This window comes from Urtica dioica, chromosome 3 (assembly GCF_054948205.1).
Source record: "Urtica dioica subsp. dioica isolate 48M chromosome 3, U.dioica_male_clone48M_v1_H2, whole genome shotgun sequence".
Lineage (NCBI taxonomy): Eukaryota > Viridiplantae > Streptophyta > Magnoliopsida > Rosales > Urticaceae > Urtica > Urtica dioica.
The window spans coordinates 43,028,323-43,098,057 of record NC_142758.1 but is presented as its reverse complement, the minus strand read 5'-3'; the positions used below and the strand labels follow the sequence as shown (position 1 = coordinate 43,098,057).

General features: G+C 39.6%; 8 protein-coding genes across 11 annotated transcripts; 6 read left to right on the top strand and 2 right to left on the bottom strand.

The window, feature by feature from the left end:
- Positions 1–10,256: 10,256 nt before the first annotated feature.
- Positions 10,257–15,115, top strand: LOC149402943 (anamorsin homolog). Of its 3 annotated transcripts, XM_089609434.1 has the most exons (9): positions 10,257–10,562; positions 11,158–11,290; positions 12,611–12,765; positions 13,261–13,424; positions 13,649–13,750; positions 14,052–14,211; positions 14,300–14,436; positions 14,779–14,853; positions 14,930–15,115. In XM_089609434.1, the coding sequence occupies exons 3-9, from the start codon at positions 12,627–12,629 to the stop codon at positions 14,966–14,968; spliced, it is 816 nt and encodes a 271-aa protein (XP_089465560.1). In that variant the 5' UTR covers positions 10,257–10,562; positions 11,158–11,290; positions 12,611–12,626; the 3' UTR covers positions 14,969–15,115. The 3 variants fall into 3 exon arrangements, with proteins under 3 accessions (XP_089465560.1, XP_089465562.1, XP_089465561.1); XM_089609436.1 differs by lacking the exon at positions 11,158–11,290; XM_089609435.1 differs by lacking the exons at positions 10,257–10,562; positions 11,158–11,290 and adding an exon at positions 12,085–12,192.
- A 3,035-nt stretch (positions 15,116–18,150) lies between these two features.
- Positions 18,151–19,598, top strand: LOC149402942 (uncharacterized). The gene is made up of 2 exons (XM_089608570.1): positions 18,151–18,684; positions 18,909–19,598. The coding sequence occupies exons 1-2, from the start codon at positions 18,151–18,153 to the stop codon at positions 19,596–19,598; spliced, it is 1,224 nt and encodes a 407-aa protein (XP_089464696.1).
- Positions 19,599–20,579: 981 nt separating this feature from the next.
- LOC149402941 (putative xyloglucan 6-xylosyltransferase 3) lies at positions 20,580–22,168 on the top strand. The gene has a single exon (XM_089609254.1). The coding sequence runs from the start codon at positions 20,679–20,681 to the stop codon at positions 22,017–22,019; it is 1,341 nt and encodes a 446-aa protein (XP_089465380.1). The 5' UTR covers positions 20,580–20,678; the 3' UTR covers positions 22,020–22,168.
- On the bottom strand, positions 22,037–23,047 carry LOC149402940 (uncharacterized). 2 transcript variants are annotated; one of them, XM_089609256.1, is made up of 2 exons: positions 22,463–23,047; positions 22,037–22,381 (listed from the first exon to the last, which is right to left on the bottom strand). In XM_089609256.1, the coding sequence occupies exons 1-2, from the start codon at positions 22,901–22,903 to the stop codon at positions 22,298–22,300; spliced, it is 525 nt and encodes a 174-aa protein (XP_089465382.1). In that variant the 5' UTR covers positions 22,904–23,047; the 3' UTR covers positions 22,037–22,297. The 2 variants fall into 2 exon arrangements, with proteins under 2 accessions (XP_089465382.1, XP_089465381.1); XM_089609255.1 differs by having other exon boundaries at positions 22,037–22,384; positions 22,463–23,045.
- A 3,617-nt stretch (positions 23,048–26,664) lies between these two features.
- LOC149402939 (ribonuclease H) lies at positions 26,665–27,408 on the top strand. Its single transcript, XM_089608569.1, has one exon. It carries the CDS (start codon positions 26,665–26,667, stop codon positions 27,406–27,408), a length of 744 nt encoding a protein of 247 aa, XP_089464695.1.
- Positions 27,409–31,933: 4,525 nt separating this feature from the next.
- Positions 31,934–34,347, top strand: LOC149402938 (pentatricopeptide repeat-containing protein At5g66520-like). The gene is made up of 2 exons (XM_089608199.1): positions 31,934–33,113; positions 33,453–34,347. Exons 1-2 carry the CDS (start codon positions 32,020–32,022, stop codon positions 34,093–34,095), a joined length of 1,737 nt encoding a protein of 578 aa, XP_089464325.1. The 5' UTR covers positions 31,934–32,019; the 3' UTR covers positions 34,096–34,347.
- An 8,528-nt stretch (positions 34,348–42,875) lies between these two features.
- Positions 42,876–45,338, bottom strand: LOC149402937 (uncharacterized). Its single transcript, XM_089608568.1, has 2 exons — positions 45,032–45,338; positions 42,876–44,848 (listed from the first exon to the last, which is right to left on the bottom strand). Exons 1-2 carry the CDS (start codon positions 45,336–45,338, stop codon positions 42,876–42,878), a joined length of 2,280 nt encoding a protein of 759 aa, XP_089464694.1.
- An 8,592-nt stretch (positions 45,339–53,930) lies between these two features.
- On the top strand, positions 53,931–58,038 carry LOC149402936 (Early-responsive to dehydration stress protein (ERD4)). The gene is made up of 10 exons (XM_089609267.1): positions 53,931–54,278; positions 54,383–54,538; positions 54,667–54,730; positions 54,818–55,027; positions 55,187–55,378; positions 55,718–56,016; positions 56,123–56,399; positions 56,964–57,245; positions 57,330–57,563; positions 57,678–58,038. The coding sequence occupies exons 1-10, from the start codon at positions 53,998–54,000 to the stop codon at positions 57,849–57,851; spliced, it is 2,169 nt and encodes a 722-aa protein (XP_089465393.1). The 5' UTR covers positions 53,931–53,997; the 3' UTR covers positions 57,852–58,038.
- Positions 58,039–69,735: the final 11,697 nt, after the last annotated feature.

Here is a 69,735-nt window from a genome sequence, read left to right as displayed (position 1 = left end):
AAGAGTATACGATAAAGCTCAATTGAAAAATAAGTTTGAGTTACTAAAAGGTGAATGGAAACTTTGGAAGCAATTGATCGGAAAAGAAACTGGCCTTGGATGAAATGGTAACAACAATACCGTTGATGCAAGTGAAGAGTTGTGGAGTAGTAAAATAAAGGTTTGTATCGTAAAACAAATAAATTTACAAACTTAAAATTTAAATTACAACTAATATTACACTTTTTTTTGTAGGAGAATAAAAATTTGGAAAATTTCGCAAAGAAGGCATTTCTCCCGACTTTGAAGATAAACTTGATACGATGTTCAAGGTCATAGTTGCAACTGGAGTATATGCATTTTCCTCTACAATTAACCCTCGTCATTACGATGGTAATGAGACATTTCCTAGTGCTGACATCTCAGAAGAAAGAAGTGATGAATCGGAGGATCCAGTATCTCAGCCAAATCCGCAAAAGAATGTGAACAACAAAAATCCCCTAGACGTCAATAATTTTCAAGTTTAAAAAAAATGGTGGAAGGAGCAAAGTTAGTGGAGCGGCCAAATTATCTTCTCAAATTGAACGTCTTGTGAAGGCAACAGAAGAGCGAAGCGACACGATATACGTAGTACGCAAAGATTTGTCTGGTACTATTATCGCTGAAGTAATAGAAGTTGTTTTGTCACTGCGTGGTATTGTAGTTGGACATCCAACGTGGTTTTTTGCGACCGGACTATATCAGAGTCGCGAGATGAGAGAGATGTTTGCAACGATGAAAGATCCACATACTCAAAGTTGTTGGCTCACTTACGAGTATAATCTAGTTTATGGCTCTAATCTAGGAGGAGCTCCAAATGTTTCGCGCGTTTGAATTTTTAATCAATTGTATTAAATAAGCGTTCTTATATGAGAACTACATTCATTGTTTTGCATTTGTTGTTTATTTTGTTTTACTATAATAATCAAACAATACGAGAACGTTAGTCTCGTTTATATTCCTTGGTTACTTATTTCTTTTTACACATTAAGCTACTTTTACTTTTTTTAGTATAAATAATGTTTTCATCGAATGTTATTTAGTCTTATGGTATCACATATTCGTTTTCATGAACAAATGGATATCACATCAGATGATGAGTTTGACATTATTGCCAAAAAGGAACATAACGAACGCAGTGTTCTTATACGGAAAATTGTTCATTTGATGCAAATTTATTATGATACATACATACATACATAAAGTTCCTTGTATGGATTTAAAAAAAATGGGGCATATTTTTCTTCAAGAGATGTTGAGGGGAAACAAAATTCGGTGCCAACGAATGTTTAGAATGGAAAAAGAGATTTTCATAAGTTTGTGCAATAACTTGGAAACAAGTTACGGATTCAAAAGTTCAAGATATATGACTGCATTGGAGATTTTAGAAATGACTCTACTAATTTTAGGATATGGTCTAGGAAACCGATTAGTGCAAGAGATGTTTCGACATTCTGGTGAGATGATAAGTCGATATTTTTCAGAGACGTTGGATATATTATGTCTAATGGGAGTCGATATCATAAAACCCGCTGGTCCCGAATTTAAGAGTACTCCTAAAGAAATAGAAAATGATTCAAGATATATGCCACATTTTAAGGTATTATGATAATACTTTTGTGATTTATTTTCATCAATATTGTATTATAAAATTTGTATAAACTAACTAATTTTTTTAAGGATTGCATTGGTGCTATAGATGGTGTTCACGTTCCAGCTTCCACTAGGACAAAAGTAGTTATCCGGTGCGACGATTGTCGCACCGAATACGTCCAAAGTCGCACCTAATAGTTTATTAGGTGCGAAATTCGGTGCGACAAAGTCGCACCTAAAAGTCCATCGCTAAAGGCATTAGGTGCGACATGTCGCACCTAATGCCCAAGCTATTTTCCTGCCAAATTTATAAAAATTGGTGGGTAAATTCATATCGGGTGCGACATTTTCGCACCTAATACTCTTCCCGCCACTATATTCGGTGCGACATGTCGCACCGAATATGTTATTTTAATTAAAAAATATTTACAAAATTAGAAAATTAAATCAAAATTCATCTAGAATGAAATAAAAATTAATTAACAAAATTCTAAATTGGAAACAATATTCTGAAAATAGAATTCTTAATTAAAAATACAAATTCATTCTAACAAAAACGAAAAAATTAATTCCTAATTTTTTTTCTATACAACTTATCGATAGTAGAATTCCCTCTACCGAATAAGTTGCCAGAACTTCGGAAATCATTTTCGCGTCCTCGTCCACCGCTGCCTGACGCGCTACCGCTCGTTCCGCCGCTTCCGTAAGGACGGTCTCGCAAGAAATCCATAGAACCAGGAGTAAAACCCAGTGTGGAACCTGGCGTCTGCTGATCACTGCCACTTGGTTGCGGTGCAGGCGGAGGTTGGGAGTCGTGGGAGGCTGGTTGTGCATCTGGGTGAGGAAGGCGATCTGTTGCCTCATCTTCTGCAGCTCGGCTTGTTGGGCATCCATCTGAGCTCGCATCTCGGCAACCAATGGATCAGTCAGAGATGACGAACTTGACGAGCCTCTATCTAGCGCTTGGGCAACACCCAACGATGACCTTGGGATCGAAGGCCCTAAACCGACTTCCCAGTCTCTGCGTACTCCCAAAACGTCACGCATCGTGTACATCTGTGCATCTTCTTGTGAGATCACGGTGTTTCGCTCCCCTGCTTGCCGCAAAATATCTATCGTCTGGGCGGTGATTTGATCATTCAAAAACAAAAACCACAAAAACTTATCAGATAAGCATAATTTAAGTAATTAAATATAGTAAATAAAACAAATAACTTACAAATTGCGACTTTGCGAAGTCCGTCGTCCACGATCCCTTAGCGTCATGGTATTTTTCTGACCATATCGCCAAAGTCGAGCCCATACTCCCATCTTCATTTCGCTGTAATTTTGCAACATTAAAATATGAATCACATATATATTGCATATTAATATCAAGCGACTTATGTTCCTCGAGTGATGACCAAAAAAACTAAGCGACCTTTGTCTCGCTTTCTTCTTCTTCTTCGAATTTTCCCGGTTGCGGACAGACTTTGCCTGCGAGACATAAATTCGTTAAGTTCAATATTAAGAAATTCAAATAACCATCGGAAGTTCAACTCATACCTTATGCACCGGCGAGTCGAACGTCTCTATTGCCTTCAACCAGGCTTCCTGGTTATAGCCTTCGGGAGTTTCATTTTTAGCGAGATCCTTACTCCCGCAAAACGTCTTGAAGAAGAGCTGCGACAACCTCGACTTCTGGCCATGGCGTATCCTCTTCGCATCGCGAATGATAGCCATATCAGTCTCGTTGCGAATAGGATCTGCAGACACAAGCTCGCCAGTGTCGGGATGAGCGTAAACAAAGTGGTACTCGTTATGAATCGAGTTCATAAGAGCCGCCACACTCTGCGCAGGCACATGATTTCAGTCTGGGAGGTCGACTGGAATGGTACTCTTGATCAGGTTTCCTAATCGGTTTTGGAACGTCCCGATCAACGGATTTTGCTCCCTGACGTCTTGGTAGAACGCCTGATGTGTCTGATCGTAGCGAACTATGTTCGCTCCAGGGGTCCCAACACCAGCTCTCGAAGAAACGAGGTCAGTCGTTGGTCCCCGCTTCTTCCTCGGCATCTGCGGGGGATCACGCTCTCCTCCTTATGGGTCCTGACCTGAAATAGACATCCTGCAAAATGAATTGTAGTTAGTATTTACTATTTAATTAGTATTCGATGACTGTGGTTATTATTACATAGCTGTTAGTCATTCATCATCGTCACTCGATGTAATGTTAGTATCGACATCAACATCGTCTCCCTAAAAAATGGCGCATGCCTCATCTTCTCCATCCACTTCTTCATCATCTTCAACAACAGTAACAAGCTCGACCGTAGCGGTTTCGTGTCGATGATTAAGACAGTCGATATTTGACAATTCTATTGTCAACAGAATCGATGCTGAAGTGGTCGGGTCAACTTCTGGAATGTCCCATATCCCTCGATGATTGCATTCCTGAAAAATTTCCCATTTGCGACCCTTAACGAGATCTCGGATGTAAAACACTTGCTTTGCTTGAGTCGCGAGTATAAACGGCTCTTCTGTAAACCATTCTTTTGCGGTATACGAACTCGTTGCTCCGGTGGTCTTATCAACGTGCACTATACGTCTTGCATTGTACTTGTCACCATACCATATGCATTTGAACAGTACGACACGACAGTTATGTGTATAGTTCAGCACGATTACGTCTTCCATTCGACCGTAAAAGTTGAACTCGTTCACGGGCACACAAAAAACGCTATTCTGGGTGATTCGTTGGTTATCACGACGACGAGTGATGAACTTCACGACATTCATAAAGTAACTCGAATACTGATGATCGATTTGCATAGATCCCGTAGACAATGCGTAAAGCTCTTCGGACATGTTGGAACCACTAACTTTCATGTCATAAATCTGGAATATGCAAATTAAGATGATGTCATTAGCAGTTTTAGTATGCTTTCAGCAAATGAATCCTTTCAGTTTACCTTTTTCGCAAACCAAATTTTTGAATTCTTTTCTATGCATTCGATATCAGAATCTGTAGTTCCCGCTTCAGAGTTATTTTGTATAAGTTCCAAATTCTCACTGTTAACGTTACGTATTAGATGTAAATCAATGAGCTAGATAATGTACATATTTAAATGAACGATTCCCTTACATCAAATACAGATCGTTTTCTAGACAATTGGTATAAATGTACCACTCCGCCTTCTCTTTCTGGTCGTCGTCTAAAACTATCGACTTCATCATCCCGTAAGGCACATAGTTTTTGGACCGGAAAACATTAAGTTCCCACACTTGAACTTCATCGACAATTTTCTTATCTTCGAGATACCTTGCAACAAATGTCAATGCCTCTTCTACAACGTACGCTTCCGCAATGGAGCCTTCGGGCCTAGCTCTATTTCTGAAAAATTGTTTTAACGTTCCGAGGTATCTCTCAACTGGGTACATCCATCGTATATGCACCGGACCGCCACATAATGTTTCATCTGGTAGATGAATTGCCACGTGAACCATGATCGTGAAAAAAGCTGGCGGAAATATCATCTCAAGCTTACACAATATCTCAATGATTGAATCTTGCGCTTTTTCGAGATCCTCCACTCTCAGGGTTCTAGAACTGATCAACTTGAAAAAGTTGCAGAACTCGGAGATCGTCTCCTGTATCGGTTTTGGCACAAAAGGGCGAATACCATCAGCCAACAACCTTTGCATGATCACATGATAATTGTGCGACTTCAAAACTGTTAGCTTCACGTCAGCAGTCACATTTTTCTTCAAATTTCCAGCGAGCCCGTCTGGGAATTTAACAGATTGGAGGAACTCGGTAAACCGTTTTCTCTGCTCAAGGGTTAACGTGTACGCTGCTGGCGGTTTGTACCACCCATTCCTTTGTTGTCTCAAGTGCAGAGAAGACTTGATTTTCAAGTCCATCAAGTCAAATCACGACTTCTCCGTATCATAGTTCTTCTTTTCCAAGCTGAGCACCGTCTCGAGAAGATTCTTGCACACGTTCTTCTCTATATGCATGACGTCCATGTTGTGCTTCAACTCCAACTCTGACCAATAAGACAACTCATAGAAGATGCTCTTTTTGGTCCAATTCAATTCGCACTCAGCACGTTTTCGTTTACCGGCATTTTTGCCAGTTGTCGTGGAAGAAACACTAGCCAACTTATCGAGTACGTCTTGCTTAGTCAACTTGACAGGTTTACGGTGCTTCTCGTGGCGATCTACGTAGTGATCAATGCTTTTCCTCAATCGGTGAGGCGTAGGTAAGAATCAATGATGGTCATAGTAGACGATCCTGCTTCTGACTTTCATAGATGACGTCTAAAGGTTGCACGCGGGGCACGCAAGATACCCTTGGCCACTCCATCCTGATAAATACGATCGAGCCGGAAAGTCGTTTATCGTCCATAGAAGTGCGGCACGCAACCGAAACACTTCATCATTCGCCCCATCTCCCACTTGGAACCCAGTACCCCACAATTCTTTCAGCTCTTCATCTAGTGGTTCTAAAAACACGTCCATGTCTTTTCAAGGTGAGCTCGATCCAGGTATCAGAAGCGTCAGCATCAAATACTCTTTTTTCATGCACAACCAAGGTGACAAGTTGTACGCAATTAGTACCACGGGCCACATACTATACGCTAGACTCATTTCCCCAAGCGGGTTGAACCCATCAGAAGCTAGTCTCATACGTACGTTACGAGGCTCTGCAACAAAATTTGGGTATCTCTCGTCTAGATTCTTCCATGTCGAACCATCCGCAGGATGTCGCAAAACGCCTTCTTCTTTGATGCAATCTCGTTCATGCCATTGCATCTCAAGCGACGTGTGTTGAGAAGCGTACAATCGCTTCAATCGATCTTTCAAGGGAAAGTATCGTAATATCTTTTGTGATACATTCTTCCCGGTTGGCTTCCATCTGCTCTCATTGCAAATTGGGCACACTTCAGCTTTCTCGAGATCTTTTCAAAATCACACACAATCGTTGATGCATGCGTCGATCATATCGTATCCCATGCCAAAACGCTTCAGCTTCGCCTTTGCCTCGTAGTATTTTTTTCCGGAATTCGGTTACCAATTGGATGAGACTTCATCAAGAGCCGCAACAATTCTGTAAACGACTTGTTCGTCCAATGGTTCGTGACTTTGATGCGCATCAATGAAACCAAGAACGATAAAGACGAAAACTCTTTGCATCCAAGGTACAATTCTGCTTCCAACTCGACAAACAAGTCTTCCACTTGCTCTTCTGCACGCACTTCACTCGGATTCGGATCCGTAAAATCGTCGAAGTCCTCGTGATCCATTATATCATGGAGAGCATCGTGCAATCCACCGACTCCTCTCTGGTTAGTCTCGCTAGCATCTTCTACTTGGGTAAGCACATGACGTTCGCCGTGATGATACCATTCGGTGTATCCCGGGGTAAACCCCTTGTTCAAAAGGTGATTCTTTACGACCCCGATGTCCAGCCATCTCACGTTATTGCAAGACTTACAAGGACAACGATAATCGTTCGGGAGTTTCCTTGCAAGGTGGATAAACTCGTTAACCCCTGTTTTATATTGCAAACTAAACCGATTGTTCTCGGTAATCTAATCTCTATTTGGATTTGACATTCTGCTGAATGAGACGGGAAATTGAGAGATAAAAATGAATCGTTAGAATTCATTTTGTAAGAGTGAATTATTAGGAAATTGAGAGGTAAAAATGAATGATTAGGAAGTAGAGAATGAATCGTTACTATTCAAAATTTAGAGTGAATTGTTATGAAATTGAGAGTGATGAATTGTTAGGAAATTGAGAGTGAATCGTTAACATTTGAAAGATTCGAGAACGAATGTGTAAGAGTGAAAGAGAAATTGTGAAAAACATGTATTAATTTTGAAAAATGGTTAGAATTCGTTATATTATTGAAAGAGTTAATTTTTTTGACAAATATGTATTATTCTACCAAGAATTCGGCAGAGTTTCCCCCTAAAATATTGACTAACCAAAATTTGCAATTAAAAAAAAACATATATAACCAATCAAGACTATCTTATTAACATACTAAATACTAAACCGAGCCTCTGTGGCTCGGTCGCAATAAATTTTCAATATGTTTACATTAAATTTAACATGTTACTAATTCATTTTAAAATATATTCATATATATTACTAATTAATCTAACTAAATATGATACTAATTAACTAATTAATCTAATTCTCAACAAATTGCAATAAAACTAAACGAACAATTAAACTCAACATATATCAATAAAACTAATTAATAGAAGAATATTCATTTCAATATTCCAATTCAACTCAACGTTCAATTTAACTCAATATTCCAATTTCAACATATATCCATTTCAATTTCAACCATTGAACTCAATATTCTAATTTTAACATATATCCATTTCAAATTCAATTTTAATTTCAATTATCTAAATAACAATTTTAATTTCAATATCTAAATAACAATTTTAATTTCAATATCTAATTTCACTAACCTTCAACGACGAGGTAACACGGTGTCAGGGCTTGTCCAGCGACGGGCGGGGAGGCTGATCCAGGCGGCGGGGCGGGGGGCAGGTCCATGCGGCGGTGGGGCGGGCGGGAAGGGGGCTGGTCCAGGCGGCGGGGCGAGATTGGTCCAGGCGGCGGCGGGACAGGCTGGGAGAGAGAGATAGAGTGAGAGACGGCCGGTGAGACATAGAGAGAGAGAGGGGGGGACGTACCAGGGAGGGCCGGCACTGGCGGAGCGGGGAGGGACGGCGGCGGGGGCTGGCTGAGAGAGAGACAGAGTGAGACGGTGAGAGAGAGAGAGAGAGAGAGAGAGAGAGAGAGAGAGAGAGACGGCCGGTGAGACAGAGAGAGAGAGAGGGGGGACGTACCAGGGAGGGCCAGCAGCGGCGGAGCGGGGAGGGACGGCGGCAGGGGCTGGTTGAGAGAGAGAGAGACAGAGTGAGATGGTGAGAGAGAGTGAGAGACGGCCGATGAGACAGAGAGAGAGAGAGATAAAGATGGGGACGTACCAGGGAGGGCCGGCAGCTGCGGAGCGGGGAGGGACGGGGGTGGAGGCTGGCTGAGAGAGAGAGACATAGTGAGACGGTGAGAGAGAGAGAGAGAGAGAGTGAGTGAATGTGTGAAAAAAGGAGAAAGCTCGGGTTTAAAATCCCTAACCTATTGGGTGCGACACTGTCGCACATAATAATCATATTAGGTGTGACAAATGTCACACCCAATATGAAATCCCAGATCAGAAAAAATTAGGAGGGATTCGTTGACAACTTTAAATTTAAAACCTATTGGGTGCGACATTTGTCGCACCTAAAGGCATTAGGTGCGACAATTTCATATTAGGTGCGACACTGTCGCACCGAATAACACTAAACATTAGCGAAATTTTTAGTCGTCCGGATGAGTATCCGGTGCGACATGTCGCACCTAATACCCTTCCGCACCAAATATGTGAATTTGTAGTAGTGTTCTTTACCTCAAGCAGATCAAGTACCATTTATCGGTAGAAAGAAGATTCCCACTCAAAATGTACCGGCTGTATGTGATTTCAATATGAAATTCACTTTTGCGTATCTGGTTTGGAAGGTAGTGCGCATGATTCAAGGGTATTCTCTGCCGCTCTTCGTGATACTGAGATTAACTTTCCAAAACCTTCAGAAGGTATGACTATAATTTTTTCCTATTGCTTTGTCTTGTATACAGTTTAAACTAAATCATTTTATTCCACTTGATCTGTCACATGAAAGGATTATTTGGTAGACGCTGGTTATCCTAGTTTGTTTGGATATCTTGGTCCGTATAAAGGTCAAACATACCATCTAGAGCATTTTCGTGCGAGGCGAGCTCAACCCGCTACAAGCAAAGAAATCTTCAATCGCGCGCATTCTTCTCTGAGAAGCGTCATCAAGCGGAGCTTTGGAGTGTGGAAAAAAAGATGGAGAATCCTGAATGTCATGCCTAGTTATCCATTCAAAAATCAAGTAAAAATAGTTATCGCAACTATGACACTGCATAACTATATTCGAATGCATGCAAGACAAGAGATGAATTTTGAAATATTCGACGAGATAGAGGGCGATGGCAAGGGGGATGAAAACGACACAACTGAAGATGTAGCGACTCGAAGTTTTAAGAATAATATTGTAAATTAAGTTAATCAAAAGGATGAGAAAATTATGTACATTAATTTTCAAAGAATCGTTTCCATCATTTTGGGTTGGAATAATAAGTTTATCGAATTAACTTGAAATATATCAAGGTAAGGAGAAATCTCGGAATAAAATAAAGGATTTATCGAGTTCGTCTCGAATAAGAAATTAATTCCGAGGAAATGTTCCGGAATTTAACTTAAGAAAATAAATTCTCAAGGACGAGAATTATTTCCGAGAAACCTTGAATATATTTGAAATAATCGAGAACGAGCGAGAAAATTCCCGGTTTGAATAATTTAATTAAAAGTTCGATCGGTTACGGTTTTAGTCACAAAATTTTGTGACAAGGACGTGGTTGTCATGTTTTTCGGGCTCAATTGAAATGAAAACTTGGAGGTTAGGGTCAATATGAGTCGGTGATGAAAGTTGACGGTTTTAATGGGTAAATACCCAATTTTCGTTTAAATATAAAAGAAAATTGTTTTTATTTTTTCCCTTATTTCCTTTTTCCTTTTTCCTTCCTCTTTCTTCTTCTCCTGATTCTCCAGCCGCGCGACAACACCTGCAAAACCAAGAAAAAAAAAACTTACAACAGCCATCAAGATCTTCGGCCGACCACCATCATCCATTCCTTCGATCTTTCTTTTTCTTCTCACTATTCGCTCAGCCCTCGCGCGCCATCACAGCTCCACCGCGCGCGCATCCCAGCCGAACAGAGCGCCACCGCCGCGAGCTCGCCGTGGCCGCCGCCCGAGAAAGAGACGCCGGGAAAGGGAGAGAGCACGCCGAGGAGTCCAAATTCACAGAGATTGGGTAATAAATCAAACCCGAGATGGAATTGGAGATCTAGGGTTTGAATTGAAAAGAATTGGGGGTTTTTGATTTTTTAGAAGAAATCTTATCGAATTGAGTTTCTATTATGGTTGTTTGAGATTGATTTGTGATGATTGTACCTTGGTATGTGAGTTTGAAAGGATTTGTTTGAGGTTTTTGAATTTTGGACGAAAATTGGGTACTTAGGGTTTGCGAGAATCTGAGAATTGGGGTTTTTAATATTCTGGACGTGATTTAGTGATGTTGAGATGGTTTTGGTGTTCTTGGATTGATGGTATGCTTGAGTTTATGTGTAAGATGGATTGTTTGATTTTTTTGGATAAATTGGACGTGAGTTTGTTATCTTGGCCGTGAGTTTTGATTTTTTGGCCGTGTGTTAGAAAAGTAAGTGATTTGAGATTCTGGTTTTTGGTGATTAATGATTTGAGATACTTGAGATAAGTTATTGACAGTTCTGAATTTATAGCTATAAATGTCTTTGGGTCCTACGATTATTAAATCGTACGTTTGAATTTGAGTATTATTGATTACTCATAGAATTCTGATTCAGGATCGGTTTGATTTATCGTGATAGGACTCGAGACTGAAAGTCGTTTAGAGGGTTCACAGAGTAAGTGAACGTCTGGATTCTCTGTATTAGTGCACGTTCAGGTTCACAGGACGAGCGAACGACTCGTGGACGAGCAATATAGACGCTTATTTTCGAGGTAGGTTATTATAACCCTTCTCTCCTGATTTTATGGTTTGGCCTCAAGTATATATTATTTTCGAAATGAAAATGTTTGTGAACGTGCCACGAAACCCAGTTGCGTTTTTAGAAAATATGGCGGAACTTCAACTCGGGATATCCGATAATGAAGTTGATAATATTTTCGATAGTATACATATATCCTGTATTTACGAAAGAAATGTTTCGTATATCCTGGTTAAGCCGGTTTCGTAAACGACATTGTAAACGGCATTTCGAACCTTGGTTTTTTTGCATAACGTTACTTATTAAATTTTGAACCAACTACATGTTATATATAATATGCATGTTTATTATATTTTAAAAATATAACATTATTGGATTCAAAGTATACAAGTTAAATAAATATGAGTTATAATATGTTTAAATTATTAAAATAATAGGGTTATGAATAACATGATTTTTGGTGTTAAAAATAAAGTATTTGAATTAGAGATGAAACGCTGTTTGGTGTGATAAAAACTGTATTTTAGAGAGCAAAAATGTAGTTTTTTGAGTTTTTGGATTGAAGATAGTCTAAGTTGGGAGTAATAATGTAATTAATTATGAATTAGGTAATTGTAATTGTTATATGTTATACAGCTCACGCGTAGTCGTCGTTTCATGAAACTTATAAAAAGCTCGAATCTCTCTTTCTTTTTTCTTTTTTTTTTGGCTCCTCTTCGAAGCTTCTCAACTTTGCCTTCTTCGAACAAGGTACTTTCTCTGCTCTTTGATCCCCTTATCGGCGCACTCAAATATTCCAATAACTAAACTAGGGTTTCAGGGATTTTCCGATACATCTCTTCTGAATCGTGCTTCAACTTTATCTTCGTGCTCTTTTGTCTTCGCTCCGCAACCACTGGGCAGAAAAGGCAAAAGGTTCCCTAGAGTGTCTCTCTTGACTTTCTTCAAGAAGAAGCCCAAGTCTTTCGTTACTTTGGATGTTTTTTAAAATCTTTTTTTTATTTGTTTTTTTTTGTTTTTTATATATATATATACATATATATATATCTGTTTTTTTACTTGCATTTGGTTGGACTCAGAATCAGTCTTTTTTTACTCTATTTGTTGTGCGCTCTATGTGTCACCAAGATTCGAAATTTGAAGGTTTTTACACCCCCTAATTCAGTTCGGGTTTTGTTGAGGGTCAAAAGATTACATGAGCTTTCTATTTTTGTCACAGTTTGTTGATTGGCATAGGATCTAAAAGATGATTACAAGTAAACAAAAATGCAATTTTGTTTTTTTTTTTTACTTTCATGTTCTGGAATTGTAATTTCTTTTGGTTCTTTCTCAGAGTAAAGATCTTCACGATGCTCGGGAGCGTGTTGGCATTAACTGATGATTTGGTTCTATCTTCTGGTGCCGTTTTCAAGGCACTCGGAGAGCTTGAGGCCAGTTTCGCGGTTGAAAACTGTTATCCTCTTATCATCACTCAAGTGTCTTTGCTGTGTAATTTCCTCTTCATGTCTGATTTACATCATAGTGATAATATAGTATTCCGCTTTAGAATAGATCTTAGTTCAACTTCTTTATATTCTGCTAGTTTTTTCTAAATTCATTTATACATTCATCTTAATTGTTCACAAAGAATTTAAATCAGATTCTGGACAATTGAGGATGGTTTCTTTTATTCGATAGGGGTCAGAGTTAACACCAAGACAATGCATGTCTGATTAGTTTTCTAATTTTGAGAATGTATATCATTTGTGTATGGTAGTTTATAGATGCCCTTAGGTAAGAGCCTCTGTGAGTCTTCACCGAAGCAGAGGTCACACTCTCAGTATCGAATCTGAGCAGTTGAACAAAAATTCTCTGATATCTTCTAGAACCTGGTGTTGGGGGGTTCATGGGGTTTCAATAAAGTAGAAAAGTTTAGGTGGTTTAGTGATCCAATATCTTATTTATATGATGTTCTTCTGACTTTGTTTTTTTGGTTTTTCTCAGCTCATTTGCCAGTTCAATCTTCCTCTGTGGATGTTGTAATTTCTTTCTGTAGATCGATTGAATCCCTAAATGAGCAGTTGTTTAAAGAAATTTCAAGAGCTATGAAGCCAGGAAGTATAATACTCTGCCACCGGTCTCTGTTGGCAGCTGAGGCCACAAATAAGGTAATGAAATATGTGCTCATATTTTTTTATGTTTATCTCAATTCTTCTTGATCGGGATATATACAGTTTCTTTGGGCTCTTTTTTTTTTTTTTTTTTTTTTTTTTGGTATATCTCTTTTGTTTTCTTTCTTCTATTAGTTTATAAACAGCTCTATACGGGTGCGAATATAGATATTGAATTTCAATTTTTTGACGATTAACTGTTGCGGTATTGCTTTTGGCAGACAATCTCGGATATCGAGCGCAAGTTGCTTCTGGCAGGTTTTCTTGAAGCACATTCACTTCAGCTGAAACTTGATTTGGAAACTAATGCACAGTCGATTATGGTATGCCTCAATGTTTACCTGTGTAGTCTGGATGATCCTTTTTCCATTTCAATTATATATCATTTACGAAAGAAACATCAAATCTGAAGTGAAAACACTTGAAAAAGCTGGGAGAATTTCATCTTCGCCACATGGCTAGTTATTGATCTTAATATTGGTATTATGTTATGGTGCATTATTCCAAGGCTTATCCTTTTGTTAAAGTTGATGCAAAGTTAATCCTTGCCAGCCATAGATTTTTGTATTCATATTGTTTATTATAGTCTAGAGACGTTGATTTATTGTCTAATTTTGATTGTAGGTTAAGGCGAAAAAGCCTTCTTGGAAACTAGGGTCATCCTTTGCCTTAAAGAAGGCTTCAAAAAAGCCGCCAATAGTTCAGATTGCTGATGATTCAGATTTGATCGACGAGGATAGTCTCTTAACCGAAGAGGATCTGCAGAAACCGCAGCTACCACAAGGTTTGATCACTATACCGGGATCCTTAATCTTTCAAATTGCCCTCTTTTTCTCGTGTCTTATGGCAAATGACCTTTTGGTCTCATCCAGTTAGCGACTGTGAAGTTGGAGCCACAAAGAAAGCTTGCAAGAATTGCAGTTGTGGGCGAGCCGAAGCTGAAGAGAAAGCTGAGAAGTTGGGACTGAGTGACGATCTACTTGAAAATCCTCAATCATCTTGTGGCAGTGTATGACCTTTTATGACATCTTGACACCGTTTGACACCGTTTGACATAGTTTTGCTTTTAAAAAAAGTGCTTTTGGATTATGCTTTTTTTCAAAAGCTGCTTTTCTCAAAAGCTTCTAAAATCTTGCTTTTCCAATTTCTTCTATATTTTGCAAAATCACTTTTTCAACATTTACTAAAAGTTATTTTACCGAACACTTTAAAATGGTTGGGCTTTTTTAGAAAAAGCTAAAAGCAGGCTTAATAAGCTAAGCCACACACAACCCTTATTATTTTTTTTCTTTCTTTCTTTCAATGATTCGCGTGTCGAGCTTTCTGATTTCAATTATATATTTATTTGCAGTGTGGATTAGGAGATGCTTTTCGGTGTGGCACTTGCCCTTACAGGGGTCTCCCTGCGTTCAAGCTGGGCGAAAAGGTATCTCTCTCTCTGTCTCTCTCTCTCTCTCTCTCCCGTAGAACAAGAGGATAATGCTTGGAATCGCTTTGTGTAGGTGATTTTGTCGGGAAACTTCCTTGCAACAGATATATAGACGAAGAAGGGTGAAAAACACTGCTAGTTTGATCATATGTTATAGAGATGAATGGGTTTTCATAAACTGTACACCGATTTTGTGTTGCAATGTTGTCAGTCATCTGACAAACATTAAAAAAGAAGAAGATGTATTTATCCCCTTGTAGTTTCTTTGACCTGAAATGTTGACAACTGTAGTTTTACCATTACTACCCATTTTCTTCTCTTTTTGTGAAAATATGATGTATATATATCATTCTCTGTGCACTTGGCCTGAAACGAATATGAATAACCACCAACTATATTGAGAATTCACTCGCATTAGTAAAACGCTGACATGAATTTCGAAGCGTTTTTTTTGTCACTATGCAGATTAAGTTTGCATATTTGTGATGCATTTGCAGGGTATCAATTAGAATACATGATTCTAATACTCTTATCATTATTGTCAAATGAAAGAATAATTTATTCCCATATCACATGACAAAAAAAGCTATATAGTATGTATATATAAAAAAAAAGCCCTCTTAAGAGAGCTAAATGCAGATTTAAACTTGCTGGGAAAGAAGAATAAGCAGCCCTTGTGGACCCACCAATATCTCATTCAGAAAGCTCACCAATCCGAACCAAACAACTGGCGTCACGTCCACGCCGCCCAATGGTGGAATTACCTTGCAAGTCAAGGCAAGTATTGGCTCTGTCGGAGCATAAGCCAACACGTACGGGAATTTCCCCACAGGGAGATTCGGGTACCACGACATCACGATCCTCGGCACGAAGAGGAAACCTATTGCCGATAGAGCCGGCCCTATGATCCCGAATCCCGATAGCCAACTTTGCCGTTGCAGGGTTGAGATCGGCCAACACCAAGCCCTCCGTGAAACTTGCGACGAGATTTTGCTCCGGTTTGTGCATATTTATGATTTGTCCAAAAAGTTTGAATCGATTTGGGGAAGCTCCGCATCTGAAAAGGCTCCGAGACTCGCGCAACATAATAAGGTGTGACCCGAGATCTTGCGCCTTTTCTGTCAAAGAACATTAAAACGAACACGACAATCTATTATCAGTTTGAGCTACAAGATCAGTGAAAATAGTAGGCTTTACATTTATGCATTTTTTGTTCGTATTATTTTCTGTTCTATCTTTGACACAAACTTGGCTTTAATGGTAATTTTACTCCAATTATTCTATTTTAAAAGAGCAACAACGTGAAAGCCTACAAAATAAGAGGGTTGTACACCAACTGATTTATGAATTCTATTTCCATCTCTTAACAAACGAGAAATCATAGTGAAAATATGCTTCTAACAAACTAGAGAACCCCGCTTTCCTAGAGATATAAGAATGACGTTCGAAATATACAGAGTAAATGATAAATAAATAAATAAATCACAGCTAACAAAATTGCTCATTTGGCATTTTCATTTTGAAGTACTTGCAAGTCAAAAATCAAAGAAAACATGTGAAAATAAATGTAAAACACCCAAGACCCATTTTTTTCATTTCAAGAAATAATACAAAGCGGAGATACTTGCAGAAAAGAAAAGTTCATGGCTTGGATATATGGGGTCGATATCCTACGAAAATAGATAATAGATAAGAACAAATGTTTTAGATTTTTCCTTCGGTTTTTCTATGGAATTGAGGTTTTGCCTTGGGTGGTTCGATTATATTTTGCAAAATTTTTTTGAAAAAATGATGAAAATTTGACCAAAATATGCAATTCATGGATGCCATACTAACGAAATTGCCGATTATATCATAAAAAAAAAGGAAATTTGAAATGGAAAGAAAGGGAAATTTTGCGCCTATGCTAGCTACTAGATAAAGCTGAAAAATGAAATTTGAAACTCAGCAAGTCAGTTAGTTTTTAAACGATGTACAATAGCTGTTAAGAGCATCTTCAATGGTACATTAGCTTAATTTGTCAAATCAATTTTTTAAGCTACAATTTTTTTAAGCAACATTGCTCTTTAGTGGTAAGTCAATCCCCATCTTGTTGCTTAAATATTAATCATTTTTTTTTTACATTTTATTGCATTCTCATTGGTTGAAAAATAAGTGGGACTCATTAGCTTAGTTTAGAGCCAATTTGCTCTATAGAGCTAATTTGCTCTACCAAGCAAATAGCTAAAATGTGTAACAATGGTTAAGCTAATAGCTTAAACTTTTCATAATTGCTAGCAAGTGCCTTTTTTTGCACCATTGAAGATCCTTCAAGGCTATTGACAAAGTTTGGTAAATTGATTGACTGTAGTAAAGATGTTAGTTAAGTTTATTAGTTACTAGCAAGGTCTGACTTCCAGGGGAACCGGGCGGGAACTGGCAAACCGGAGTGGACCGGGCGGGTACGTATACAAATCGTTTCCGTGTCATGAACCCGGTCGAATCGGACCGGATTCCTTTGGTCCGGTTCCCGTTTTGAGTATAAATAGTTTGAGTGTAATTTCGGGGAAACCTAGCTTCCCGAGTCCCAAATTGACGAAACCCATTTCCCTCTGATTTCCATTTTTCCTCGCCTAAGTTTGCTCAAATCCCGGTGAGATTTCGCGGTTTCCGCCATCCTTGCTGTGCTTCCCAGCGGATCCCGTTGTTCGCAGTGTGTTTTTGTCCAGTTTTCGGGGTTTCCAAGAGGTAAGTGACGAGGGTTTCTGAGATTTGGAGATTTTTTTAATTTTTTTCAAAAATTTGTGTGTTTTAATCCTAGAATATGATCATGGATTGATTAATTTGATGATGAATTGATGATTATTCTCATGATTATGTTGAATTTAAATTAATTTGGGGAAGAGTTGATGATTGTGATGGTGATGATGTTGAAATGTTGAATTTAAATTGATGATTATGAAGGGATTCAGTGGCACCCCATCACGGCCGAAAGTAATAGAGACCTGTTTTCCCCTTTCTCTGAGAAGGATATTAAAACACGTGATAAGTCCCCAAGACCGGATGGCTATTCCATGGCCTTTTTTCAAGACATGTGGGAGGTTTTGAAGTCCGACTATCATTTCATTCTTTTTCGATTTTTGGTACAACGGCGTCATCAATCATAGTGTCAACGAGACTTACCTTTGTTTGATACCCAAAAAAGTGGAATCGAGGAAAGTCACTGATTTTCGCCCGATAAGCTTGATCTCAAGCTTATACAAGCTCATTTCTAAAGTCCTGTGCAATCGTATCCGCGAGATCAGGTTGGAAACGATGGGGGAAGAACAGGCTGCTTTCGTGGAAGGCCGTCAAATGTCCGATCTCATCCTTATTGCTAACGAGGTAGTCGAGGCAGTCTCTAACAGCGGTGAGGAAGGTGTGGTTCTTAAACTCGACCTCGAAAAGACTTACGATAGAGTTAATTGGGAGTTTCTCGAATTTGTTCTCGCCAAGAAGGGGTTCGATCCTCGCTGGAGAAAGTGGATTTCCGGATGTCTTTTTTCTTCCTCGATTTTGGTTCATGTGAACGGAAAGCCTCGCGAAAAGATTTTTTGCTCTAAAGGGTTGAGGCAAGGCGACCCGTTGTCTCCGTTCCTCTTTACGCTGGTAGCCGACGTCCTTTCTAGGATGATTTCTCGAGATTGTGTTTCGGGCTTGTTTACTCCTATGTACGTTGGAGCGGAAAGGCTGCCCATCTCTCATCACCAAGTTGCGGATGACGCTCTTGTTTTTTGTTACAACTCTCAAGCAAATTGGTCTCAGCTCTACAATACGGTCAAGTGTTTCTGCGATGTCTCCGGGTTGAAGGTAAATCTTCCCAAAAGCTTGTTTGTCGGTATCAACATTTCTGCTCCCTCAATGGCGACTTTGGCCGGAAGTTTTGGTTGCTTATCGGAGTGTTGGCCGATTTATTATCTCGGAGCCCCGCTCGGGGGAAACCCAAGAACCAAGGACTTTTGGGACCCAGTTGTCGCTAAAGTAGCTAAACGTCTTTCAGGCTGGCAACGTGGTTTCTCTCGAAATGGGGCAAGTTGGTCCTCATCAAAGCTGTTCTCTCGGCCTTACCAAATCACTTCTTGTCGATCTTTCGCATGCCAAAGGGGATTTGCGGAAACATTGAGAAGCTCATGAGAGATTTCCTCTGGGATGGCTATGAAGACGCTAAGGGGGTACATTCGGTTTCTTGGGAAATATGTTGCCTCCCAAAGAACAAGGGAGGTTTAGGAATCGGCATAATCGAAGACAAGAACACTAGCTTTCTCGCTAAGTGGCTTTGGCGGTTCCCGAAGGAGCCCGAATCTCTATGGCACCGAACTATCAAGGCTATCCACGGCCTCAAGGAAAATGGCTTCTACCCAGGGCTCGCCTCCTCATCTACGTTCTGTAGCCCTTGGAAATCAGTTCTTTCGGCAAGTGACTCCTTTTACCCTCGTGTTAGTTGGAAAGTCCACGATGGCTCGTTGGTTCGCTTTTGGAAAGATTCTTGGCTTTTCGACTCAACCCTCGAAGCGAAATTCCCTAGATTGGCTAGGATTTGCCCCGTCCTTTCCGAAAAGATTGGTTTCTTCGCCATTCCGGACCCGTCGGAAATCGGGAAGGTTTCTTGGGACCTTAAGCTTTCTAGAAATCTTTCAACGAGGGAAATTGACGAAGTCTCTGACCTCTTATCTAAGCTTGAAAACATCAAGATTTGGAATGGCATGACGGACCGTCGAGTTTGACTTGACGACTCTGAAGATTTCTCGGTCAAGTCCATGTCTTCTAGCCTTTCCCTCTCTTCGGTTCGTCCTGAGTGGCCCTTTGTTGATCTGATTTGGAAAGCTAAAATCCCGTTGAAAGTCCAAGTCTTCGGATGGCTCATCGTCTCCAACAAGCTCAGCCCAAAAGACGTTATTCAGCGTTGCAGCTCCCAGACGTCTATTTTCCCTCGCGTTGTTCTCTTTGTCGCCGTGTTGAGGAAAATCGTGCCCACTTGTTTAGAGATTGCAGTTTCTCTTCCGGAGTTCAGCACAAGATTTGCTCCTCCCTTTCGGTGGTCATCCCTTATGTGTAACTAGTATAAATACTCTTTTGTACTATGAGAATCATTAGTTGATTTAATTCAATTCACTCCCTCATTCTTCGTCTTCTTCATTCTCTCTGTCAAGCTCTAACTGAGCTTAGAGATTCTCAAGGTACATTACATTATTGTCTTTATGGAGATCAATTAATAAAATTTCTCAGACGCATATGCCATTAAAGAAGAAAGAAAATAATGGAACTAAAACTAGCAATAATTGTAAAGCACTAGACCCTTTATTTATTAATTAATTTTTTTCTTTTACCAAAAGGTAATTAACTTGAATTTTTTTATTTTATTATTATTATTTTTTGTAGATCAACACACTTAAATAAATTCCGCTAACACCCGTGAATGTAACCACAAACATAATCGATGAATATATTTTGCAACTCCCTAAAAATAAGACCAATTAAAATGGTGTGAATTCGATACTCATTTATTTCTTTCTTTAATCACATTTTTCTCCCTAAAAAACACAAATATAGTGTGAATGCGATTCTCAATTTTTTATCTAGTACAATTTTCTTCCATGTCCAAACTCCAAACCACCACTCTCAAACTCAAATCACCCCGAAAAAAAAAAAAAAAAAAAACTCAAATCACCCACGCACGTCCCCATAATCAACATCTATAAAAACATTAGTATATTCATTTTCTGGATCCCATTAACTTTCACGTAATTCTTTAGTCCAACTATATAAACCATCATTCACTCAATCCCTCCTCAAACTCCGCCGAAATGGGCCTTGACAACCTCACGGCCCAGAAGCGAGGCTCCTCTGCTTCCACCACCGCCAACAACCTCCCCACCACCACAGCCGTCCGAACCCGCTCCTCCCCGCGCGTCCCTGGCCGTCAGATCAAAAAGGCCTTCAACAACATCAAGATCACCGTCCTCTGCGGCTTCGTCACCATCCTCGTCCTACGTGGCACCATCGGCATCGGAAGCCTCGGCGGAGGCGCTTCCTCCTCCGCCGAGTCCCAGCGCATCGCCGAAGAGACCGCGAGAATCCTCGCCGAGCTCCGATCCGACTCCGACCCCAACGACCCCGATCCAGAGCTAAACGCCACGTCATCCTCGCCGTACACGCTCGGCCCGAAGATCCAGAACTGGGACGAGGAGCGAGCCACGTGGCTGGACCGAAACCCTAGCTTCCCTCGCCTGACCGGCGGCGGCCGAGAGAGAGTCCTCCTGGTGACCGGATCTCCGCCGAAGCCCTGCGACAACCCGATCGGAGACCACTACCTCCTGAAATCGATAAAGAACAAGATCGACTACGCGCGGGTCCACGGGATGGAGATCGTCTACAACATGGCTCACCTGGACCGCGAGCTCGCGGGCTACTGGGCCAAGCTCCCTCTGATCCGACGGCTCATGTTGGCCCACCCGGAGGTGGAGTGGATCTGGTGGATGGACAGCGACGCGCTCTTCACGGACATGGTCTTCCAAGTCCCTCTGGAGAAGTACAAGCAACACAACCTCGTCATCCATGGCTACCCCGACCTCCTCTTCGACCAGAAATCGTGGATCGCCGTCAACACCGGAAGCTTCCTCTTCCGAAACTGCCAGTGGTCTCTGGACCTTCTCGACGAGTGGGCCCCGATGGGCCCGAAAGGCCCGATCCGAGAAGAAGCCGGGAAGCTTCTCACCGCCAGCCTCAAAGGAAGGCCGGCTTTCGAGGCTGATGACCAATCTGCCCTCATCTACCTCCTTATCTACCAGCGCCAGAAATGGATGGGAAAAGTGTTTGTGGAGAATTCTTACTATCTCCACGGATATTGGGCCGGGCTCGTCGACCATTACGAGGAGATGATGGAGCGCAACAGACCCGGGACCGGGGACGAGAAATGGCCGTTCGTTACGCATTTTGTCGGGTGTAAGCCGTGTGGGAGTTACGGGGATTACGCGGTCGAACGGTGTCTCAAGAGCATGGAACGGGCTTTTAACTTCGCCGATAATCAAGTTCTCGACTTGTACGGCTTCGCTCACCGCGGTCTCTTGAGCCCCAAGATTAAGAGGATTAGGAACGATACCGCCACGCCTTTGTTGTCCCGGCACTCCGTTTTTGACCGGAGTTAGTTCTCGTGTGTTGCTAATTGTTTTTTTTTTTTTTTGGCACAATTTTGTTAATTTATTATGCTCAAATGTAGAATGAAAAGGGAAAAAGGTTATACAATTTCAACAAAACATCACGTTGTTTCAGTTATCTTGATCAACTGTTTCATTAATTAGCTCATTATTGTGCATAATTACAAACAACATAACTATATTTGTGTGTGTTTGGCGATATATATATGATCGACATTTGCAAGAGAACAGAACAGAGAGAGTGAGATTAACTCTATAGACTCAGTGAGTCAACTAACTCGGATCACCGGGACTCGGCGCCGGGACAATAAAGCCTCGTTCATCTCCGCAATCCGAATTAACAACTTGTCGATCTTCTGCGCGCCAATTTTCGAAATTCCGTCAATTGAAATTCAAAAGCGCAAACACTGTCAAAACCAAAATTATTAACTGACCTCGTCTTTTTCTCTGAGAACAACTGCCAATCGATCTCTGCTATCGTCGCGAATCGCCGGCGATCTCCGTCTCCACTGCGACCTGAGCCTCCGGTAGTACAGGAACACCACCGCAGTAGCTCCGGCGGCGGCGGCGGCGAAGATCCAGAGTCTCCACGCGCCGATCGCATCTGACGCCGCCCTACGCGCCGCCCACAGCCGGAGCCTCAGCCTCGCCGCGGCCTCCCTCGCCGGAGACGAGTTTGCTGCCGGAGGAGATTCCGACGGCGGAGGAGTCGGTGAAGAGGAAGCCGAGGACGAGGGAAGCGGCGACTCCGGGGAGTCTTCGAGAATCTCCGATGATGCGGAGGCGGATTCGCGGCGGCTGAGAGAATGATGGTCGGAAGGGACGGACTCGATTTGCCATGGCGATTCGAGCGCTTCCCATTCGTCGTCTTCCATTGAAGTCGGTTTCTATTTTCTTCTTTTTTTCTTTCTTTATTTTAATTTGATTATGAATTTTATAAAGCGACTGAGATTTTTTTAAGAGAAATGGAAAGAGTTGGACTATTGAATAAGTGGATACGAGATGGCGCTAGAAAATGAAGCGACTGGATATTTATCTTTTAAGGGTATTTTTTTTTTTTTTTCCTTTTTGAAATAATCTGATTTGTCATTTTTGTAAGCAAATATCTTAGTGGGAAATGAACTAAAAATCATGTGGTGCATAGAGCTCCGGCACATTGCGCAAAATGTTTGTACTTTAAGATGTTTTTTCATTGTTTCAAAATATAAAAAACAAGTGAGATACCCGCGCGTGCTTCCGACCTTGCTGACGAACTTGGACCAGACAAACGCCAAAAACGCGAAGCCAAGGCGGTGAAGACCCCGGATACCCCGGGAAACACAGGTTGCATCCCTTCTCCTATTGCTTCCTTTTTGGTCTCACCCTCTGTTCTTTCCAGCATACAGGATATGAACGAGGACGAATCACCCTCTTCTTCGGCGACCCTTGTGAGGCAAGGGCGCCGGGCGCAATGATCGGCGTGATTTGGAACGTCCAAGGGATTGGCAACCCTTGGACGGAGGACACCCTCCAGTTCCACGTGTCTAAACTATCCCCGGATTTTGTCTTTATCTCGGAATCGAGAATCTCGACGGCGAAAGCCGAGAGAATTCGAATGAAGATGGGGTTCGAGGGTTGCTTTGCAGTGGAACCGGAGGAAAGGAGTGGCGGACTTGTGTTGTTTTGGAAAAATAAGATGGCCGTGAACGTGGGTTCCTTTTCTAAATCCCACATAGAAGCGTGGATGTGTAATGAGGATGGGAAGGTGTGGCGTTTTTTGGGGCTGTATGGTAACTCGGACAAGACACTTCGGAAACACTCTTGGGAGCTTCTCAAAAGAGTAAGCGACCTCTTTCAGGGGCCTTTCTTATGCGGAGGTGATCTCAACGAGATTTTGTATGCCCATGAGAAGAAAGGGGGCCGGCCGAGAGACCCCGGACAGATGGAGGCATTCCATCGAGCCCTGGATGTGTGCGAGTTGGAAGACTTTGGGTTCGTTGGAGACCCTTTTACCTGGAGGAGGAAATACCGGAATGGCTTCATGTGGGAGAGGCTTGATCGATGCGTGGCGAACGCGGATTGGAAGGCGGCGTTCCCAGATGGCTACGTTCAGCACCTCGACATGTGGTCTTCGGACCATAGGCCCCTCCTAGTTTCGTTGGAGGGCAAGGCGAAGGCTAAAATGGCCCAGAGGAGCAGGAGGCCACGAAGCTTCAAGTATGAGTTGGCATGGAGCCAGGAACCTAAGTGTCGCTCCTTGATTGAGGCGGCGTGGTCCAGCGACGTTCCCTTGTCTCTCCAGCAGTGTTCCAAGCTACTAGCAGACTGGGGAAGATCGAAATTTCTACAAATGAAGCACGAGATTGAGAAACAACGGCGGATTCTCGACGCTCTTAACTCGTCGGCGGTGACCCCTCGGGAAGAAGATATTCGAGCTGAAGAAAGGAAGCTTAATGTTCTCTTGGAGAAAGAGGCGTCCTACTGGAAACAACGAAGCCGCATCGCATGGTTAAAGGACGGAGACCGAAATACGAGCTTCTCCCACCGGAAAGCGTCACAGAGGAGAAAAAAGAATTGCATCGTGGGCCTTATGGACGAGCGTAACGTGTGGACCGAGATACCGGAAAAAATCGAAGCTATCATCTCCGGCTACTTCACCGATATTTTTTCTTCTCGAGGACCGAGCATGGCTGAGATCAGGAAAGTCACCGAGTGTACCACCCCCGGTTATCACGGAGGAGATCAATTCCGGTCTTTTACAGGAGTTCACCAAGGAGGAAGTTAAGGAGGCTGTTTTTGGGATTGACCCAAACAAGGCTCCGGGGAAAGATGGTTTCTCCGGGGCTTTCTTCCATCAATTTTGGGATGTGGTCGGACACGATGTTACCCGGTTTTGTCTGTCGATCTTGAACGAGAACCAAAGCATGGATTCGATCAACGAAACAGCGATTGTGCTAATCCCAAAGTGCAAAGAGCCGACCCGAATGCGAGAGTTCCGACCGATAAGTCTTTGTAACGTCCTCTACAAGGTGGTGTCTAAGTGTATTGCAAATCGGCTCCGGGGCACGATGAAGACGGCTATTTCGGCGAACCAAAGCGCCTTTGTGGGAGAGAGGCAAATCTTTGACAACGTCATAGTCGGCTTTGAAGGAATCCACACCATGAAGATAGGCCGTTTTGGAAATGGCCATTGTGGAGCTCTCAAGTTAGATATGTCGAAGGCGTACGACTGGGTCGAGTGGTGCTTCCTTGAGGAAATGATGATCCAACTTGGCTATGACCGGGGGTGGGTGGCTCTTATCATGAGATGCGTGCGGTCGGTCCAATTCTCTTTCGTACTCAACGGCGAACACAAAGGCAACATAGTACCTCAACGGGGGCTTCGCCAAGGGGATCCCCTTTCCCCGTTTCTTTTCTTTTTTTGCTCCGAGGGACTTTCCGGCCTTCTCCGACGGGAAGAGGAGCGGGGAGCCTTGGAAGGAATCAAGTTCGGCCAAACGGGTATCCGAGTCTCACATCTTTTCTTCGCCGACGATAGTCTTGTGTTCTTCAAGGCGTCCGCCGACATGGCCTCGGCGGTGAAACGAAGCTTGGAGGAATATACGACCGCTTCGGGCCAAGTGGTGAACTTTGAGAAATCGGATGTGTGGTTCGGCAACAAGGTGAAGTGGAAGGCGAGAGTAGAAGTTGCCACCTCTTTGGGAGTGAAGATCTCTCCGGGCCATGAGAGATATCTTGGGGTCCCAATGACGATGAGTCTGAGTAAAGCGGAGCTGTTCTGTTTCTTGAAGGAAAGGGTTTGGGGCAAAGTGAGAGGGTGGAGGAATGCCTTCTTTTCCCTCGCGGGGAAGGAAGTTATCATCAAAGCTATTGTACAGGCCATACCTAGCTACGTGATGCATTGTTTTAAACTCCCGAAGAAGCTCATCAAAGACCTTCACCAATTGGCGGCCAATTTTTGGTGGGGGACTTGTGAAGATAGGAAAAAGATCCATTGGGGGAGTTGGGACAAACTTTGTGTGCGGAAGAGTGCGGGTGGAATGGGCTTCCGAATTCTCGAGTGGTTTAACCAAGCTCTTTTGGCCAAGAGTGTGTGGCGTATGGTGAGGAATCCTGAGTCCTTAGCCGCAAGGGTGCTCCAAGCTTGCTACTACCCGGAGGCCTCCATTCTCACGGCTACGGACTTTTGTTACGCCTCGGGACTATGGAAAGGGTTCCTTTGGGGCCGGGAAGCCATTGAAAAAGGCACAAGATGGAGAATAGGGAACGGAGACTCCGTCAATGCCCGGAAGGGGAAGTGGATCCCAAGACCCGACAATTTCACGGTGAGATTCGACTCTCGGATACCTGAAGATACGAGCGTGGCCGACCTCAAGCTCCCAAACGGGACGTGGAACAAGGGCCTTCTCCGAGAGTGGTGTTCGACGGAGGATGTAAACGAAATTCTTAAGATACCCGAGGTCTCGCTGAACGGCCCCGACGAGGTTTGCTGGCACTTCACAGAAGATGGGGAATACTCGGTGAAATCCGGGTATCGGATGCTAAGTGAGAGTGGGGCGGGGTGCAGCTCATCGGACCCACGCTCCACGGAGTCTTGGTGGAAAAGGCTGTGGCGCCTCCGAGTCCCTCCGAAGAGAGTTTGCGAAGACATGGAATGATGGTCGATACTACTTGTTCCCGGTGCGGCAAGGGCCCGGAGGACATTTTTCACGCGATTTGGAGATGCAATTATATCGCCGCTTTATGGAAAGCTACGGGATGGTGGCGAGAAATCAAAGAGGCTTACCAGGGGGATTTGATTGGTTTCTTGGGAGCAATGCAGAAAAGCCTCTCGCGTGAGAACTTTGATGTATTTATTATCCTCATGTGGAGCGCTTGGAACTACCAGAACGACCTTACCCACTCGGGAAGGAAGCGGAACCTCATGGAGCTGATCAACTGGTCCACCCAATTCTTGGAGGATTACCGACAGACTCACAGTTCGACCTCAACCCGACGCCTCGAGACCAGCCAGTCAACGCGCTGGCCCCCTCCACCGATGGAGTTAACAGCCCTCTCAGTCGACGCTGCCGTGTCCACTACGGAGTTATCCTGTGGCGTGGGTGGGATTTTCAGGAATCACAAAGGTGAGACTCGAGCGACCTTCATACATCCGTGGCGCAGACCCTTCTGCCCCTTGACAGCAGAGCTCCAAGCCGTGCTCAATGGTCTCCGGGTGGCACGTGAGTTGGGGCTGAGCAGACTCCAAGTCCAGTCAGACTGTGCTACGGCTATCTCTCTCATCACGACGGGGAAAAAACAGGTCACGGAAAGGGGACAACTAGTGGAGGCTATCAGGAGGAGAGCATCCCTGTTTGACTGTGTAATTTTATATTCATTCCTCGTAATTGTAATACAGTGACTCATACGTTGGCTAAATTGGCACTGAAGGCCAACTCAGACTGTCTGTGGGAATTCAGTTCTCCCACGATTTGTAACCCCTTAATTCTGGCTGATATGCCTTAATGAAGCCCTTGGGGAGTTTCCAGGCTTTTCTAAAAAAAATGATATTAAATTATAATTTTCTTATCATAAGAAATAATACATAATCTAAATATTGTAAAAATATTTAAAACATTAAAAAGTAGTAAGTATAACATATATCGATTATACTAATAAACATACCATACATACTATGTATTTTTTTTTAAGGCACCATGCATAATATGTATGTATATGTATTAAGCGAAATTTGTTGTAACTAGCCAAGTTTGTTATTCTTATTAGCACAAGTTTCATTTTATTAAATAAATAGCCCATATTTTCGGCTCAGACCATAATGCCCTTGGAAAATTCGCGAATTGGTTCATTTAATTAACCTAGTGGAGCGAGTTAGGTTAATTAATTAACTTATTGGTTGAATATTAGTTTAGGTTCTGATTTTTTTGTGAGTAAAGTTAATTTACTAAATGATTGAATTCGGGATTATGTTAATTAATTGAATGCTTTGAATATCAATTGACTTAAGTTATGATTTTTGTAATTTTTTTTGTGAATTTCAATCATTCACAAATCAGTTAATTAATTAACCTAACTCACTCCAGTAGGTTAATTAAATTAACCGATTCGCGAATTTACAAAGTGCCTCTCCTCAATCCCCTCCATCGCCACCGATTTCCTCTCCGCCGCCGATTCCTCTGAATTCGGAATCAGGTTAATTAATTGAATGCTTTGAATATCAATTGACTTAAGTTATGATTTTTGTAAATTTTTTGTGAATTTCAAATCATTCACGAATCAGTTAATTAATTAACCTAACTCAATCCAGTAGGTTAATTAAATTAACCAATTCGCGAATTTACAAAGTGCATCTCCTCAATCCCCTCCATCGCCGCCGATTTCCTCTCCGCCGCCGATTCCTCTCCCCCGCCGATTTTCGAGTCAATCTGAGCCGTCGTCGCCGTCGAGATCCGTACCTTCCCTGCGTCGCCAAGCAGCAGATCGCCTTCCCTTCTTTGTCTTGTTCCTCGGCGCCGTGGTCGAGCTGGTTCGTTCCGGTGCACGTACGACGGAGATGATTGGCGGCGCAGTCTCCAACTTGCTCATTCTCAGCCGCCGCGTCTCCGGCGAGACTTTTTGGCTGCTGGTTTCCGGCGAGGACGACGCCATCGGAGCTGGTTTAGGTTTGAGAAATTTTGGATATCTGATTGAAGTTTTGCTCTTATATACAAGGGTAATTTAGGTAGTGAAATATTAATTGGGCTATTCACCTAATTTATTCAAACTTTAGCTATTCTCCTAATATTGGTGGTTTGATTGGGCTAGTATGCTTACTCTCATGTAAAATATATATTATTTATCTATCAAAGCAAAATATATCTATGAGACCAAAACATTAAGATTAATATAAATTTTAAGAAATCGATAATATAAAAATATACATTTTTTTTTAAATGAAGTACGAAGAAGTCGCTCATTTTAAATGGATAATTAATTATGAAAATGTAATTTGTATGCATAAGAAAAACAAAGTTTCTTTATTTTTAATGATAAATAATACAATTTTATCCTTAAATTACAAAAATAAATGTATTATACTGCATGAAATTCAGTCATTAGTGTACTACTTACATATTTAATATAAAATTTTCAATTTTTTTACACTGCAACAAACATAGTAAATATATACAGTTTGATAATAGATATATTATACAAACAATTGTAATGAGACTATTTATGTAAAATATGGGAAGCATGTTTGTTTTTTCAGATTTTTTGATAGTTGAATTGAAAATCTTTAACAACATAGATAGAATTATTTTTCATATTTTTCAATCTATATCTCTGGCTCTCCATCTATACTCTATATTTTCATATTTTTCCATCTGTCTCTGGCTCTCCATCTATACTCTATATTATATTTATTTTAAAGTAACTATCGTGGCCCAAGCCCACGACACTCGGACCAAATCAAGAGAGAAAAACAATGCTTTGTTTTATGTGGTATTTGCATCTTATGTCACAAATTGGCAATCCAATTGCAAATAAGTCACATGCAAAAATTTTAGAAAGTTTTAGATGAAGATGAAGTGGTTTTTAATAAGGTATTGAAAAAATTCAGAAGACATGGAGTAACTAATAAAAAGATTAAATGATTAAAGAAAGTAATTTGAAATTTGCACATGTGACACGAATGTAAATACGTGACACAAATGTAATTTTGACAACTTTGTGACACAAATGCAAAAACCCGACGAATTTGTGACATTGACGCAAATTTCCCTTGTTTTATGTCGGTGGAGATCCATAATGCTTTTAGGCCTTGTTTGATAGGAGGGAAAAGAGAGAGATGGATTAAATAGGAGGGATTGGAAAATGGAAACAAATCCCTTTGGCTTGTTTGGTAAGGGGGATGGAAAATAGTAGAAGGGATTTGGAGGGATTAACTTTCTGTGGGTCCCACCAAAATCTCTCCCTCCCAATTTGGGTGGATTTGAAAGAATGGAAACAAAAATAAGACAATTACACATATAACCTTTGAAAATAAATTTGATTATGTATAATACAAGAGTAATGTAGTAATTTTGCTACAATAAACATCAATCATTCCTCTCTATTTTTCATCTATAACAAACAAGAAATGGATGAAGTGTAATCTTTCCTTACATTATACCAATCAACTTTTTAACAATCTATAATACATTCATTTTCTTTCCTTCATCTTCCATTGAAGATAATCTATCCACCCATATTTCTTTCCTTTCTACCAAACAAAACAAAGCCTTAGGCTAAAAATTCACTCATCACCAAAAACCACTAATTTTCTTATTCTTCTTGGCCATCATCATCAATTTCCTTTTCTTTTCTCTTCTTTTTCAGTGAACGATAATAATCAGGAAAAAAGAAGGAGAATCCAGTTTTTGTATATGTATCTACACGCATCGCTTACGAATCGGTGTTTTTTTCTCCTCTCCTTAAGGTAATCCCTTCTTTTCATTTACTTTGCTGGGACTCTAGGTAATCAGGTTCTTTTCTAGGGTTACAATTTTTTTTTTGTCTTCTTTGTTTCTCTCATTTAGATTTTCTAGCACTCCAAGTCCTCTGTTGGGGTTGAGTTTCGCACTCTAGCCATTAATGGCAACCTCATCAAAACATATATCTGGGACGACGCTGATGGCAAAGAAATGTTCTCTCTCTATTTGGTTTTTTTCTTCTAGAGTCACGAAAACTGAGTTTTTTTTAAGGGTGTATATTATTTGATTTAGGATATTTGTTTTTGAATTATTTGGAATTAAGTTCTTATTTGGGTTTTCGGTCTACGGGTTTGATTCTTTAAATCGGTGTTGGTTGTTGGATTGGTGTTTGATTCGAGAATCTGAGGAGCACTACTACACACGCTGAGATGGCCTACTGATCCCAGGCCGCCTACCTTTAACCCAGACTTTGAAGTATCTGTTTTTTTTCCTTCGATTTATTCTGCAATTATTGATTCTTTTGGATTTTTTTTCGTTTACTCTGCTCATATATATTTTGTTGTTCTGCTCATATATATATATTTTTATCTAGAGAGGCTCATCCTTAAATCCTTAGTACTGCAGTATGTTCTTAATGCTGATCTTGAGATAATTTAATTGTTGCAAGAGAAAAAGCATCTTCTTGCACAGCAGATTAGGAGTTTCTTTAAGTGTTTTCATATGTATACTGATTTTCTCGGTATGCTACTTTTGCATTATGATTGAGAGCTGTAGATTACCTGCAACGAAGATCAAATATTTTTTATTCGTACTGATTTTAATTCTATATTCGTCCTGATTTTTTTTTTATATTTTTTTTTTTAAAACTCGAAGATAAGAGGAAATTTTTTGTGAGAAGCGATGATATGTTGAAGTGAATTTGATACTGTTAAATGAATTCGATATTGACGTTAGCACTTGAATTTAGTATTAATTAAGTGTATACTTACTGATGTTAAATTACTTGAAGATAATATTTTCCCTGTTTCTTTCGGAAGTGATGTTGTCTTAAACATGTTCGAAGCGATTTTTATGTAGTTGTTTTATTTTTGAAGTGAACTCACAGCTTTAACTCCATATATATAGAGAGCAGACTTAAGCATATGTCACGTCAACAACATAAGAATATGAACCGTTGTGTATCCCGACATTTCTAGACTTTTTGTATCAGATGAGTTGTTTCTAGAAATTTGTAGGCTTTTTTTATTTTATTTTTAAGTCATATGTCACGTCAACAACAAAAGAATACGAACCGTTGTGTAACAATAAATGCCATTTTCGTAATTTCAGATAATTGTAAGGGCATTTTTGTAATTTCAGAAAATTGCATAACAGTATTTTGAGTGTGGGTGAACAGTAACCGTGCGCTTTCCTTTATATAATAATAATAATAATACTTGTTAGCAATAAATTATGTGAATGTTACACTTATCTAAAATCTCTAAATAACGATTCATGTCTTTCGTTTTTATTTTTTTTCTTTAAGGAAAGAGAATGGCAACAACTAGAGGAGATGTAGAATGGAGATAACGACCATGTGTCAAGCTCTCCAACTTCACGCCCAAATCATCAAATCTCCAAACACACAGTCTAAACCCAACAATGACCTCTCGAAGGTCTTCACATTCTCCGCTCTATCTCCCGACGGCGACCTTTCCCACGCGCGTCTCATCTTCGACGCCCTCCACGCGCCCTCTTCATTCCACCTCAACACCATGCTCCGTGCCTACGCCCTCAGCCCCAACCCACGCGCCGCTCTCCGCCTCTTCCTCTCCGCCGCCCAACCTGCCGACAAATTCTCCCTCCCTCCCCTCCTCAAATCCTGCTCCCGCCTACGCGCCCACGCGCCGGGCCGCCAGCTCCATGCGCTCGCCCTCAAGTCCGGCCTCGCCTCCGACCGGTACGTATCTCACGCGCTCATCACGATGTACTCCAAGGCCGGCCATTCCCACCTCGCCCGCCAAGTGTTCGACAAAATGCCGCAACGAGACGTCGTGTCGTGGACGGCCATGATCGCCGGGCTCGCCGACGACGGCCGGCCGGCGGATGCCGTCGCGACGTTCGACGAGATGCTCCGGCTAGGCGGAGTCGAGCCCAACGAGGCCACGGCCGTGTCGGTCCTCAAAGCCTGCGCCGAGGCCGGGGCTCTCAGCGCCGGCGAGAGAGTCCACCGCGCCTCCGTCTCGATCGCCGGTGGCCGGCCGAGCCGCCGCGTCGCCACCGCTCTGATCGACATGTACGCCAAATGCGGGTGCCTCGAGAGCGCCGAGCGGGTCTTCGAATCCGAATCCGAATCCGGTCCCGAGGAGAACAAGTTTGCATGGACGGCGATGATATCGGGCCTGGCAAGCCACGGGAGGTCCCGGGAAGCTCTCGGGCTTTTTGATCGGATGATCAAGCTCGGCGTGGGCCCGGATGCCGCGACGATGACAGCTGTCCTCTCGGCGTGTTGTGGGGCCGACGAGGTGCGGGAGTACGTGGAGACCATGACAGAGCGGTTCGGGATCCGGCCGGTGATTCAGCATTACGGCCGGGTCGTTGACCTCTTGGCTCGAGCCGGGCGGTTGGACGAGGCCGAGGAGTTTGTCGCAAGAATGCCCGTTGAGCCCGACAGGTAAATGTATATTAAAAAAATTATACAAAATAACCATGTTAAAATTACCACCTTAAAATGAATTTGACATTGTCATTAGAATAATCGACTATTTATATAAGCAATTTAAAATTTGAATAGTGCTAAAAAAAATAATCTAAAACTAAGTATTTTTTACTATTTCACTAATTTAAAACAAATCTAAATATTTTACAAATCATTAATTTAGATTAACTCTTTAACTATAAAACCAGTTTATAATTGAACATTTATTTCGGTTAATTTTTAATTAGTTTTGGCTTAGAAAAAAATCTATTAAGTGAATGCAACATAAAGACCCGGATCTATTAATTTACTCAGGGCATTGTGGAGGAGCTTGGTGTGGGCCAGCAAGGCCCACGGCGACACGGGCCGTGCCGAGCGCCTTATGAGACGCCTCGAAGAAGATCCGGATCACGATCTCGACCCGGACCCCGGAAGCCTTGTCTTGATCGGGAACGTGTACGCGTCGTCGGGGAAATGGGCCGAGAAGGCGCGGGCCCGGCGGCGGATGAGCGACCTCGGGCTGGCCAAGCCCGCGGGGATGAGCCGGGTCGAGGTCGCGGGTCGGGTCCACGAGTTCGTGGCGGGCGGGTCAGCCCATCCTGAGGCGGGCCTCATCTACCGGAAGCTCGATGAGGTGGCGGAGAGGGTCAAGAACGAGGGAGGATATCGCCCGGTGATATCGGAGGCTCTTCTCGACGACGAGGATGATGGTGATGGTGATGGAAGAAAGGCTTCGCAGCTGAGCCGACATAGCGAGAAGCTCGCTCTCGCCTATGGGCTAGCGAGGACCGAGCCGGGATCGACGATCAGGATCGTGAAGAACCTTCGGTCTTGTGGTGATTGCCACGCGTTCATGAAGGCCGTCTCGACGGTCTACGGGAGAGAGATTGTGGTGAGGGACCGGGTTCGGTTCCACCGGTTCGCCCACGGGAATTGCTCTTGCAATGATACTTGGTGAGAAGAGACTTCAAGCATAGCTATTTTTAGAGCATTGCTATTTTTTACGACTCACGAATTTGGACGATCCACCCAGTGTTTGACAAGTGGACAATTTTCAATAGTTTTTAGTGTTTATCACTTTGGGTGGGGGAAAATCGTGAGTCGTAATTCGTGTAAAAAATCTCCGCTATTTTTATGTACATAATTAGCCAAACAAATATACTTTGAAAGTAATAATATGGTCTTTGGTCTTCATGCACATTTACAGTAAAGGGAAATTCTTAACTAACGTCTACGGCTATTTACGTCAGCAAGGCAATTATTGGTTGTGTTTGGTAGTTAACTCAAACTGTTTTTTGTTTTTTGTTTTCTAATTTTTGTAGTTGTATTGAAAAACTGTTTTGTAGTTGTTTTCAAAAAGTTGTTTGGTACAGTTTTCATTTTTGTTTTTGAGAAATTGAAAAAACTGGAAAAACTGTTTGGTACACTTTTGACTTTTTGTTTTTGAAAAAATGAAAAGGGAAAACTGTTTGGTACATGGAAACAATTTCTTAACTCAAAATTTTTTTTAATCATAAATTTAACTACACAAAATTTATTTTTTCAATTTATTTTTTCAAGTTTTATTGAAATAAAATTTTGTAATTGGTTTCAAAAAGTTGTTTGGTGGTAGTAGTTTTTATTTCTCTTTTTCCACAGTAAATGTCTGCGTCTCTTTCGGCAGAGAAAAAGAGAGAGAGAGAGAGAGAGAGAGAGAGAGAGAGAGAGAGAGAGAGAGAGAGAGAGAGAGAGTTGTGTGTGTTGTTACGAGGAAAGAGACAAAAAACATGAGTTAAAAAATATGAAAACAAGTATTTGGACTTTTCAAATTTTGTGAATAAAAGTGAACAACAACTCAGATTAAACTTGAGTTACAATTTCAAAGAGGAGAAACAAACACTCATTTCCCATTTTGTTTTATATTTTTGTCATTTGAAAAGTCAAAAACTGTTTTGGAGATGACAACCAAACGTGACCATTATAACTGATATTCCCCACTCTCTATCCGGCCCGGCCCAACACCCAATTCAATTCATATAAATTATGTATCTATCACAAATGAGACACATAATTCCTTAAATATAACATGTTTGAAATCGGTCCTTGAAGACCTCGCGAGAGATTAGAATTAATATCTTCATGAACTCGGCTTTGGTTTCGTCAATAGTTTTTGTTCCTCTTTCATCTCTAGAAGATAGGAATGGGTTAGGAAAAATGATATATTTTCAAAATAAGAATGAGGCCAGGTTTTAAGATTTAAAGTAAAGGTATTGTTGAACCGATTTCTCGACCAAACAATCTACACTGGATTATTTCGATTTATCTAGTATATTTATTTATATGAATAGAGGGTCTCAGAATCCATTTATGAAGAGTGAACTAGAATCCGAAAGGAATTAATAAACGATATAAATAGCAATATAAATAGGGCGAAAGGATGCTCCTTTTTTATTGATAATCAAATAAAGCTCTATCAGAATAAGAAAAATCCGAATGGAAATGAACATAAAATAAGCTTCAGAAGATAATATCGCAATCTCTCTCTTTCCCTCCAAAAATCCGTCCCTCTCAACGAGGATGGAACGAGCTTTTATAGCCACTTTGCCGACTTTCCTTCATCTTCAGATCGATGCACGTGTACGTGCAGAACTGGTCTTCGATCCTTTATTCTTGCGCACATCTCCACTGTTCTAGGCGATTTGATCATTTCTTTGATGACTTCGAACTTCAAATTCCTTGGCGGGACCGTCTGGGAACGTCTTTGGGCCCGGGTCGAGACTGATTTCCATCCGGAATAATGTCTTGGACCGTTCTGGGCTTATTAGGCCGAACTGGGCTTTGGGCCGATCTGACGATTATCTTTCCTTTTGGACCGAGCTCGCTGTGGGCCTGGTCGATCTAGTTCGCTAGATAGAGGGGAGAGATATTTACTCCCACAATCAGTCCCCCAGTATCTTCTATATTATAAAATAATATAGAATATACTTTGTCGAACCGAGATTTTTCCGGAATCTGGTTGAAATTTGACGAAATATTCGGGTATTTCTACCTTTTGGTTACCTTTGAGCAGGCGCCATAGACACGTGTCGCTACGTCCGTGTTTTGATAACTCAAAAGATTTTTTAAATCATAGCGATCTTCTCGGGATTCTCAACCGTCGATTTGACGCTTAAATAAAGTTGTGACCCTTCGATTTTTCTCATTAATATCAATTCATTCACATCCCAGAGGTAAAAAATAGCAATTTTCTCTTCTTTTTTTCTTTTCTTTTTCTTCTTCTGCGTTTCTTGAATTTCTTTGTATTCGCCATTTTCGACTGTGAAAATTTTCAGGATTTTCTTCGGTTATATTAGTGGGTGTCGGGCCTTCTAGGTTTGGTCGATTCCAGGTTCTTGATTTTCCCTCTTTGGAACCGGCCCTTGTGAAGAGAAATGTCGGCACTCGACAGGAAGAGCGATGATTCAATCATGAGTTGTCGTCGCCGTCGTTGTTGACGAAACGCGACCTTGGCAACATGGGGGAGCGATACGATTTTCCCGACGGGCTTCGGGTGAAGGTAGGAGGCAAGTCCGCCGATCGAGTCATCCCTGGATATGCTTGTGCATACCAGGTATTTTTCGAGGAATGCGGACTTCGTTTTTCTATCCCCCGGCTGCTCATCGAATTCTGTGACCGTTTGGGACTTCAGTTCGCCCAAATGTGTCCGAATTTTGTTCGCCAAGTGATGGCTCTGTTGCTGTTGTCTAAAGAGGCTGGGGTCTCTTTAGACGTTAATGACCTCGGCCGTCTGTTGGTCGCGAAGCGCAACTCAAAACACCATCCGGTGTGCTTCTATTTGGCGAACCGACCTCGTTAGGGTATAGTTACTGACCTCCCTGGCAAGGATAAGAACTGGGGTTCGAAATACTTCTATTTCGAAATCTGCGAGAAGACGGTCGAGGTGGTGAAGGATTGTTTGTCCGTTCCGTGGAAGACGGACTGTGGTAATGGGGGGATTTTCGGGCGATCTGTGAGCTATCTATCGCATGCTTGGGGCGAACTAACGTTTTGTTATCTGTCTTTGCAGAGAAGATCGTTGTTTTCCCGTCGGACGCGTTCGATCTAAAAGTCCAGAAGCTGCGCGCTTGCGAAGTCTCCTGGAAGTCTTTTTCCGAAGCTCGGTTTGTAGCAGCCGATCTTTGGCCCGCTGTTTCCTCAGGTCGGTTTTTATTTCCGAGCTTTACCTTGTTTCGTAGTTTTTAGCTTTATTGTTAATTTGTTTTTCCTTAGGCGACTCTTCAGACGAACTCCCCTCTTCGTCCGAGATGAATAACGAGGACGTAGACTGGCGCGCCAAGAAGAAGGCCCTTAGGGCGGCTAGTGGTGCCGGAACTACATCCGGATCGGCCGAGGAGGCCAACCTGTCTGCTCCGACAGCGCCGGCTCCTATATTCGGCTTCCAGGAGCCTTTAATGGTGGTTCCTCCGGCCACGCTGCTCATCGAGCTCAACGGTGAGCCCGAGGTCGCCAAGGCTGCCGAGGATGCCCAGACCGCCAAAGACGTCGAAGCCCCCTCTGCCAAGGCTACGTCCTCCGAGGTTGCGAAGGCTTCGGCAGCCGCGGCCAAGTCATCATCGGCTCCGTCCTCTCAAGCTAAGAGGAAGGAGGTAGAAGGCGTTCAGCAAAACGATCCCAAAAGGGGACGAGCTGAGGACCGAGGAAAGGCCGTGAAGGGCTCTGGTCAGCAACAGGTGTCTCAGCCGAGCTCCTGTAAGCTGGCGTTCAACTACAACCTCGACAAGCCGATCTGCGACGATCCGGCGGCGGCGGCGTGTCTCATGCGCCAGTTCAACTTCCCTGAATACCGGCTCCCGATGGTCTCTAGAATGCACGAGTCGAGCTACTACCGCTCTGTCAGCGCGGCGGGCTCTCGGGTAAGTTTCAAATTACTACATACATATATTTTTTTCGTCTTAAGGCTAACTCTTTTCCTTTGCAGTTCATGGCCGAGCTGAACAAGGGCTTTCTCGGTTACGAGGTGATGTACGACCGCCTCTCCCTCGCGAACTAAGATTTGCGAACTAAGCTGAAGGCTTCCGAGGGTGAGCTCACGAAGTGCCAAGGTTCCCTTGGCCAGATGGACCACCTCATTGCCAAGGCGGAGACATACGCCCGTCGTGTGAAGGATCTTGAAGATCGTCTTCAAGATTCTGAGAGGACGCGGGTCAATCTGAAGAGAGAGCTCGATATGGCCGAGGCTTCCCATCGCAACCTTGGGTCCGACCTGGACCGGGTGAAGGCCGAGCTGGCGAAGGAGAAGGCGGGGAATCGTTCCTTGTACCGCGCTTACCGTTCGGCTAAGGACGATGGTATTCGCTCGGGCAGGAAGGTTGCCGGGGCGAAGTACAAGAGGGCGCTGGTGGCCTACCGCCAGTTCGTCGCGGTCGGGAAGAAGAGGACGACCATCCTGCGGAACCTCGACCAAGCCAAAGCGACATCGTCGATCTTCCAGGAGGTCGTCAACAAGGAGATCGCTGACGCTCCTGCTGAATTGCAGGAGACCAAGGACGAACTGGTGAAGCTTCAAGCCGAGCTCGACAACGTTCCTTTGCCTTCTCTTGCCGGGGCTGAAGATCTCGAGTTCACCCCTTACGACGATCGCTCTCCTCCTGATGCGCCTGTGCCCGGGACTTCTGAGGTCGCGGATCAGTTCGGCTCGATGCTCGACAGCTCGGAGGCCGTACTTACGTCGATCGACGAGGCTGGGGAGAACTCCGAGGAAGCTGAGCTCGCCAAGGATGAGTCGGCCTAGACTCGCCTCGCCTCTTGCATTTCTTTTTCCAAGTTTTTAAATAATTAATTTGTTTTGGGCCCCTGCGTGGGCGTATTCATTTTGGGCCCGACATCTGGGCAAGTTTGTCGAACTCCTTTTGTTTTATTATCGTTATTTTCTTTCATTTTTATTTGTGTCGAACATATTCCATGGATTTTGTTAAATGTTTATCGATGTTTATTTTCTTATAATGATAGCCTCGATAGACAATGCATAATTATCTGTGTCCTTGTATTTGAACGAACGCACTGATTTACTATGGCGTTTATTTCTTGACAACTTATTTGCACGATGTGTGTCAGCCATCGTCAGTCGAACCCCTAGTCGTGTTGGGATTACGTATACGTCGTGCCACCAGGTCATGTCTTATACGTGATTTGCCTTTTCCGAACCAAAACTCGTCGTCTTCCTTTGCTCTTGAGTTAGGTTTATAGTAATTTATCGTACACTACGCATGGACGAAGCCTTAGGTGTGTTCATTTGCGGGTGTAAGTCGAATCCGTCGCGTTTGGCGAATTGATCTGAATCGAACTTGTTCGTTTCAAGTTTCTCTCGTTTATGTGAGGTGGGGGCTAAACCTTATCTCAAGGCTGCCTACGTACCCATGTTTGGGATCAAGCCGTTACGTAGTTCGATTGTTGTGATATTACTTTTTAACAGTAATATTTCTTTAGGTTCATGATATTCCAATATCTGAGTACTGGGATACCGTCGAGCGTTTCAAGCTTGTAGACGCCTGTTCGTGGGATTTCTGAGACTCGGTATGGTCCTTCCCAGTTTGCTCCCAATTTTCCTGCATTTTCTTCGGCTCTGTTTTGATACACCTTCCTCAATACGAGATCTCCAGTATGAAATTCTCGGAAGTTGACTCCTTTATTGTAGTATCGGGCGATTGATCGTTGGTATAAACTCATGCGCGTTAGGGCTCGATTTCTTCTTTCGTCTGTCAAATCGAGGGAGTCGCATAGCATTTTATTGTTAGTTTCCTCGTGATCGTTCGCGTACATGGTGCGAATTGTTTGGATTTCGTGTTCAATGGGCAGTATTGCTTCGACTCCGTAGACCAGGGAGTATGGGGTTTCCCCAGTAGGCCTTCGCAGACTCGAGCGGTAGGCCCAAAGTACTACGGGGAGTTCATCAGCCCATCGTCCTTTCTTGGCTAGTAGTTTCTTTTTCAGGTTACCAACGATTGTTTTGTTGGTAGCCTCAGCGTGTCCGTTCCCTTGCGGGTATCGGGGCGTCGAGAATCGTAAAGTGATTCCTTCTGCTGTGCAGAATCGTCGGAATTCTTTTGATATGAATTGTGCGCCGTTATCAGTGATTATTTCTTGCGGCGCTCCATGTCGACAAATTATGTTTTTCCAAATAAAAATTTTTACGTCCACGTCCCTTATCGAGACGAATACTTCGGCTTCTACCCATTTGGAAAAATAGTCTGTTGTTATAAGGAGGAATTTCAGCCCTCCGGGTGCTGTGGCTAGGGGGCCGACGATATCCATGGACCATTTTAGAAATGGGTACGGAGCGGATATGGAGGATAGTTCTTCGGCTGGTTGTTTGATATTTGGGGCATGCTTTTGGCATTGGTCGCATTTCCGTGAATGTTGTTCGCAGTCGGCGACCATGGTTGGCCAAAAGTACCCTTGATTTTTTATTTTAACGGCTAGAGCTCTTCCGGCCGCGTGGTTCCCGTATTCTCCCTCGTGCATTACGGAAAGGATGCGTTTGGATTCATCTTTTCCCATACACCGCAGGTATACTCCGGAGAAACTTCTTTTGAAAAGCACTCCGTCTATTATGGAGAATCTTGCGCTTTGGCTGATTAGTTTTCGGCGCAATTGTTTATTTGTCGGGGTGTGGCCTTCGGATATATATCTGATTATATCCCTTCTCCAGTCCCCCTATTCTATTATTACCATTATGCTCGCACTTTTGGTAGTGATGGAAGATTGTTTTATTGCTTCGACCGGTATGATTCGGCTTATGGCGGGATCTGATGTTGAAGCTAAGGCGGCGAGGGCGTCTGCTGTGGTATTTTCTCCTTTAGGAATTCGGGTTAATTCAAAATTTTCGAATTGTTTTGTCATCTCTTTTACTAGTTGTGCGTATGCCTCCATACGCTCATCCCTTGTTTCGAATTCTCCGCTGATTTGGTTTGCGACGAGTTGTGAGTCGCAGAAGGCGGACACAGATTTTGCTCCTACAGCTTTTGCCAGGCATAGTCCCGCGATTAGTGCCTCGTACTCGGCTTCGTTGTTTGAGGCGGTGAAATCCAGTCGGAAGGATTGTTCGATTATTTCTCCATGTGGCGATGCCAAATGTATCCCGATTCCGGCCCCTTGTTTTGTGGAGGAACCGTCGACTTTAAGGGTCTAGCATCCGGTGCTTGCCGTGGTTTCGCTTTCGTTTGCGGGGAGCTCGATGAGGAAGTCGGCTAGAACTTGTGATTTTGCGCATGTCCTAATGCGATATTCGATGTCGTATTCGCTTAATTCGACGGCCCATTTTGTCAATCTTCCTGATTGATTGGGGCTGTGTAGGAATGATCGTAAAGGTTGAGTGGTCATTACGACTATCGTGTGGGATTGGAAGTATGGTCGTAGCTTTCGGGCTGCTGTGACGACGGCCAAGGCTAATTTTTCCATTGCCGGATATCTTGTTTCTGCGTCAACGAGTGATCTACTGATGTAAAATACAGGTCTTTGGTCTCCTCGCTCTTCTCTGACGAGTACTCCGCTGACCGCGGTGTTCGACACGGCGACATACAAGTAGAGTGGTTCCCCTACTTCTGGTTTGGCTAGGATTGGGGGTTTGGCTAGGTATTGTTTTAGTTGTTCGAACGCTTCTTCGCATTTTTCTGTCCATTCGAACTTCTTATTTCCTCTTAGGAGTTTATAGAAAGGAAGACATTTATCGGTTGACCGAGAGATGAATCGGCTAAGGGCTGCCACTCGCCCGGTTAGCCTCTGGATTTCTCTTTTGTTTCGGGGGGAAGGTAAATTTCGGAGCGCTTGTATTTGGTCCGGGTTGGCTTCAATTCCCCTCTGAGTTACCATGTATCCGAGGAATTTTCCAGAAGATACCCCGAAGGTACATTTGGACGGGTTCAACTTCATTTGGTAATTGTTTAGGACTTTGAAACACTTCTCTAAATGTGAGACGTGGTCCGTTTCTCGTAGTGATTTTACTAACATTTCGTCGATATAAACTTCCATCGTTGTTCCTATCTTGTCGGCGAACATTTTATTCACTAGGCGTTGATACGTGGCTCCTGCGTTTTTCAGCCCGAAGGGCATCACCTTATAGCAATAGATACCTTTGTCGGTTGTGAAAGCGGTTTTTTCTTGGTCGTTGGGATGCATCAGGATTTGGTTGAATCCTGAAAATGCATCCATGAATGACAGGACTTTATGACCGGCGGTGGCTTCCACCAAGCGTTCTATGTGTGGTAGAGGAAAGCTGTCTTTAGGACAAGCTTTATTAAGATTGGTATAATCGACGCATACGCGCCATTTACCATTCTTTTTCTTGACGACGACGGTATTGGCGAGCCAATCGGGATATTTTACTTCGCGTATTAAATCGGATTTCAAGAGGCGGTCTACTTCTTTGTTGACTACTTTAGCTCTTTCTGGGCCGAGTTTCCTACGATTCTGTTTCACAGGTTTGTAACTGGGGTCGACGTTGAGTTGATGTGCGGCGATTTCGAGGTCTATGCCTGGCATGTCCTCTGTCGTCCATGCAAATGTTCCCTTGTTCTTCTTTAGGAACGCTATTAGTTCTCGGCGGATGCTTCCTTTCAACTTGGCTCCGATGCCTACACATCTTTCGGGGTCGGTTCCTTCTATTTGAATCTGTGTTACTAACTCCGTACTAGGCTCATCTTTTTCCTCTGAACTTTCTTTCGGAGGCGAGAAGGTGATTTCGTCCCCGATGGTCATTAATTGCTATTGGCCCTCGTTGGCTTCTTTGCTAGTTGGATCTTCCGAATCGTTTTCTTCTGGCCGGTGTTTTTCGACGATCCTTTTGTGATTATTCATATAACAAATTCGGGACGCCTCTTGGCTCCCTCTGATTTCTTGTATCCCGTTGGAGGTCGGAAATCGCACGCACAGGTGGTAAGTTGATGGTACCGCCCTCATCCCATGTATCCAAGGTCTCCCTAGGATAGCATTGAACGGGGACGGGCAATCAAGAACGGTAAATTCGACCATCCGGTTTACGTCTCCAGCCCGTACAGGGAGTTCAATGATTCCTAGAGAAGGTGTCACTTCTCCATTAAATCCTGATAGCTGGTTGGGTTTGTGTTCGATTTCAGCCTCCTCGATGTTCATTCTATCCAAAGTGGCTTTGAATATAACATCCACGGAGCTTCCTCCGTTGACCAAGATTCTGGCTACTACGCAGTTACCCACTTTGAGCTCGATAATTAAAGCGTCGTCATGGGGCCCGTATAGCCTTTTGGTATCATTTTCGCTAAATGAGATCGTGGCATCTTCTTCCTCTTGGCACCCAGGTGACCTCGGCGCACCTTTAAGTCGACGTTGGTGTGCCTTAATCGAATTTATGCTATCCCTGCAAAATTTTGAACCTCCCATGATGTAGTCGATCCGGGGTTTTGCTTGGGAGACGTCGTTGTCGTCCTCCTTTGCTCTTCCTCTTTTTGGGGAGGGATTTTCTCGGGTTCTGTTGTTGTTAAATTCTTTCTTCTGGGGTGGTGGCCCCAGGTCGACGTTCTTTAACTCTCCATTTTTATACTTCTCGATAAGTACTTTTCGGGCCACGACGCAGTCCAGAGTGTCGTGCCCGTAGTTTTTGTGGAAGTCGCAGTATTTTTTCTTGTCACGTGGCCATTTCGGGGTGCTTCCTTCGGGAATTCCTTCATCGTTTACGTTAAAGGCGTGCTCCGGGATACTCGGAGGCTTCCTCCATTCATTGTTTCGGTAAGGTCTCATACCGGGTGACCTAGTCATGGCCGGAACAGGTGTCATAGAGGGGATTTTCCTTGGGTTATGCTTCTTCGATAGGAGGGCCCTTTCTTCCTCAGCTTTGGCGTAGTTCGAAGCGCGGTGAATTGCATCTTCGATGGTGGGCGGTCTGTTCACGGTCATTTCTTCTCGGAATCTGGACTCGTGCCATAGTCCATTTTTTAGAGCGTTCAGAGCCGATTCTCCCTCTACGGAAGGGATTTTTGACATGACGGTTTTGAACCTTGTCATGAAGCTTTTCAAGGTCTCGTCTCTGGCCTGTTGAGTGTTCCATAGATCCGCCATGGTCGCCTCATCTTCCACCAGCATTGAGTAGTGTTTGATGAACGCGGCCGACAGCTGTTGAAAAGAACTTATGGATCCTTCCTCCAGTTGGGAAAACCAATCTAGGGCACTTCCTGATAGATTTTCGGCGAATAGCTGGCAAAACCCTGCTTCTCGCTCGTTATCTCGCAGACATGCTCGCCCCATCGCGATGCGAAAGGCTGTTACGTAGGTTTTTGGGTTGGAAGTACCGGAGTACTTGGGGAGCCTGACTTTCCCGGTGTCCCCAATCCTGACCTGGGTGATGCACGGAGCAAAAGGAGTTCGACCGGTGTCTGCCACCAATCGGTCGATCTCAGGGGCCGAACTCGTGGCATAGTGCATTCGGGAATCGACAGCCCGGAACTTCTCCTCCACCAACTGGCGGAAAGCGTTGAACGCGGGGTGATCGTCCCTCTGGGTTCCTTCGGCGAACTGCTCTCCCCCAGTTTGGATTTCTCCTCTCTGAGGGTTTCCTTCGGCGAACTGTTCTCCCCCAGTTCGGATTTCTCCTCTCTGAGGGTTTCCTTCGGCGAACTGTTCTCCCCCAGTTCGGATTTCTCTTCTCTGAGGGTTTACTTCGGCGAACTGTTCTCCCCCAGTTCGGATTTCTCTTCTCTGAGGGTTTCCTTCATTCGGGCGAGCTATCGGCTAGAAATGATTCAGTTCCTCGGGCACTCCTCCCTCGCGGGGGAGGTTGATGATCTGGGGAACATATCCAGGAGGAGGGCCTCCTGGAGGTGGGGGTGGTAGGTCGCCTTGAGTCGATCAAGCTCGCCAAACACTGGCTTCGACCTGCCCATCAAACTGACCCATCCCGGCCGTATTGCTAGGGTCGGCCGTGTCGGGCGACATGTGGATCCCAGAAAAACTTAACCGCCTCCCGGGCGGAACGAACCTTCGTCCGTTTGCGGTAGGTGGATCGGTCGAACTCAGCAGGATAGCTCGCTCAGCGTCGAGCTGCTCTTGAAGTGAAGATTGTGCGGTTGTCAAGCTATCGAGCTGGGATCGGGTTGATCTCTGGAATTCGGCGGTGGTTTCAACGAGTTTTAGTAGAAGAGCCCGTGTCTCTGAATCAGCTCCAGAGATCGGGATTTCGTGCTCGCTGTTAGAAGACATTCTTTCAGATCCGATCTGTGTTCTTCGGTGTTAGGTTTCTGATAAGGTTCTCACAGACGGCGCCAAATTGTTGAACCGATTTCTCGACCCAACAATCTACACTGGATTATTTCGATTTATCTAGTATATTTATTTATATGAATAGATGGTCTCAGAATCCGTTTATGAAGAGTGAACTAGAATCCGAAAGGAATTAATAAACAATATAAATAGCAATATAAATAAGGTGAAAGGATGCTCCTTTTTTTATTGATAATCAAATAAAGCTCTATAAGAATAAGAAAAATCCGAATGGAAATGAATAGAAAATAAGCTTCAGAAGATAATATCGCAATCTCTCTCTCTCCCTCCAAAAATCCGTCCCTCTCAACGAGGATGGAACGAGCTTTTATAGCCACTTTTCCGAATTTCCTTCATCTTCAGATCGATGCACGTGTACGTGCAGAACTGGTCTTCGATCCTTTATTCTTGCGCACATCTCCACTCTTCTAGGCGATTTGACCGTTTCTTTGATGACTTCGAACTTCAAATTCCTTGGCGGGACCGTCTGGGAACGTCTATGGGCCCGGGTCGTGTCTGATTTCCATCCGGAATAATGTCTTGGACCGTTTTGGGCTTATTAGGCCGAACTGGGCTTTGGGCCGATCTGACGATTATCTTTCCTTTTGGACCGAGCTCGTTGTGGGCCTAGTCGATCTAGTTCGCTAGATAGAGGGGAAAGATATTTACTCCCACAGGTATACCACAAATAATAAAATATTCTCGGAATAAGATTGAGAAACAAGATATAATTATTTTTTATGAAATGAGGTAGCTCAATGAATTTTCACATTCTTGATTCTTTCCTTGTGTAGTTAAAGGGCTTGGGCCCGGGGTTACAACTCAATTTCCCCCTTGTCCAAATTGATTAATGTTATCAACGCCACTAGCGGGATTGAATTGAGAACCTAATTCCACAACGAAGATATAATTCCAAATAAATTTAGAATCTTGTTCCAAATTACACATGATATTGAATCACAAAGTGTCAAGCAATATTTTTCTCTATACTCTCGACCATACATATAGTTTCCTAGTGATCAAGTTCAAAGAAACCCAATTTAAGTTCGTAGATAATACGAATGAGTCCTTTTGCATTTGATAAGTGGTGTGATCTACTTCGATGACCGGGTCGTTTTAAGGATAACAAAAACTTAATAATAGAGGAACAAGTGGCTAAGTTCCTCCATGTAATATCACATTGTGCTAAAAATCGTCTTATATCATTTTTCTTTCGTCGGAGTGGTGAGACAATAAGTAGACATTTCCACGAAGTGTTAAGAGCAATACTATCATTAGAAGACACTTTTTTTTAGACAACCCGATGGAGAAAATCATATCGAGTGGTACCGAGCCTCAATATCCTATCAAGACACTCACGGAAGTTGTATTAGCTTGTTTTATTTTGCATAACTATCTAATGGCCGTGGATCCGGATGATGAATTACTTAGGCAAGTAGATCGAAAACTTATGGACCGAGAACCGGAAGTAGAAGAGTTTAACACATATCAAATGATGGAGAATTATGCTAGAAAAGGAGCCATCTTGATGGATAATATAGCACAAGTCATGTGGCAAGTCAAGTCACAACAAGCCTCTCAAATTCCAAACTCATCTACAGGTACAAAAAGAAAATTAACTATGATGGATTCGTTTGATAAACATATGGAAGCGCTATGAAATCAAGCATATGAGGCGTTGTTGATGTAATGAAATAAGGTAATCTCGTCATTCGAGAGAGAAAAATCATAGTCGAAAAAGGAATTGATGCAATTGAGAGAGGAAGGCCAAAAGTTTATTTGGAGGAGGAAGTTTATGCCGAACTATTGAAGATTGATGTTCCGGATCATATTCAACCTGATGATTTTCTATTTTAATCAAGGACTCCTCTAAAGTCCGAGCTTTCTTTGCCTTCTCAAGCGAACGTCGTCTTGAACTTCTTCAAAAGATGATGCCTTCAAGCAACAAGGAGTGAAACTTTGTGCTTATGTGATTCTAGAATATCATATAACACTTTTTGTAAAAAAATTATTAGTAATTTTGCCTATTTTGCTCTAGTTCATAAATTTATTTTGCTTCTTAAGACGGGATATTAATAGTGAAATTATTAATCTTTTGAACGTAAAAAAAAGTACAAGAAATTATAATATTTATAATTTTTGTAGGACAATTACTTTTGTTTAACTACTTTATAATATATGCAATTTTGCATTTAATAACATTATATATATAATATGATTATTCAGCTACATAATTGCATGCATACGACTTTTATAATATAAATAAAGTATGTGCAAATTAAATATCAATTTGATGATGTATAAAGATATTATTGTACTTTATCATACTAAAAATTAATCACTCTCTTCTTTTCTCCATTCATACCAAACAACATGGCGGATTGATATTAATCTTTCCTCTCAACATACCAATCAATTTTTAAAAAAATTACGATCCACTCATTTCATTTCCTTTCTTTTTCATCCTAAACAATCTATCCACCTATATTTCCATCCTTCGTAAAAAAAACAAAGCCTTAAGGTCGAATGAGTAGCATATACAATGGAAAAAAAAGGGAAATTGCTCTAAAAAAATGTTTTGACTTTTTTGGACTTTTTTTTTTTTAAAAGGTCACAAATAAGACTTATGAATTTAAAATGAATTATGTAATTACAATTTTACCCTTACTTTTACTTTTTAATTACAATTCCCTATATTTCATTTAATATATTTATTTTTCTTTCCTTTTATTTATTTTAATTTCTCTATCTGATTATCTCACTTCCTCTCTCTCTCTCTCTCCACAATTTTTCCTCTCTTCTTCACCGTTAAAAAAATTGAGATATCCAATCGGATGTTGGGTCTCGAGTATCAACTCCGATTCGAGGAAAGTTTCGGCACTTCAGCTCCGATTCGAGGAGCGATGAGTTCTACTCTTTGCCTTATAACCTCAACAAGTTTTTCCCTCTCCCCCGCTACATTTTTTTTTTATTCCCTGTGTTTAGTACAATCTCAACGAGCTTCTAGATTGAAATTTTGCAGGTTTGTATATTGGTTGAAAACGTAGCATATGCGAGTTGAAGAAACAGAGATAAGATGGATCTGAATGGAAAAGTAAACCCATATTGCAATTAATCCTTACCATGAATGCACTGAGTCTTGCTTGAAAAGGAACGCTGAAGGAAAAGGACACAAGGACAAGAAGAAGCCAAGTCATTTTCTAACTTGAATAATAATGAAACACTTTAAAATTTGTTTGTTGGTTCGATTGGCCGTGATCAAAATTTGTTCATGAAGAATATGAACACAGAACTTTCATTGATAATAGTATAATTATTTTATTTTATTTTATTGTTTTTTGTTTGTGTGTTGTTATAGTTAACGGTGTTGTGCCAAACAAAAGGTACGAAGAAAAGAAAGGGAGTAATGGAGTCTGCCACAGAGCTGGAAATCCGTACCATGAATGCAACGAAAACTGCTTTGGAGGTTAAATACGCCATCTTATCAAATAAAAAAGTTGTTGGTATTGTTATCCTTGATGATTAATATTAGTATCCTTAAAATGTGTGTTTTAGGAGCTAAGAAGATGAACGAGACTCGATCGATGTGAGAAATACCAGTCAATGTTTGGAGTATTTTATTTTTGTTCCTTCATAACTCAAACATTAAGTTGACAATCCTATTGTGGAGATTTGGCCTGGCCAAATATAGCTGTCACGCCATTTTCATAGCGAACCCCGGCTCGGGGAAAAGGCAAAGACCTCGAGGAAATACAAGATGAAATACAGACCAGCTACAAACGGATCAACGATGAGTTCGGTCGGCCCGGTTACGAACCCGTCGTCTTCATCGACAGAGTGGTGTCTCTGGGCGAGAGAGAGCCGCGTATTACGCGATCGCTGCGTGCGTTTTCGTGACTGCGGTGACGGACGGGATGAACCTCACGCCGTACGAGTACATCATGTGCAGACAAGGGATCTCCGACTCGGACGCCGGTTTCGAGCTGAATGGTACGAAGAAGAGCATGATGGTTGTGTCAGAGTTCATCAGATGTTCCCCGTCACTGTTTCATTAAAAATATTATAGCATTCTAACAAATATAATGTTAGATGTATTGTATATGATTCTGACCCCTTTCTATTTTAAATTATTTGCGTGTGAAATACATTATTTTCGGGACAAAACGATCATGAAATCCATTATATTTGTGACCAAGTGGTCACGAAATACATTATTTTCGTGATCAAGTGGTGAACAAAAAGTCACCGAAGTCCAATTTTTGTGACCTGTTTCTCACGAAACAAATGTATTTCGTGACCTTTTTGTAAAATTTTTATGACTTGTTTCTCACGAAACAAATGTATTGCGTGACCTTTTTGTCAAATGTATTTAAATACAAATTTACCCGAAAATAGTTGTTTTCAAAGTGGTAGAAGAGTGGCGTTGGGAATTAAAATAATAAAATAACAAAGAAACTTAAGAACTAATAATCCATGAGTACACATGGATAATGAGATAATGTTTTCATTTTAAAATTTAAAGGATATCATATATTCTAAACACATGTATTTGCGTCACAAAGGAAATAAAAGTAGCGAAAGTAATCTTGTTTCTCAAAATTGGGGTCATTTTCGTGACTTATGTGTCACGAAATTTTGGACTTTCGTGACTGTTGTGTCACAAAATTCTAGACATTCGTGACCTCTATGTCACGAAATTTGGGACTTTCGTGACCTTTGTGTCACGAAATTTGAGACTTTCATGACAACTTTGATCACGAAACGTGAGAACTCTGTCACGAAACAAGTCTATTACAGTCACGAAATAGAATTGTTTCGTGACTTCAGAGTCACGAAATGGGACTCTTTTAGGGAATTTAGAAAAAAAAAATCACTTGTTTATTCGTTACGTACTTTATAGGAGACCAGTGGTTGTTATAAAAACAAAAACAAAAACATTGTAAGTCAGCCTCTACATAGAAGATCATGATGTTATGTCTTACAAAGTTTTGTTCAAACATTTATTCGTCTAATGTTATCATTTTAAAATTTACATAATAAGATATGTCTTGAAGAGTTTTGTGACTTGAAGAATTTTGTTTCGTGACAGATAAGTCACATTATCCCCATTTTTCGTGACAGAAAAGTCACGAAATCCACATTTTTCGTGACAGGAAAATCACGAAATTCCAATGTTTTGTGACATAAAAGTAACAAAATCCTATTTTTTTCTTGACAAAGATGTCACGAAATCTCTTAATTTTGTGACAGAGAAGTCACAAAATCCGAACCAATTACGTGAAACATGCCTCATAAACTTGCTTCTAAAATGTTAAATGAGTGGATTAGTCACGAAATCCCGATTTTTCGTGAAAGGAAAGTCACGAAATCCTCATTTTTCGTGACAGGAAAGTCACGAAATCCCCATTTTTTTTGTGAGATAAAGGTCACAAATTCCTATTTTTTGTGACAAATGCGTCACGAATTCTCAGAATTTTGTGGAAGAGAAGTCACGAAAGCTGAGCCAATTACGTGAAACATGCTCTCTTTCGATCTTTTGATCTTGTTTGGTCCTCATAAACTTGATTCTAAACTGATAAATGAGTTGATTTGGGAGGACTAACAATCCTAATACATGCGTTATCAATAAAATCCACACATTAAAGAGAAGTTAGACGGAAAATCGACATAACGAACAACATGACGTCAAACATCATCACCTATGTTAATATGTTTAGACTATTAACATTCTTTTCCCATTTGAAATGATGAAATGGTACAAATTAATGTATGTCAACAACACTTCACAATACATGACACATTCTTTCATCGTGATCTTCTAAGTAAGTAGAGTTTGACTTACCATGTATTTTTTCAATTTTTTTTATTTTTATATTTATAACAACCATTGGTCCCTTAAGACGTATTTTATGAAATAAAAGAGAGATTTCTCATTAAATTTTATCATAGTATCCAATTTCGTAACTGAAATTTCATGAAAACGTATTGTTTCGTGACTTGAAGAGTTTATTTCGTGATAGATACGTCACGAAATCCCCATTTTTCGTGACAAGAAAGTCATGAAATCCCCATTTTTCGTGACAGGAAAGTCATGAAATCCCCATTTTTTGTGACATAAAGGTCACGAATTGCCATTTTTCGTGACAAATACGCTACGAATTCTCAGAATTTCGTGGAAGAGAAGTCACGAAATCTGAGCCAATTACGTGAAACATGCTCTCTTTCGATCCTTTGATCTCGTTTGGTCATCATAAACTTGCTTCTAAACTGTTAAATGAGTTGATTTGGGAGGACTAATAATCCTAATACATGCGTTATCAATAAATCCCACACATTAAAGAGAAGTTAGACGGGAAATCGACATAACGGACAACATGACATTAAACATCATCACTTATGTTCATATGTTTAGACTATTAGTAACATTCTTTTCCCATTTGAAATGATGAAATGGTACAAATTAATGTATGTCAACAACACTTCACAATACATGACACATTCTTTCATCGTGATCTTCTAAGTAAGTAGAGTTTGACTTACCATGTATTTTTTCAATTTTTTATTTTTATATTTATAACAACCATTGGTCCCTTAAAACGTATTTAATGAAATAAAAGAGAGATTTCTCATTAAATTTCATCAAAGTGTCCAATTTTGTGACTGAAATGTCATGAAAACGTACTGTTTCGTGACTTGAAGAGTTTGTTTCGTGATAGATACGTCACGAAATCCCAATTTTTCGTGACGGGATAGTCACGAAATCCCCATTTTTCGTGACAGGAAAGTCACGAAATCCCCATTTTTCGTGACAGAAAAGTCATGAAATCTCCATTTTTTGTGACATAGAAGTCACGAATTCCCAGATATACGTGTCAATTACATGAAACATGCTCTCTTTCGTTCATTTGATCTCATTTGGTCCTCATAAACTTGCTTCTAGACTGTTAAATCTGTTAAATGAGTTGATTTGGAGTACTAACGCTAATATATGAGTTATCAATCAATTTCCACATTAAGGATAAGTTAGAGGGGAAAACGACATGTCGGACAATATGACGTTAAACCTCATTAACCTATGTTCATAAGTTTAGACTACTTGACATTCTTTTTCCATTTGAAATGATGAAATTGTAGAAATTAATGTGTGTCAACAACACTTCACAATACATGACACATTATTTCCTCATAATCTTCTAGGTAAGTAAACCTCATTCACCTATGCTCATATGTTTAGAAAATTAACATTCTTTTCCCATTTGAAATGATAAAATTGTAAAAATTAATGTGTGTCAACAACACTTCACAATACAAGACAATTATTTACACATTATATTTTTATATTTTTATTTTCCACATTATATTTATGTCTGTACTTTATTATTTTTATGGAATTAAATCAAACTAATTTCATAAAAATAAAAATGTGTCTAATTTATTAATTATTTATGTGTGTACATTTTTATTTTCATGGAAGTTAAATCAGATTAATTTCATAAAAATAAAAAAATGTGTCTAATTTATTAATTATTCATGTGTGTGCTTTAATATTTTCATGGAATTAAATCATACTAATTTCATAAAAATAAAAAAATGTGTCTAATTTATTAATTATTTATGTGTGTACTTTATTATTTTCATGGAAGTTAAATCAAACTAATTTCATAAATATAAAAAAAAATGTGTGTATTTTATTAATTATTTATGTGTACTTTATTATAACATATAAGGACAAAGAATATTGAGAGAGTGGTAGGTGAGACTGGGGTCCATGAGACATTGACATTTACAAAAAGTAAATAAATAAATATATAATGGTAATTACATAAATGAAAAAAGTGTCAGATGTCCTATTTGTGATATGTAAAAAAAAAAATCTAAAAACGTCATTTGCATTTTTTTTTACTCGTAGTTTTGGAAAACTTGATATTTGTGAAATCAAAATGACAATCACGATATTCCTAAAAACGAAAGGTCAGAAGTCGGTATCAAAGTTAATTTTATAATTTTCTCTTGCATATTAAAATAGTACGATGCACATGCACCAGTAGTACCGATTTCTTACCTTGAAATTGAATACGGCATAAAATTAAATAATACTATATTTAGCAACAAACGTTCACGCCACAAGCACGTGACACGTCACGTGGCCTAAGCATCACCAACATTTTGGTTGGACCTCATTCACATTGGCGGGAACGAGATTGACTGACTGTTGGTTCAGCTTTTTACACCAATGCCTTCTTGCTCAAAGCCGTTGACCAAAAACCGAACCAACTCGTCCCGTCTAACCCCACAGCAAAATCCCCAAATCGCCCCTCCGATCCAACGACGGAATAAAAAAAATTAGAACAAGACAAGACCTCCAACGCGCCTTCCGTGTTTGGCTCGTCATCCTCCCATAAATAATACGAAGGGCATTTTCGGTAAATCGCAAATTCCCGCTGAAAGAAGAGAAACAGAAAGGTACTTGAAAATGATTGACGGACTTTGAAGAAGTAAATAAGACTAACAATTTTTTTTTTTTTTTTGGAATATTCCAATTATTCTTCTCTCGAATTTCATCTTCTTCATCGATCGATTGTAAAAAAAAAAAAAAAAAATGCTAGTCTCGGCGTTACTGACCTCGGTTGGGATAAACTCAGGACTGTGCGTGTTGTTCTTCACTCTGTACTCGATTCTGAGGAAACAGCCTCTGAATTACCAAGTGTATATTCCTAGATTGCTTGCTCAGGGAAAATCCAAGCAAGGAAGTAGTTTCAACCTCGATAGGCTGATTCCCTCAGCTGGATGGGTCCGAAACGCCTGGTCTCTCTCCGAGGACGAGCTTTTGATCTCCTCTGGCTTGGACGCCGTGACTTTCATGCGAGCCATCACGCTCAGGTTTTTTTTTTTATTTTTTATTTTATTTTTAGAATCGTTTAATTTGGCTGGTCGTCGAAGTTGTTTGGATTTAAATTTTTTAATTTTGAATTTTGAATTTGCAGTTTGAAGGTGTTTGTGTTCGCCGGAGTGATCGGAATCTTTGTGCTTATGCCGGTGAATTGCTCCGGCGACAAGCTCGATAGCATCGACCTAGCAAACCTGTACAACAACTCGCTGGACGTGTTCACCATTTCGAATGTGAAAAACGGCTCTAAGTAGTAAATTTCTTTCTCTTTTTTTTTTTTTTTTTTTTTTTTTTTTTTTTTTTTTTTTTTCTAAATCCTGGATTGTATCGGAACTTATGTAGCCTGTGAAAATAAACCAACTCTCTTTGAATATTTTTCAGCTTGTGGATTCACTTCTCTGCTATTTACGCGATCACGATTTTCGTCTGTTGCCTTCTTTATTATGTAAGTGTTCTTTTAATTTTTTTCGCATCGTTTTTGGTAGATAGAGATAGATCGAGATAGAGACACTGAATTTTCTTTTCCTTGTAGGAGTATTATTACATTTCTTCAAAAAGGTTGGCATATTTCGATTCGTCGAAACCTCAGCCGCATCAGTTCACGATCTTAGTTCGTAGCATACCCGTCGATAAAGGAAGTAGTGTCGGTGAATGTGTTGATAGCTTCTTTAAAGAGAATCACCCTCTAACATATTTGTGTAACGTGGTTGTTCATCGAACAAGCAATCTTCGAAGCCTGCTTGTAAGTGAATTTTGGCTCTATTATTCAAGCTAGCTAAGTATAAAATGGTTTTTATTTTTTTATTTTTTATTGCAGAAACAGAAAATACTGATTATAGAGTTAAGCAGTGGTACATACAGATCCTTTAAACTTTTTGACTTTTTTTTTCTGTTCATCTAGAATGAAGGCAATAAATTATACAAAAGAGTCACTCATCTACGTTCGGAGCCCGAGCAAACGAAGTATCAGCGTGGGTGCTGTTTTGGGCTGTGTGGTCGGAAAGTGGATCTCGTGGATCATTATGGAAAAAGGCTAGTAGATATAGAGGAAAACGTGAGACTCGAACAGTCTGGGGTTTCATTCACTGGACATGTAAGTGTACTTTTGTGCAAAGAATAAAAACTTCACTTTGTGCTTTCCGAGCCAGCTTATTATGATATTATTTCGAATTCTCGATCTGTTGTTGTGTACAAAGTCCTTAAAACGCGCTTTCTTCCAAAATGACAACTTGTTGCTTAATGTCATCGAGTCAAACATAGTGTTTGGGAAAAATCATTCGAGCAACAAAGTATATTTTTGATGACTTGACTGATCATACGCAAAAATGTGAAATTCCCCGCTTTTTGTCTCTGATATGCTTAACAGTCTTGAGCTATTTATCTACTTTTAACATACCCGTTTGATACGCGATCTCGCTTGTTAATTCACAAGGAAGTTCGATCCGCGTTCGTGTCCTTCAATTCTCGGTTCAGCGCAGCCGCGGCTTGTCATGTGCAACAGTCAAGCAATCCGACGCTGTGGATCACAGAGCCGGCTCCCGAGCCCAACGACGTTTATTGGCCGTTCTTTTCGTCGTCGTTCATCCGAAGATGGATCTCTAAGTTGGTGGTCGTGGTTGCTTGTATTTTTCTCACGATCATGTTCCTAATCCCTGTCCTCGTCGTGCAAGGCCTCACTAACCTCAACCAGTTGGAGATTTGGTTTCCCTTCCTCAAGAGCATCTTAAGCAAGTAAAAAAAAAAAAAAGCGTTTGATTTTTCAACTACTTTAACGCCATTAGATTTCTCAATGCCACAATGAGTTGATCAACAGAGTTGTTTTATTTTTTTTGTGCAGAACGGTGGTGAGTCAAGTCGTGACGGGTTATCTGCCGAATCTCATTCTTCTCTTGTTCTTGAAGGCTATACCTCCGATCATGTCTTTCCTTTCGTCCTTCCAAGGATACATTTCGAAGAGCGAAATCGAGAGGAGCGCGTGTGACAAAGTGCTTTGGTTCACCGTATGGAACATATTCTTCGCAACAGTGTTCTCCGGCTCGGCTTTCATACAGCTTGACCTCTTGCTTGAGCCCAAGAATATCCCCACCAAGTTGGCCGTTGCTGTCCCAGCACAGGTTATTAAAGACGACACTCGTTAAATATGTTCTTGGCTAGTTCAAATAGTCCCTAAAATATTATGTGCGACACTTTGGTCCATCAAGTAATTTTAGGAGTAAAATGGTCCTCAAACTATTCAAATCGTAGCATTTTAATCAGTTTCGTAAAAATATTAAACTTTAAAAAAAAAAAAAAAATCCAACACCTAAACAACTTAACAAGTAATTATTAAACTGAATAACTTGTTTATAATTTTAAGACTTTCAAACACAATGTTGCTGCAACAATTCAAATTATTTACTTTTATTCAGTTTTTTTTTTTTTTTTTTTTTTCATGTTTAGAATATAATTTATATATAATTAACTAGTTTTATAAGTTGGCAAACTTATTTTATGTTTCTTAAGTGTAGACTTCATTTGAAAATTTGAATTTTTTTTTATTTTTATTTTTTTTATGAAAATGGAGCAAAATGTCACCCGCCTAGTAATTAATAGACTATTTGAGGAACGAAAAATAAAACCTATATAAAAAAAACCATTTTTTTTGTTCCTTAAACTTGACAAGATTAGTTTCTCTCCAGTCATCGTTCTTCATTGCATACGTCGTCACATCAGGATGGACAAGCACTTCCTCAGAACTTTTCCGTGTAATGCCGTTTTTCTTGAGTCTGCTTAAGAGACCATTCACCGGCTGCGAAGATGATGATGAACTCGAAGAAGTCCCGTATATCGATTACCACAAGGACCTTCCGAAGATTCTCTTCTTCGGGCTCCTCGGGATCACCTACTTTTTCCTAGCTCCCCTGATTCTCCCTTTCCTCTTGATCTACTACTGTTTCGGATACATCATATTCCGAAATCAGGTCAGTTTTTAATCCTTCTTTTTCTAATAGTCTGCCTGTTTTGAATATATATCTGATCCGATGAGAATGCGTTTTTTTTCGCAGTTTATCAATGTGTACGCACCAAGGTACGAGAGTGCGGGGAAATTTTGGCCAATCGTGCACAACTCGATGATATTCTCGCTCGTGCTAATGCACGCCATTGCGGTGGGAATCTTCACGCTGAAGAAAGTCTCTCTGGCTTCGACCTTGATTTTTCCTCTCCCGATCCTCACGCTGCTCTTCAACGAGTACTGTCGAAAACGCTTCTTGCCCAATTTCATCGGTTACTCTACCGAGGTACGTGTGTCTTTTGATTGCCAAAAAAAACCATATCACGTGTGCTTAATCGAGTGTTGAATAGTCTCTCTTAGCGTAGATTTCATGTGGGTTTTATTTATTTTATTTATTCAGAGTTTGGTCAAGAGGGACAAGAAGGATGAGCGTGATCCGATGATGGGAGAGTTTTTTGACAAACTGGTCACTGCTTATAAGGACCCGGCTATGAGACCAATTCATTACACTTCTCAAACTAGTTATAATAATAGCCTTACCAGTCCTCTCATTGATGATTCTTCTAGTGTATGAGTTTTGAGTTTTAGTTTTTTGTATATGTAGGAACTGGATTATTTTTTGTTCGAGTCATGACTATAGATTGACTAGTTATAATAATAATAATAATAATAATAATAATAATAATAATAATAGTCCTCTCATTGATGATTCTTCTAGTGTATGAGTTTTGAATTTTTATTTTAATTTATTTTTTTGTATATGTAGGAACTTGGATGATTTTTTTTTTTTTTCAAGTCATGACTATAGATTGATTGCAGATTAATATTTAATGAACGATGAGCCTGGCTTGATTTGTTCAGATGATTCCTAATGAATCACGAGTGACAATGGTGAAGAAGGTTCTTGAAAATGACTAGTCACAGCACTATGTATAACTAATTGAAAACCCACCACTCAAAATCATATGTTTTTTTTTTTATTTCTAGCCATTGTGAACCATATAGTCCGTCAACTAGCAGACACCATTTTCCACAAGGAACAAAATGTTAGCAGTTATTTATTTTTATATTTTTAATTTATTTATTTTACTTCCTTCCCGAAAGCAGGGATGTTTCGATTCTACGGGAACATGGGTGTTACAACAAATTAAAATTAAGAGTCAAAAGGGGCCTAAATACTCAATGTCTGAGTTTTGTGTCACTTAAATACGTTATCTTTTATTTCAACCAAAAAAATACCTAATGTAAGTTTTCAGTATCACCGTTACTACCTCGGGGTTTATACTAACAGAAGTCCTACATAGCATTGTCAATTCGAGAAAACATAGCAAATAAAAAGAACGATTATTTTAAAAGCCCCAATTTCATTGAATTAGGGATTAGTGTCATTCTTTCTTCTTTGTCATCTGGTTCTCTCTTTCTTCTTTGTCGTCTTTTCTCGGAAATGGGTGATGGGCATTGGTCTTCTTCATCATCTGGAAAGAATCGCGCGGCGAGTAAGAGGTTTTCGTATTGTTTTCGTGGCGTTCCAATAAAGGAGAAGAAGACATGGACAATTGTGAATCTCGGAGAAAGATTCACAAGTTGCGACAAGCGAAAGGTGAGTTTTTTTCCATTTGAGTTTTCACACAAGCGAGGTTCGCATATTTTGTTTCCAACAGTTCAAAGTCGTCACCGTTTTCGCAATCGTCTTCATACTCTTCCTCGCCCAACAGAATCTCGTCGTCGTTCTCACCTCGTTGTTCATCTTCCATCATCGAAAATCTGCAAGCTTCACGATTGATTTTATAAGATTCAAATTTTAGGTTTAGTTTTCTCGTTGTTCAATCAGATTAGGGGCTTAGGGTTATATGGAAATTTGAATTATTAGGTTTATTTAATTCAGTTAGTAAAATGTAGTTATTAGAATAATTAATCAATAATAATCAAATATGAACTAAAAAGTAAGTATTTACATAATTAATAGTACCATGGGAGAGTTGTATTAGTATAAACTCCCGAGGTAGTAATGGTGATACTCGGAACAAATCTCTAGTATTTTTCCATTAAAATAATAAATAAGATAAACATTGAGTATTTTTTTTTTTTGAAAAATAGAAATCTATTATTAATCATAGCGTTCTTGATTAATTACAGACTCTATCGAAGGAGGGTAATCCTCCAACCAAATGAGTTTATCATCTATGGAAAGAGCGTAAGTTGCTAAACCATGGACTGTCATGTTGGCTTCCCAATAGATGTGAGACAACTTTACTCTTGAAAAGTTAGACAATAAACTAGATACATCCGACAAATGGAACTAAACTCATTCTTGAAGATAGTTTCCTTCTCATGAGCTTGTACCACAATCTTAGCATCTGACTCCACAAAGTGGAAAAGCAGAAAGACTTCCAAAGCCCAAGATAAGCCATAGCGGAGAACGAGAGCTTCAGCTTCTTTGACCGTGAATTTGCCTGGGAGATATTGATCCAATGCAGCCATAACCAGTCCAGAAGAGTTGCGAATCACGGCTCCAACTCCAAAGTAGTTTGAAGAATTAGGAATTGAAGCATCGACGTTGAGCTTGTAGTGGTCGCAACTTGGGGGTATCCATCTTGCTTGAGAGCGGTCCTGTCTGGGTCCAGGACCACTCGACAAGCTATAATTAGATGACCGTCTGGATTGGACAGACTAAAATTCAAGAAGAAAATTGACGTACACGAGGTAATCTGGTAAGGGTCATTATAAAGAACCAAAACTACCACACAGGGAGACGAAAGCGGTTACATAATTGAACCGAAAAAATCAAGAAGATTTATATCAAATTTTATGTTTGATTATTTAAGTAAGAACAAAGAATGTTTTTGACAAAATTAACTTAAAAAATAATAAAAACATAACATATCATCCAATAATTTCCCGATTTAAAACATTGAGTATTTATGTCGTCATTAACTCTAAATTTAATGTATTTGTAAAGTAGTCAAGATTTTGATAAAATTAGTGTAATAGTTAAAATTTACGAAAAATAGACGAGTAGCATGTGTCAAATTGTCAATTAAAATTATGACCCTCTCAATCATTTTTCCAATCGTACAAAATTGTTTATTTATAGGGTTCAATATTTTATTGACTATTTAAAAACGTTGGACAACATAACTTTGGCTTCTTTTTTTTTTTTTTTTTTTTTTTTTTTTTTTTGTTGTGTTACAAAGTTAAACTTTTTGCTATTTTACTAATTTGAATTGATTATTTTGTATAGGCGGTATAAGTATAACATGTTCATATATGTTATTCAGCAATAAAAGAAAGCTACCCATATAGCTTATTTATACACCTATACGTTAAAATTTTAGTATAATTATCTAATAATAAAAAAAATATTCCAAAATAAGGTAAAGAATGAGTTGGGATATATTTTTAATTTTTGAATAATTCATCTATAATTTTAATTGGGACAATTAGACCAGTAGTTCAATAACTCACCATTCTATTAAAAAAATAACCAAATTTTCATTTTATTAAAAAAATAGCCAACATGCCGAAGTTAATATACTTCGATCTGGTAAACTATTTTCTTAATAAAATGAAACTTTGACTAGAATCTTTAAAAAAAAAAAAAAGCTAATAAATTTACTAGTTGCAACAAAATTTTCTAAGGGTAACCATTTGATTATTTTATATAGTTTATATATAAAAAAAAACAATTAATTAATTTATTATTGATGAATTAGAAAATTATATAATAATGAAATAGTTCAACTTCAACGTAATATTAAAAAAAAAAAAATTGGCCTAGTCTTCGTTACATCGTGAACAACTAAGCGGAGATTTATACAGATAAAGTTACATTTTAAATTAGGGTTATTAAGTTATATAGCCACACAGATATAATGGATTGAGATATAGCCCACCTTTGGTTAATTTCTTGTAAATAGCCAAGTAAACTTATTAACAAATTAATAAAAGCCTTATTTAACACAACCAAACATATATTTTAGGTAGTTAATTGGCTGCCACGTATGCAAGTTGGCTATTTAGAAATTATTTACCAAAGGTTGGCTAATTTACAATTCCTATAGCTTAGGTGGCTTACGTAGCCAATTTTTTGTTTAAATTATCCTCTAAGCTTAACACATAACACAACATATCCTTTCATTTTAACACATTAGAGAAAAAGAATATGCCGGCATAAAAAAATTCCAATTGTAAAAAGAAAGGGCAGTCTAGCTTATTAGCCATTTAAAAATAGGGTCAAGCGGCTATATAGACAAATAGAACTTAAACTTTTGCAAAATAGCCATAGTTTGCCAACTATAAGCAAACTAGCCAAAGTAAGATTAATCTAGGCTGGATTAAATTTAATCCCAACGAACTATAAAGACAGAATGTAAGCTTTATGAAGGCTGGGTTAAAATTAATCGAGGCAGGATTAAAAGTCGTAGTACTCTCAATTGGCTATTTTGCTATACCTAATGAAATTATGGCTATTTTGCAAAAGTCATAGTTTGAATTGGCTATTTCATATCATTTTCCCTTAAAAATATTAGATGTCAATCCGACCTACGTTTTAAAACCTTTTAGTTAACCATGACATATTAGTCTTACTTAAAGTGAAATTTGTTATAACTAGCCAAGTTTGTTATACTTATTGGGGGAATAGCCCAAATTTCATTTTATTAAGCAAATAGCCAATATTTTCGGCTCAGACCATAACGCCTTTGGTAAATTCGCGAATAGGTTAATTTAATTAACCTACTGGAGTGAGTTAGGTTAATTAATTAACTTATTTGTTGAATATTAGTTTAGGTTCTGATTTTTTTGTGACTAAAGTTAATTTACTAAATTATTGAATTCGGAATTAGGTTAATTAATTGAATGCTTTGAATATCAAAGTTATGATTTTTGTAAATTTTTTGTGAATTTCAAATCCTTCACGAATCAGTTAATTAATTAACCTAACTCATTCCAGTAGGTTAATTAAATTAACCGATTCGTGAATTTACAAAGTGCCTCTCCTCAATCCCATCCATCGCCGCCGATTTCCTCTCAGCCGCCGATTCCTCTCCCCCGCCGATTTTCGAGTCAATCTGAGCCGTCAATTCTCCGAGCATCGTCGCCGTCGGAGCTCGACGGAATCGACGCCATCTATGGCGGATCTTGACGGCGTCTATGGTGGATCTCGCCGGCGACGTTAGGGATCAGCAACGAGGATGGACGACGATTGGCGACGATGCGGCGGCGTGAAATGGATCGGCGGCGTGAAGTGGATCGGTGGCGTGAAATGGATCGGCGGCGTGAAGTGGATCGGTGGCGTGAAATGGACGAAGATGAGAACGAGTTTAGGTTTAAGTTTTGGGAAAATTGAGTTTTGCTCTTATATATGAGGGTAATTTAGGTAGTGAAATATTAATTGGGCTATTCACTTAATTTATTCAAACTTAGGCTATTCTCCTAATATTGGTGGGTTGATTGAGCTATGCTCACTCTCCCTTACTTAAATGCCCTTTATTATTTATTTTCATAAATTAAAAAAGAAAGTAATTAAAATCTCACAAATTAAGTAACAACTTCCATAAAATACACACAATTAATTATTTCTAAAAATTTAAAAACAAAAATCATTACACTTTTTTTAATCGAAAAAATTAGAATTGTTACTGCACCAAAATCTGAAATCGAAGTCATTTAAACACGAAAATTTTATGACGATTGAAAATAAAATAAAAAGCCAAAAACTATACTAAATCAGCGACCTAATAAGAATAATTAATCAAAGTTAACTGACAAACCCAACCAAGAGAGGATGATGTAGGAAAGAAGAAGAACCACCACGAGAGAAAACAAATTCTACAAATTTTAACGATAATATGAAATTAAAAGAAAAAAAAATCGAATAAACACCGTTTCTGGAGCCTAAAACGACAGAATTTGGCTAAAGTCACGAGGTTGTTTTTGTTGGTCCGGTTCCAATAAAAATCACTACTTATTTGTGAAACTCCGACGTCAGAAGAAACGATTTTTTTTATAGAGAGAGCGATTTTTGGAGAGAGAGAGAGAGAGAGAGAGAGAGAGAGAGAGACTAATAAATTCGTATTTCAATCAGTTACTAATATCCAACTAATTAGAAAATTGATTTTTTTTAATTTAAAAAATAAATATCATTACTTAATTAATAGGGGTAAATTAGATATAAAATAATTGATTTTATTTGTCACACCAGCCTGAAGGCTATTTTTTTTAGAAAGATTGAAACGTTGGCTAACATGAAATTCAAACGTTTCAAGTGGCTTAGCTAGCAACAAAACTCTAAAACAAAATACGTATCACCTGGAGGAGAATGTTGATGGAATGCAAATTCTAGTGTATATTTTGAAGAAAACTTTTTTTGGTCTTGCTTTCCCTGAGAAAATTCCAGATGATATTTATTATGACTTGTGTTGTTTTGAGGAATAAGAGTGATTAGAGCATAAAATATGTTATTTGAACCCTTTTCCAAGCTTGAATCTCATGCGGTCTTTAGTGAGTTTTGGTATTTTTAATATGTTTTTGAGTTTTCAAGTTTGATAGAGTATTTTGGTGTTAAAGATGATATTGGAGTAGTGAGAATTGTTATTGCAGATTCTAGATGAATTCTACTCAACATTGGATAGAGATTTCTCTAAGCTTCCCAACACATATTTATTTGCGAGAATCGAACTCCGAAGCTAAGAGTTATGGATGTGGAAGTTGTTCCCGGTGCCATGGACTTGTCTGCGCAGTGGAAAAAAGAGAAAAACGAAACAACAATGAAAAGAGCGTGTGGGAATGGTGCCGCTTGGAAAAACAACTAACGAATTAAGTTGCCTCGCGCTGCGTGACTTCCCTTCCAGCCACACTGTGCACAAGTCTTCAAGCGCGCGCAGCACAATTCCTCCTTCACGTCGTGCGAAGACATGCATCCTCCACCAAGCATGAAGCGCGTTCCGCGCTCGTAGTGCACAAGTAGCATTGAGCTGCGTGATTTTCCTCCGTGCCGCGCGGGGCTGTTTTTCTGCACTCCGATTTTGCGAATTTTGATGAGATCTCAGCCTTCTAATTAAATCTAATGGTCCAGAACAATCCAAAAACAACCCAAAACGCTCTATAAATATCTTAGAATTCCAAAAAACAAAGAGGAAGTTTTATTTTACGTTTTTAATTCATGGTTGGCTCATTGAGAGAGAAATAAAGCCGGAGAAGAAGCCGTTCATCTCCACCACCGAAATCAGCATTTTTTCATCTTCTTCTCTTTAATTCTGGAACTCCTAGCTATTATAAGTTGTTTTAATTTAGTTTTTATGGTTTATTTTTTATTTTTCTTTTCTGCTACTCTCGTCACCATGAACCCGAGAGGATGATAGTGTAGCGAGCCTTGATTATGGTTATGGATTCTTTTTAAATTAATTGAAGTATTTATTTTCACTCCATCTTGCTTTGTTTAATTAAATTATTCTTTTTACACTAAATTTCTTAATTTCATTAGTTACTAATTATATATAATATTTTAATTATATTTTATTTATTAATTATGTGTAATATTTAGTTTAAATTAATTATAAATAATTTAGAACTATAAAAATATCATTATAAAAAATTCAAAAATTAATCTATTTCATTACATAGATTGTTCAACATTTTTCTTGGAAATAAATAATACACTATTAAAAAAAACATAAATATGAAAATTATATATTATTAATTAAATTAATTACTATAAAAACAAAAAATTACATAAAAAAAAATTAGCATACTAAATTATTTAAGTTGTATTGAATGAAATAATCTCTAAACAATTAAAAAATAATTAGTAATTTTAGATTAACAAAAATATGTGTGAAATCCGAAATTTTAAGTGTGACGACTTGACTTTTCGGACCGTCTTACTTATCTTACTTTTTAAAACTTAAAAAAATTTGAGGTAATTTTTTTTTAAAACATAACTTAAAATATAAGTTTGAAAACTCATAACCTAAAAATAAATTTTCATTTAGACTTGATGAACGAAAACAACCAAAATGTCGAAGTTGCATAATCGAAAATTAAAACTCAAAAATACCATTGTAAATAAATACCATAAATAAATTCGTAACCTTTAACGGAAATGAAAAACATAACTTAAACCATGAAAAAAATATAAAACCTTGGGTTTGGATTATTGAAAAACTGGAAGTAAAGCGGAAGTCTTTTATTTTCGAAAATGGCAACCATAACCCAACCCTCTCGCTATCGCCGCCGCTGATCCACCCTCCTCACTTGCTCATAGGTTGTTTACCTACAACACGGAGGGATATACATAGGTGAGCTAACGCTCAGCGAGAATAACTATACTTACAAAACAAGAGCAATAAATATGCATAGCCAGTTATTAGTATTTCACTTGCTAAATAGAGACACATGATATCAAAAAATAAAGTCTGACATATTTTAATTCGGGGTCCCCTGGAGTAGTCGTACCAATTTCAGTGTACACTTTAGTAACGAACTATAGGGCTGCAACCTCCCATAGAACGTCCCATCTATCTGATAAACTTGTGAGGAAATTCTCTAGGTGAGCCCTTGATTCGGCTCGAGAAGATCCTCTTGTTACCTCCTTGGATCGAGGCGGTACGACCCTCTTATTTACTTGTTAAACTTATTACTTGATTACGTCAAATGCAAGAACAACATAATTTATTGACATACTTGATAACATACTTAGAATAAGAACATATTATAGATAACATGCATAATTAAATCATAACACACCATAAACACATGAAACATAACATGTCAACATGTCACACATATTAACAAAAACAACATATAAAGTCACATAACACAACTAAAACATATTGCATAGTCACAAATTTTTATTTTCGAACAAATCCGTGTAGTAGTGAGATTACTCTCACCTTCGCTTCGGAAATCACGACCGTTGGTCGAGGACGGCTCGGGAAAACTAAACGGGTCGGAAAAGCTACGCGGCTCGGAACCTAATCGATGGGAAAAATATTATTAAGCTACTGTTGAAAAATTATAAAGACAACTCAGGTTCTGGAAATTTTCAAAAACGGCTTTCAAAGTGAAATTACCAAAATACCATTGGCTATTAGGGTTTCGGTGAAAAATTAAAACTCTGAGAAAACTTCTGTAAAAGTTTCAGCACGTATAAACCAAATGTTTTGTATCCACAGTAAACGTTTAAAGTCTGAAAATCGGGAATAGATCTCAGGTCTGTGCGCTGATTTGAAAATAATCAGAAAATATTCTGTATTTCATAAAAATATTTTTCGATTACAGACTTAGATAGAAGAAACATAAACCTAACTTTTCCAAAAAAAAAATCAACGCAAAACAGTTTTTTTAAACCAGGGCAAGCGTTTTAAGAAACCGTTTTCAAAGAATCCGAACCAGAGAGAAAAGAAAGCATACCTAATTGGAGCTACGATCAAACCAAGAGAGGGATGGGGAAGAGAGAGCAGAGAAGAAGCGTTAAAAGAAGAGGATGAGATGTTTAAATATGGTTTAATTAAACCTAGAAGCTCGAACCCTAAAAGCCCAAACCTAATCTTACTTCTAATATTAAAATATTAATTATTATTATTATAATTTTATAAAAAAAACATAATATATGCATATTAAATATGCACATGCACGCATTATAAATAACTTTATATAAATATATATATATATATATATATATATATATATATATATATATAAAATGTATACTAAAATAGTAAACTGATTATATATATATAAGTATATATCACGTAACTTAGCACATATATATATATAAGTAACTTATATATATATATATATATATATATATGTATGAAAACGTTAAATAATTTATATTATATAAAATAAAGTAATATGTGTGAAACCCCAAAATATTAGTCACGAAAGAATTAAAAGTTTTGTGATAAATATTTTAAAGTTGAATTGTTTGTTATGTGTTACATAATACTTTGCTTCTTTTTGGTGTTTTGTATAATTTTTGTCTCAAGACAAAGATGAAAGAATTATTTCCCAAAATATTGCTCAGGAAAAAATAATTCTTGAACAAGTTTATGTCATATCTGTATTAAGATGAATTATGGTATGTGGTATATATATATTATGTTGTCTAATAATATATATGTCATACCAAAGCTCTATGTTGTCTAATAATGTATAATTATATACATATATTAGTTTTATATATACATATATTGGTTATAGCATACCTTCTTACGTTACAAAATAAGGTCATAAATACTTTTTACTTTCAGTAGTGTAATTTTCCTGATTTATAATTGGTATGTAAAAAAAATATGGTATTTGTTTGAGAGTTGACGTTTTGGTTTAATACATTATTTTATGGCACTAAGATTTCTAAAGAATAAAAACTATGTATATGCATGCAGTGAGTATATGCATGTATTACGTGTAACTATGTATGTATAGTTTTTATTTGAAGATTAAAGGTATATGTTTAAGTTAAGAAAAGTCAAAGATTTGATTTCTAATTCTATACTATACGGTTATAGAGAATTGGTTTTAAAATTCACTGCCTATATATATTCAATACGCTATGTAGAAGAGGTATCATTATTACGTCAATAAATATTGATTGAATTCATTCTTAATGGGAGTCATGAAGTTATCCCTAATTTCCAGCAACCGATCAGTCAATCAATTCAAATTTTTAAACTTTGAATAATATCACAAATGAGAGAATAATCTGAAGTTTTCTCGTCACTTTTTCTCCAACGAACAACTCTCTCCCTTCTCTTTGTTTTCATATTTTTCATCTCTAGTAGAGAAAACAGGAAGAAAAAAAAACCCCTACACGCTACTTACCAAATAGCCTTTTCTCTTGTTTTTGGTGATCTAACAAAATTAGAGAGCATTCTTTTTACCATTTCAGAGGTATTTTCTTTTGAAACTCATGTGATTCATTGATTATCATATCATGTTTTCCTCTGAATATTATTTATTAAATCACTTACTGCTATGGAAAAAATTTAAGGAAGACGTGTTTTCTTATATATCTAGTTTAATATCTTGAGCTGCTATTTTTTTTATATACGTAATCGAATTTGTTTTTGACACAGTTTTAAATTTTTGTATATTTGGAAAAACAAAATAAATATTTATTTATAACCATTCTTGAAAGAGTCTGCGGTTTTGATTTGGGGTTAAGAAAATCTAGCTTTATATCTGAACGCGTTTTTAGCTTATGTTAGTATTTATATTATTTTATTTTGGAATATACAAGAAAATATTATCATTTAACGATTTTATTAATTATTCTAGTATGAACTGTAAGACACTTTTAAAGCTGTTTTCGGCATTGCTACTTCAGGAAAATAGATTCAAAATCTTATTTTATATTTTCTGGATTTTTTGTAAAATTAAAATTAATTTCAACAGTTTTATGTCCTCGAGATTTGATACCTAAGGGTATTTCAATAATTTTACCTAGCGACGAGTTCTTAATTTTTCCGTAAACCTTTTTCCGTCCAAAATAGTAACTTTTAGTGGGTATTAAGTGATATCCTAATTATTAATCTTTCCTATTAGGTTTTGAACCGAGTAGAGCATTTAAGCGGTTCACGATCAAAGATCGTAATTTTCAACTTCAGGTGAGAACAATCTCACTATAGCACATATTAGTTTTAAATCAAATTATGATGAGTTTTGTGATTCATGACGTGGTTTGTTAGATAGTATTATATAGTTTTGTTTAAAGTTATAAGCCAAGTGATACATGATACGATATGCTTAAGTACGACGATATGATATACGAGTTGTTATATATTATGCGATGATTATATGTCTACGTTTATGCATTTTAGCTTATGATATGGTATGATATGATAAATGATGATGATGAAGTATTAATGACATGTTTTTAAATTTATATGACATTATGTATGTTGATGTTTACGCATGTCTTTATGCTAAGTAAATTTATGTATGAGGTATGAGATGCTAGTTAACGTTTTCTAGTTGAGCTATGTTATGTTTCATATGCATTGGTAAGCTATGTCATGTTATTGTTTTTAAGTCATAATCATGTCACGTCTGATGTTATGTATGATGGTTATCTATTTTACATGTCATATTTGCATGTCACCTAAATAATAAAGTGAAAAGATAAGTAAGAGAGTCGTACCGCCTCGAGTTACAGAGGTCTCAAAGAGAATTTCCGAGCCGACTTATGGGCTCAAATGAGAAAATTTCTCATATGTTATAAGTTTATAAGATGGAGCAAAGTATGGGACCTTGCAACCCCATATCTTTGTCTCCAAAGTGTACACTGAAATTGGTACGACTACTCTAGGGGAGCCCCGAATAAAATATGATAAGATTTATGTTAAGAAAGACCATTTCACCTTTAGAATGAAAATACTAATAACCGGTTCATGCATTGCATCACTCATCTTGTTTTGTGAGTTTTATATTGTTCTCGCTGAGCGATAGCTCATTTC

What these genes read in the sequence shown, in the direction of transcription:
- LOC149402939 (XM_089608569.1), top strand. Translation starts at nt 26,665, where the DNA reads ATGGTCGATACTACTTGTTCCCGGTGCGGCAAGGGCCCGGAGGACATT.
- LOC149402943 (XM_089609436.1), top strand. Translation starts at nt 12,627, where the DNA reads ATGCTCGGGAGCGTGTTGGCATTAACTGATGATTTGGTTCTATCTTCT. An exon ending in CAGCTGAGGCCACAAATAAG is followed by an intron (nt 13,425 to 13,648) that starts GTAATGAAATAT and finishes TGCTTTTGGCAG; the next exon opens with ACAATCTCGGATATCGAGCG. An exon ending in CTCAATCATCTTGTGGCAGT is followed by an intron (nt 14,437 to 14,778) that starts GTATGACCTTTT and finishes ATTTATTTGCAG; the next exon opens with TGTGGATTAGGAGATGCTTT.
- LOC149402941 (XM_089609254.1), top strand. Translation starts at nt 20,679, where the DNA reads ATGGGCCTTGACAACCTCACGGCCCAGAAGCGAGGCTCCTCTGCTTCC.
- LOC149402936 (XM_089609267.1), top strand. Translation starts at nt 53,998, where the DNA reads ATGCTAGTCTCGGCGTTACTGACCTCGGTTGGGATAAACTCAGGACTG. An exon ending in ATGCGAGCCATCACGCTCAG is followed by an intron (nt 54,279 to 54,382) that starts GTTTTTTTTTTT and finishes TTGAATTTGCAG; the next exon opens with TTTGAAGGTGTTTGTGTTCG. An exon ending in TCTGTTGCCTTCTTTATTAT is followed by an intron (nt 54,731 to 54,817) that starts GTAAGTGTTCTT and finishes TTTTCCTTGTAG; the next exon opens with GAGTATTATTACATTTCTTC.
- LOC149402942 (XM_089608570.1), top strand. Translation starts at nt 18,151, where the DNA reads ATGGGGGAAGAACAGGCTGCTTTCGTGGAAGGCCGTCAAATGTCCGAT. An exon ending in GCGATGTCTCCGGGTTGAAG is followed by an intron (nt 18,685 to 18,908) that starts GTAAATCTTCCC and finishes AAATGGGGCAAG; the next exon opens with TTGGTCCTCATCAAAGCTGT.
- LOC149402940 (XM_089609255.1), bottom strand. Translation starts at nt 22,903, where the DNA reads ATGGAAGACGACGAATGGGAAGCGCTCGAATCGCCATGGCAAATCGAG. An exon ending in TTCTCAGAGAAAAAGACGAG is followed by an intron (nt 22,385 to 22,462) that starts GTCAGTTAATAA and finishes ATTGGCGCGCAG; the next exon opens with AAGATCGACAAGTTGTTAAT.
- LOC149402937 (XM_089608568.1), bottom strand. Translation starts at nt 45,338, where the DNA reads ATGTCTTCTAACAGCGAGCACGAAATCCCGATCTCTGGAGCTGATTCA. An exon ending in TAGCAATACGGCCGGGATGG is followed by an intron (nt 44,849 to 45,031) that starts GTCAGTTTGATG and finishes GCCCGAATGAAG; the next exon opens with GAAACCCTCAGAGAAGAGAA.
- LOC149402938 (XM_089608199.1), top strand. Translation starts at nt 32,020, where the DNA reads ATGGAGATAACGACCATGTGTCAAGCTCTCCAACTTCACGCCCAAATC. An exon ending in ATGCCCGTTGAGCCCGACAG is followed by an intron (nt 33,114 to 33,452) that starts GTAAATGTATAT and finishes TAATTTACTCAG; the next exon opens with GGCATTGTGGAGGAGCTTGG.